We start from the raw sequence: 72,089 nt of genomic DNA, 5'->3' as shown, positions 1-72,089 counted from the left end.
GCAGGTGGAAGGCGGTGGGACCACGTGAGGGAAAGACTAGGCAAAGGGACAACGCTCTCGGTTTTCCACCACAAAGTTGTTTGCCTCGATGCTCTCTTCTGAACTCCCCTAAGATGTCCTGTAAGCGTCCAGTGTTCACCAGGGCATCGAATGGGTGGGCTTCCAGTAAAATGCAAATGCAAGGAAGGTATTAAGTTTAACACACCGCAAGGCAGAAAGAGACTGCAAAAACAGGAGGTATTGGAAGCCTAGAGACCAAGAAGACCACAAACTTAAGCCTGCAGAAATTCCTTTTTTTTTTTTTTTTTAAAGCCTCTGGAAATTCTCAGTCAGTCTTGTAGATGGGGTCTTGAATAATGACCAGCTAATGACATTAGTGGTCCAACTAGTCTGCCCCGATCTCTGGAAGTCAGGGGAGTGGGGACTGTGATGAATGAGTTACTCTGAGAGATTAAACTCTCTTATCCCATACGTGCCAGATCTATAGGAGGTGCCCCTCCTGTAGGTGCAGAAAGAGCCATGACATTTTCCTTTTCGCATCTGACAGTGGGGAGGAGGAGGGTGAAGACGAGTTATCCAGAGCAAAGCTCGGGTGTTAAATCAGCACAGGGCTCCGGGATCCCCTTGAAGATGGTGGACAAATGAAAATCAGGAGGAAAGAAATAGTGAACCCGAGTCCGCACAGCCAGAGGGATCCCGATGCAGAACAGGAGACAGAGAAAAAAGGTCGGAAAAGGAGGTGACTCTGCTCCAGACCTGAGGCTTAGTGCAGTGATAGCCCCACAGTTCTCATTTCTTAGCAAGTTTAAGTTTGGAAGGATGGATTATCTCTGCACGGGCTCACTTGGATACCAGGAGAAGAAATGGCAACGCTTTAAAGCCTGGCTCATAAGACTGGCTCATGAGGGATGGAGACCTTGCAAAGTTGAGCCTGCGATCCTCAGAATACTGCCCCATCTTTGGAATGCCCTGGCTTCTAAGAACCCATTTCCCAGGTTATAACCCCATGAACAGAGAATGTATCACATAATCGTTCACGATGCCAGGGAAATGATATTCCTAGGCATACCATAGCTACAGGATTGTGAAGTATGACACAGAGAACCACTTCTGTGACTTTGGTAAGAGAAATCGAGTTTGTGGACAATGGGGGATGTCTGGTGGGCAAGGACCCAGGGTCCGTTCTGACAGTGACTTGAAAGTCACAGAATTGTTCTTTGTGTAAAGATCAGCCGGAGCAGAGGGAAGGTTTTCTCCTGCAGAAGTCCGATGTCATTGAATGGCTGGGCTCCCAGTGATGCCCTCCAGCCTGATGTCACTGCAGATGGGCAAGCTCTCTGAGCGATGCCACTCGCCCAGGCTCCTTCTATCTCTGCGATTTGGGGACTAGCTTCTTTGTTTTACCTCCCTTCCCTCCCCCCAGCGCATGATCACAAGTTTTTCTAGAGCTTTATTAAGACTTAGAGATGGTTTTCCTCTCTCCATTCTCTCCTTCCACTCTGCCAAATCCTACAAGATGCTGGACTCTTCAAATGGATGGTTCAAGTTGCTTGTGTGCTGCGGGAACTGGTCTCCTATTTAAGCCCTGGCCAGGGAGTTTGCCACGTGTGTTAGTGGCGACATCTCCTGGTGAAGTGTGGTATTAAATTGCGTGCTCTAAAACCTTAGTTCTCATTTTGTGCGCAGGACCCCTTTACACTCTTAAAAAGATCTTTTGTGCAAGTGGGCCATATCTATCAATATTTATAGTACTGTAGATTGAAGCCAAAATTTCATTATGTATGTATGCAGTAAAATAACAACAGTAAAACCATTACATATTAACACAAGTAACATTTTTATGAAAGGTAACATTGTTTTCAAAATGGAAAAAGCAGTGAGTATAATTGCAGTGTTCTAAGTTTTTGCATATTTAATGTGCAGTTTAATGAAAGACATCTGGAGTCTCACATTTGCTTCACCTTCAGTCTATTTCAATATGTTGCTGAAGTCCATGAAGAAAATCCAGCCTGGGGCATCTGCCTTTGGCTCAGGTCATTGACCTCAGGATCCTGGAATCGAGTTCCGCCTTATTCATTTGAGAGTCGGATTCTCCATCTCCCTCTGTCTCTCCTCCCACTGGTGCTTGCTCTTCCTCACTCTCTCTCTCTCTCTCAAATGGATAAATATTTTTTTAATGGGGATACTTTTAAAAAAGAAAGAAAATCCAGCCTCACACAGATGTATAACCTTTTCAAATGATTATGGATATTCTTATTTGATACTATATCAAAACTGGAAAAATGACTGTTTCTCAAAGTATAGTGGCTCGGTGAAATCTGTCAAAATACCAGTGAACTTTTCCTTCTCAGTTACGGTAAAATCTGTGGGTCTCTCTAGCGCTTTGAGCGGAGCTTTATCCAGGCCTGAGTTTGCAGCATTAGCCAGAGGCCATTTAGGAAAGATTGGCTGCTGGGTTATGTAGACCTCCCAAGTTTCAACATATTGTATTACCTGATACGACAGAAAAAAACGCATTTGGAAATTTCATCACCAATTCTGTGAGAGAAGTCTTCACTTGCTGTAATGGATACAAGTTCCCCAACATTTTATTTTTTTGCTTGAAAGCTCAAATTTTATCATTGGTAACAAGTGCCAAGTGGTTATCTTTGAAATGGCAGATTTGTTTTGTTCGTTTTTGAGATGTCTGCCCAAATACCCAAATCTGAATAACCTTACTTAATCTGTCAGTTTTTATTTAAAGTAAAAACGATGATGCTTCATGAAAAAGTGACTAGTTTAGCTCACAACTCAACCTTACAAGCGTTTTCCCTCTAGGCAAACACCATTTGGTGCACACCAAGAGGACTTCATGTCCATTTCATCATGCAGAAAATTGGAAAGATGTATATTTAAGAGCAAATACTTTGAATAATTTGCACTGCTTCTTCGAGGACACTCTTCAGTGAAACCGGCACATTAAACCGGATCAAGACATTTTAGTGATAAACACTTCACATAATTTTTTTTTTTTTTGAGAGAAGGGGGAAGGAGGAAAGGGCTGGAGGGACAGAAAGAATCTTAAGCAGGCTCCACACCCAGTGCGGAGCCTGACGCAGGGCTCGTTGATCTCACAACCCTGAGATCTGACCTGAGCAGAAATCAAGTCAGATGCTTAACCGCCTGAGTCACCCAGGCACCCTTGACCTCTTCACACTCTTGATGGCTGCTGTATCCATTCGTTTGGTGTAAGAACAGAACCCATTCTGTATATTTTAAGCAGGAAGGGGCTTAATACAAGGTCTTAGGTGCTTACAGAGGAGCCTAACAGCAAGTTCTAGGCTGAGCTTCTGGGGTCTACTGGAATGTATAGAACTGACCCACCAGGGGAACTATCTCTCAGAGACACCGCCCCCCCCCCCATGGAGCTCTCCCCAAATCAAGAAGCCACTGGTGTCTATGCTGCTGACCAACTGGAAAGAAGCTGCAGGATTTCCTGGCTTCCCATCAGAATGCGCCAGAGATGGCCTTCACCACACCCCTATGATCAAAATACCACGTGAGGCGATCTAACTGGCAGAACTGAATTCTCATCCTCGATGCGGATGAGAAACAGGACTTTTCTGTGGGCAGCCCTGGAATGTCAGAGTAGAGATACCGCAGAATGTTCTAACACCTCTGCTGAACACTCCTCCTTCTAGCCTACATAAGGAGCCAGTAATACTCAAAATGTGATACTGTATTTAAAGTGTGGGTTAGGGGCGCCTGGGTGGCTCAGTGCGTTAAGCCTCTGCTTTTGGCTCAGGTCATGATCTCAGGGTCCTGGGATCAACCCTGAGCCGGGAATCTCTGCACAGCAGGGAGCCTACTTCTCTCTCTCTCTCCCTCTCTCTGCCTGCCTCTGCCTACTTGTGATCTCTGTCTGTCAAATAAATAAATAATTTTTTTTAAAAAAATAAAGTGTGGGTTAATGGGGCACCTGGGTGGCTCAGTAGTTAGGCATCTGCCTTCGGCTCAGGTCCTGATCCCGGGGTCCTGAGATGGAGCCCCACATCGGGCTCCCTGCTCAGTGGGGAAGCCTGCTTCTCCCTCCCCTACTCCCCCTGTTTGTGTTCCCTCTCTTGCTGTGTCTCTCTCTGTCAAATAAATAAATAAAACCTTTAAAATAAAATAAAATGTGGGTTAGAATAGGTAGAGTCCTGAGATGTACTGTCAAAGACTTAAATTCAGTATGTCTGAGACAGAATCTAGATGTCTTTTTTTTATCTTATTAACGATCTTATTCTAGATCTTATTCCTTCTTTTCTTTCTTTCTTTTCTCGTTTGTTCTTTCTTTTTCTTTCTTTCCTCCCTCCCTCCCTTCTTTTCTTCATTCCTTCCTGCCTTTCTTTTTCTTCCTTTCTTCCTTTTTCTTTCTTTTCAGTCATTCATTCATTCATTCATTCACTCACAGTTTACCACAGGAGATTCTGATACAGCCAGTCTACTGATCCCAGTGTGAGAAACACTGCTTTTGGCCGTTGGGTCCTGACCCTGCCACTTCAGATCTATCTAGGGTACCCTTCCCCAGTGCAAGAAAATCAGGTCTCAGTTTGTGGCCAGGCAGCTCTTCCCTGGGCAGAGGGACACACCAAGGCTGAGTGACTGTCATCTCTTCCCTTGCTTTCAAGCTAAGGAAGCCATTCCCCATCCAAATCCAGCTAATATCCATCTACCTTTCCCCGAGTTTGTCTTAAAAATACCTCTTTACTTTGTTTTGTTTCCATTAATTCTTTTCGGCTGAGTTGGGTTTGGTTTTGGAGGGGTTTTGGGGGGCCTATAATATAAAGCAAGGATCTAACTTTTCCCCCTACTGGTTTACCACTGATTTGTGATATGTCCTTTATCCTATTTTGAGCATTCTTTTTTAAAAATTTTTAAATAATTTTTAAAATTTTCAGGTCTCTTTTGGTACTCGTTGCTTTATTAATCTGTTTATTAGGTTTTTGACCAATGCAACTCGTCCTTAACTCTTGCTGGTGTTCGGTTCATGTTTAGATCAGGATGAACACGTTATTCTCCTTGTTCTTTCTCTTTAAAAATATTCTGGCCATTTTTACCAATCACTTTTTTTTTTCTTCCAGATGAACTTGAGGTATAAATCTATATCGATTTTCCCTCTTTATTTATTCTCTAAAACTTGGCCCGAACAGGCTTCTCAGGCTCTTCATTTATTTCTTCTTACCTTTCAGCACTCTCTGTTTCTTTGCTTTCTACTGAAAATTAACTACTCATGACATATATAATGAATAGATTTTTGTCTTTTGTTTGGAAGTCTTCTCCAATAGTCATATTTCGTCAAAAAAGGCCGACTTTCATTGCACTTGTGCTGTTTTTGTTTAGTTTGTGAACAAAGACTTAGACAAAGTGCAAAAAATAAATCCTCTTTTGCAACCCAGAACTCGTGGCTCAGTATGAGTTTTGATACAGATAAGAAGGAACAAGATCTGGGGCACCTGGGTAGCTCAGTGGGTTAAGCCTCTACCTTCGGCTCAGGTCATGATCTCAGGGTCCCGGGATCAAGCCCCGCATCAGGCTCTCTGCGCAGTGGGGAGTCTGCTTCCCCTTCTCTCTCTGTCTGCCTCTCTGCCTACTTGTGATCTCTCTGTCAAAGAAATAAATAAAATAAAATAAAATAATCTTAAAAAAAAAAAAAGACTGACTTTCTCTCGTGCCTCTCAACCTCTAAATTTTTCTATCTCTTTGACCTTGAAATAAGGGCAATGTAAGTAAACCTTGATCCTTAGAGTTTTTCTTTTTTTTTTAAATGACTTTTGAAAACTCTATTTATCTCCTCCCTTATCTTCCAAGAACAAAGGTTATTTGTTTTGTCTTCCGTACAACAGATGCTAAAATTATCTTCACAAACACCATTTAAATCATGCTTTCCCCTGCCCAATGTTGACATTGCTTAAATATTCAAACACAGCTTTCTTTGCCGTAAACACAAATCACCAGACTTTTCCCAGCACTCCGCAACCCATAAATCACCCATAAGCTAAACAAATTGCAAGAAAACAAATTGGAAGCTGTCCAGATCGAGCTGGGCCATCAACACTGTGTGCACAGACACCGCCGGAATACACAAAGATGCAGTGGGAACCTCTGGAGTGTGTTTCCGGTTCTCGAATGTCCTCTCTGTTCACAGCAGGCAAAGCCACGACTACCAGCCCCCTGGAGATGTTTGGCTTCAGGTTTACCAATGAAACCAAACTGCGCTGATATCTCTTGTAAGAATCTGGGACTGGAATTCAGAGGTGCTGCAAATCCCAACCGATGATTTGATCATAGGCTATATAAATTCTGAAGATGTGACATATTCACCATTAGCCATGAACACGGAGAGTAGGAGAAAAGATGTCTGCAGAGAAGTAGGACAGGCTGAGAATAGAGATACGAGTGAGGGAGAGAGAATTAGAGAAAGTGGGAATTAGTTGTCTTGTTGATGATATACTCCCCCCTCTGGGGCCTGTGACACCAGCCTGCACTTCCTGAAAACAATTTTATTAAGTTGTGCTTCCGTTATCCTTCTTTTACTGTCCATGTTCAAGAAAACTTGAACAATGTAAGATAAAACTCCATAGTAGAATGATTTCCTAAAGCAATTCAGACTCCCCAAATTCAAGTGTGTTTATTTATCATACCTTACTGATAAATACACAGAAAATAGGCTCATCCATTTTTTTTAAATAACAGAGCTTTTGGCATAAAACATAATAATGATCTGAAGTGGAAACATGACAGAATTTGCAACCAACCAATTGTTTCAAGCGTCCTCTCTAACAGCAAACACAATTTGCCCGTATTTGTAATTATACCATGACTGTTCTATCTTTATGTTTACAGTTTTAGTTAATTAATTAATTAGTTAATCTGTCTATTATCTATTATTTATTTGAGAGAGAAAGAGAGAGAACGAGAGGTGGAGAGGGGCAGAGGAAGAGAGAGAGAGAGAAGCAGGGTCTCCGCTGAGCAGGGAGCCCAATGCGGGGCTCCATCCCAGGACCCTGGGATCATGACCTGAGCTGAAGGCAGATGCTTAACTGACTGAGCTCCCCAGGTGCCCCTCTTTGTCCATTTTTAAACAGGATAATTGCTTCTTTTTTGTTGGGTTATAGGAGTTTCTTACACACTTTGTGATTGACTCCTCATCAGACACATGTTTGCATATGTTTCCCCCCGTTCTGCAGGTTACCTTTTCAATATGTTGATGACTTCCTTTGCTGCCTGGAAGGTTTTTACTCTGATGGAGTCCCACTTGTCTATATTTGCTTTTTTTTGTCTACATTTTTGGTGTCATAGCCGAGAAATGATTGCTGAGACCAATATCATCAAGGTTTTGTGCTATGCTTTCTTCTAGGTATTTGATAGTCTCAGGCCTTATGTGTAAGCCTTTCAGCTCTTTTGGGCTAAGATAAGGATCTGATTTCATTCTTCTGCAGGTGGCTATCCAATTTTCCCAGCACCATCTGTTGAAGAAACTATCCTTTCCCCATTGTGCAGTCTTAGAACCCTTGTCCAAGATTATTTGACCACACATATGTGGTTTTTATTTCTGGGCTCTCTGTTATGATCCATTGTTCTATATTTCTGTCCTTACCCCAGTATCATATTGTTTTGATGACTGTAGCTTTGTAATATGTTTTCTTTAAAAGATTTGTTTATTTATTTTGAGAGAGAGAGAGAGAGAGTACATGCATGCGCATGCAAGTTGCGGGGAGGGGGGCAGAGGGACAAGGAGAGAGAAAATTCTCAAGCAGGCTCCCCACTGAGCAGGGAGCCTGATTCAGGGCTCCATTCCAGGACCCCGAGATCATGACTTGAGCCGAAATCAAGAGTCAGACACCTAACCACCTAAGCCACCCAGGCACCCCTGAGTATGTATGTTTTGAAGTCTGAAAGTGTGAGGCTTCCAGCTTTTTCTTTCTTTCTCAAGATTGTTTTGGGTATCTGGGGTGCTCTTGAGGCTCCATATTAATTTTAGGATGGATTTTTCTATTTCTATGAAAAAAATTTCATTGTGGTTTTGAAAGGGAGTGCACTGAATCTCTAGACACCGAATAGGTAGGGGAGAGAGGGGAGTAAATGTGGACTATTTGTGATGCAATCGTTAACTGCTCTTCTTGTTTTCATCCCCACTTCTCACCCTTGCATTCTCTGGTGTCTACCATCTCTGAATATAGAACCTATCTAGGGTTCTTCTGGGCAGTCTCTCTCCACCTACCCGGTCTGTGATTTTGCCCACTCAGTTTTCTCCTCCATCTTCTCTCCAACATATAGAAATTTACATCATTCATCAACTGCTGGCTGGACTCATATTCTCTTTCATATTTATCTAACACTGCAATGGGCATCTCAGATTGAAGAAAGACGCAAGAGAGAACTCAGTCTTCTGTACTCAGATGGAAACTCGTATACACTGAATTGAAGGGGTCCTGATCCCAGGCAGCTGCTTCTCCTCCAGTTTCCACACTGCCCTACACAGGACTGGAGGGAACGCCCACAGGTCTGTGTACTCTTTGTTAAGAGCGTCTGTGTCAGACTGTCTTCATCAGGTGTCCACAAAATGTGGTGGCTTAACAACACAAGAGCTTATTTCTTTTACACATAAACATCCAGATCAGGGATTCAGAGCCGGTAGGACACCCCAATAATGTCAGAAATCTGGGTCATCCTCAAGTTGCAGTTTTTAGATTGTGGTCTAAGGTGATGCTTGCCCTGGGTTATGGTTTCTCATCTGGATTTTAGCCAAAATGAGAGGAGAAAGGGGGAATGGGATGGAGGATGGAGAGTATGGCCCTTACATTTCAAAAGCAAGACTTAAAAGCATACATCTGCACACATCAAATTTATTCACATCCCATGTGATTAATCCCATGCCTAATTGCAAGAGATGCTAGAATGTAAGAGTCACTGGGTGGTCACGTTTCTAACTTATCCAACTTTGTAAGAAAGGTGACTAGACATTAGCCACACCACACCATCATTCCGTCATCCTCTACACTCTGCTACTATCCCTCCACCAGTCTTGGCACTGTCCACAGCAGGGTTCGAGGAGTGCAGTCTCTGGAACACCACTTTCCTCCTCCCCCACACGCAGCAAAAGTAGCTGCCTTACTACCATAACAATGTGTGGATTTCAACCCAAGAAGCAGCTACATTTGATCTGATCATTTCTTCCCTCTTAAGTGACCGAACATAACTGAGACCAAACATACTAATCATATTCCTGAATGAAAATGGGCTTAACTCCCAATTTAAAGAGATTTCAAATGAACTATCAAAAAATAACTATCTCGGGGCACCTGGGTGGCTCAGTGGGTTAAGCCTCTGCCTTCAGCTCAGGTCATGATCTCAGGGTCCTGGATCGAACCCCACGTCGGGCTCTCTGCTCAGCAGGGAGCCTGCTTCCCTGTCTCTCTCTTCCTGCCTCTCTGTCTACTTGTGATCTCTCTCTCTGTCAAATAAATAAATAATCTAAAAAAAAACCCAACTATCTCATAATATGTGCAAGAGACCCCATTGGGGTGCCTGGGTGACACAGTTGGTTGAGCATCCAACTCTTGGTCTCTGCTCAGGTGTGATCTTAGGGTCGTGAGATGGAGCCCCACGTGGGCTCTGCACTCAGCACAGAGTCTGCCTAAGACTCCTTCTCTCTCTCTCTCTCTCCCTCTCTGCCCCTCCCCTCTGCTCTCTCTCTCTCTAAAGTAAATAAATAAATCTTAAAAAAAAAAGAGACACACACTTAAAATGCAAAGACTTCCAAAGATGCAAAGTAAAATGATAGGCAGATATAACAAGCACGGAGAAATAAGAAAGAAGGGGATATAAGAGTGATCTGAAAAAATAAAATTAAGACTCGAAGCTTCTGTAAAAGATATCTCTAGAGGCTACAGATCATGACAGAATACATCAGAGTTATTACTATCTATAGCCCAAAACATCCCCTAAGTATTATAAAGTAGAAGCCATCAGAGACAAAAGTAAAAACACGCAGAAACCTAGGAGAGTAAGAATGTTAAACACACCTAGCTCTCTAATGAAGATTGACTGGGAGAACTAATAAAACTTAACATGGATCTAGAAGTTCTAAACATCATCTGATCAAGAAGGTAAAAGTGGCAAGTATATATTGAACTCTGAATTCCATGATAGAGAATATACCTTTTCAAATGTCATGGAAGACATAAAATTTGACCGTCTCTTGAATCACAATAGAATCTTTAATAAATTCCCCCATACAGAGATTATATAACAGTGATCTTTGACCACAATGCCATAAAACTGGAAATTAATAACAAGCCAAAAAAAAAGCATTCCTCCTGAAAAGCTAAAAAAGCAACGCAATGCTGAAGTAATGAGAGAAACTGCAAAATTTCTCAAATACAAGAAAAATTTCTAATGACATAGCAGAATATATACAATATAGCTAAAGCAGCTATCAGAAAGAAACTTTTATTGGGGCGCCTGGGTGGCTCAGTCGTTAAGCGTCTGCCTTTGGCTCAGGTCATCATCCCAGCATCCTGGGATCAAGCCCCATATCGGGCTCCCTGCTCAGCGGGAAGCCTGCTTCTCCCTCTGCCTGCTGCCTGCTGCTCCCCTTCTTGTGTTCCCTGTCTCGCTATCTCCATCATAAGTAAACAAAATCTTTTAAAAAAAGAAAAAGAAAAAAGTTTTATTAAATACATTCAAGAAAGTGAAAAAAAGTAAAATAAACACCTAACACAAAAACCTAGGAAGGGTAAACTAAAGAAGCAGAAGGAAATAATTAATAGCTCTAAATTATCAAATTAATTAAAACAAACAGTAATGAAGATTCTGAGTGAGGGGGGCTTAATTTGTCAGTTCTTCTCTCTAACACTTTAAAAATTATTTTAAGAAAATATATATAAAGAAGGGAGGCTGGGTGGCTCTGTCAGTTAAGCAGCTGGATTCTTGATTTTGGCTCAGGTCAGGATCTCAGGGTCCTGAGATCAGACCTCTGGTTGGGCTCTGTGCTCAGTGGGGAGTCTGCTTGTTCCTCTCCCTCCTCCACCCCCACCTGCTCATGCTTTCTCTCTCTCTTTCTCAAATAAATAAATAATTGAAATCTTTTTTTTTTTAAATGTGTAAAGAAAAAAAATAAAAATAAATAAAAAATAAAAAATGTGTAAAGATACACAAAAGTAGAGAGAATGATGAACTCTCATTCAGTTATCTGCATTTGACTATTCTTGTTTCATTAATATGTCTGCCAACTTTTTCCTTCCCATCCCGAAGGAATTACTTTGAGGCCAATTTCATCTCATGAAATCCAGAATTCTTACCATGGTCTACAAGACCCTACATGGTCCAGTTCCGGGTTAGGAACGAATATCCTTGCCTCTGGCTCTTTACCTTCCATCCTCCAGCCACAGCCAGCAAGATGCCTCCTCCACGTTTGCCCTTGCTTTGTCTTCTACCTTGGATGCTCGGCACCCAGATTTCTGTGTGACTGGTTCCAATGCTTTTGTTCAAATAGCAGTGACATTTTACAGAGACGATGTCTCTGACTACTCACAAGCATTTTCTACTATTCCCTTGTCCTCCCTTCCCCCACCCCCCGCAAATGCTTACTGCTGCCTGACTTGAAATCAAATATTTAACATTTCTTTTTTTAAATTTTTATCATTTTCTAAAGTGTGTGTGTGTGTGTGTGTGTGTGTGTGTGTGTGTTTGAGGGAGAGAGAGAGCGCGTGAAGGAAAGAGATAGTGGGAGAGAGCATGAGTGGGGAGGAGAGGGAGAAGCAGGTTCCCCACTGAGCAGGGAGCCCGATTTAGGGCTCGATTCCAGGACCCTGGGATCACGACCTGAGCCAAAGGCAGACGCATAATCCACTGAGCCACGCAGGTGCCCCAAATATTTAATATTTCTTTATTATCTGTCTTTCTTCATTAGAATGGAAGTTCCATGAGGACAGAGGCTCTCTCTTCTTCGCTGCTATATCCCTGGAGCCTGGACAGTGTAATAGGTTCTCAGTAAATACATTCTGAATTTGTTAATGAGTATTTATTTTTGAGAGATTTTCAAATAAGACCTCGCTATTTGGTTGAGGGGTGTACCTATTACACGAACATCTCCATTAACTCAGGCTTTAGCAATAACTGTAGCAAAAATTTATAAACTAATGAAAGGAATGAATTATCAGACCCCAGTTTCTCAGCAGAAACATTGCTGGAGAACAAAATAATTTAGGAGGCATAAGGATCCACTTCAAGACAACATAAAGAGGACTGTGGGAATGAAAACATTATTAAGTATTGCTAAAATCATGTCAAAGGTGCTAGAAAACATAAAATAAGATTTTAATATAATCTTTATTAATTAGCTTAAAAAAAAACCTTCTACATGTGGAATAAAACTTGAAACAATGAGTATAGGCTATTTCTTTTTTCCTGAAGACCTGCTGTTACATGTTAGCAAAAGAGCGAGCAAGTGACTGGAGGCACAGTGTGATAGAAGGTCTAGTATGCACCTCTGCAGGCGGAAACAGATGGCGGCTGCCAAAGTATCTTTGTCCCAGCAGATTCTGTTCTTCCCCTTAATTTTCATTTCTTTTTTTATTACCATTTTATTTATTTATTTGAGAGAGTGAGAGGGGAGTGGGGGAAAGTGGACAGGCAGAGGGAGAGGGAAAAGCAACTCAAAGCAACTCAAAGCAACTCAAAGTGGGGCTCCCTCCCAGGATCCTGGGATCATGACCTGAGCTGAACACAGACATCTAACCAACTAAGCCACCCAGGCACCTTAACTTTCTTCTGATGCCCAAAATGATGCCTAAATTAATGTTTTGTTCAAGATGAAGGACAATGAAGATCAAGGCAAAACTTTAAAATGTACCTCTTAAGGAAATGTGTTTACGTATTTCATTGTGTAGTTAAAAAAATAATCAAAGAATTAAAAGCCAAAAGAGAACCAGCAGATACCAATGTGTCTACCAAGTTTTCACTAACCCATGCTTGGGGAGTTGTTTAGAAGAGAGGGTTTCTCCACTCCTGTCTGAGTGTTACCTTCTGTCTTCCCATCACCCACCATCTCTCTCCAGTTCCTTTCCAGTTCCTGCTCCAATCAGCCCAGGAAAAAGCAGCAGATCTGGAGGACATCCAAACATACAATTTGGGGAAAAGAATCAGTGATGCAACAGAGTGGGGGAATGTAGAGCATTCTCCACATAGGCTGAGAGCCCCCTACTCTGGCCATTTTTTTCCTCCACCTCCTGTTCTAGACCAATGCTGCCCAACAGAACTTCATGCAATGCTGGAAATAATTCTATATTTGAGCTGTTCAATGAAATAGCACTAACATTGTGTGGTATTAAGCATTCACAATGTAGTCAGTGCAACTAAAGAGCTGAACTTGCTAAATGGTATTTAATTTTAATTAATTTACATTTAAGTAGCTGCATATTACTAATAGCTACCCTATTGAACAGCATAGCTCCAGGTAGGGGTGAGATGATGGCCACCCCATAACGCTGGCTTAGACACCTCTGTAGTCATTCTTTGGGGTGTGTCTGGTGGCTCTTGTTAAATTACCATCAGATTTAAGGTTGTTTCTGGTTTTGTTTAATTCAGAGGAAAAAAAATCTCCTTGTTAACATCCCAATATCCAACAGATGAACTGCTCATTCTTCAACCTCAGGCAACTTTCAACTTGGATGCTGACCTTCTTTTCACTCACTTGCATGCAAACTTCCCTATTGAGTTACCATCAGCATACGAAATGCTCCACTATCTTTCAGCTTTTAAAACATTTTCTGTTGACCTCCTATTTTCCTCTAAGTCCCATTTCTCTATTCCTTTTCATAGTAAACTACTCCCAAAGAGTGGTCTATTTCTCCTACTTCCTCAGCTTCCATATGTCCTAGAATCCACACTAATTAGGCTTTTACCCAGAATTCCACTAATCCGCCATATTACCAAACCCAGTGATCAAGTCTCAGCTCTCATCATCCTCATAGCAGCCTTTGACACAGTTGATCACATTTTTCTTCTTGAACTACGTTTTCTTTCTTTCTGGTTCACTATAATTCATTAAACAAATATTTATTGACTGTTACTTGAGAAATAATCCCTCTGAATATATACTAGCCCTCCTTTTTTCTCAACTGCATTAATAGACAAAATGGTACAAAATAATAATTATAATAATGTATCATTAAATTTGTAACATTTTATAGATGAATATTTGTAATAGTAATAGCACAAAAGAAAGCAAAGCAATATAGAGCTATTTAGGAGAAACATTTCTATATGTTATACTAACCTAAGTTAGTATAAGTCTGAATTAGATTCTGAGAAGTTAAAATGTATATGGTAAACGATAGAACAATTACTAAGAAAATTACTGAAATATAATGGTGAAAAATTCTTGGAGAAATTAGATGCTACACTAGAAAGTATTTGCTTAATGCAAAAGAAAGCAGTAAAGGAGAAATAGAACAAAAAAAAACATGAGTATAAAAAACGAAAAGTAAAATGGCAGATATAAATCTAATTATATCAATAATAACATTAATTGTGAATGGATTAAACAATCCAATAAAAAAACAGGGACTAGTGAAATGAATAAAAAGACATGATCTAACTATGTGTTGTCTTCAGGAGACATACTGTATTTTTTTTACTGAAGCCAAATTAACATACGGTTATATTAGTTTAGGTGTCAGGAGACCAGCTTTAGATTCAAAGACACAAATGGGTTGAAAGTAAAAGGATGGAAAAAAATATAAGCAAATAACAGCCATCAGAGAGATGGGATGGCTACACTAATATAAGATAAAAGAGACCTTAAAAGATTAATATAGTACTACACATATAATAGGGACATTTTATACTTATGAAATGGTCAATCCATAAAGAAGTTATAATATTTACAAAAACACATGCACCTAACAACAGAGCTTCAAAATATGTGAAACAAAGGCTGACAAAATTGAGGAGAGAAATAGGAAATTCAACAATCATAGTTGGATGCTTCAGGCTCCATTTACAATAATGGACAGAACAAGCAGACAGAAGATAAGCAGGAAAAAGAAGACTTAACCAACACTATTAACAACCTAGACCTAGCTGGCAACCTGAAAGCATAAGAACAACAAATTCTTCTCAAGCAATGAAACATTCTAACATTCTCCAGGAGAGACCACAAGTTAGTCCCTAAAACAAGCTTCAGTAAATTTAAAAGAATCAAAATCATACAATTTATGTTCTTTGATCACAATGGATTGAAACTGGAAATTAGTAACAGAAAGCAACCTGAGAAATTGACAAATACAGAGAAATTTAACAATGCATTCCTAAATAATCAATGAGTCAAAAAAGAAATCACAAGGAAAATGAGAAAATGCTTTAAGATGAATGAAAATGAAGGTATAACACAGCATAAAGAAGGCAGCTAAGCAGCAGTTTTTACAGGGAAATTTATAGCTGTGAAAGAAATACCTCAAATTAACACTCTACCTTAAAAACTAGAAAGGAAAGAAAGAATTAAATTCAAAGAAAGCAGAGGGAAGGAAATAACGAAGATTAGATGAAGGTGAATGACTAGAGAATAGAAAAACACTAGAGTGAATCAATGAAACCAAAAGTTGATTCTTTGAAAAAGATAAGAGAATTGACAAACCTTTGGCTATACTGACTGACAGAGAGAGGTTAAAGAAATTGGGGATGTTATTACCACCCTGAGTGAAATAAAGAGGATTATAAGAGAATACTATAAACAATCCTATGCCAACAAATTAAAGAACCTAAATGAAATGAATAAATTCCAAGAAACCCATGCTACCAAAATTAACTGAAGAAGGCATATAAAATCCAAAAGGATCTACAACTGTTACAGAGATTGAATCATTAAAAAAAAAAAAAAAAAAAAAAAAAACTTCCAACAAAGAAAAGCTCAGAACCAGACGGTTACATTGGTGAATGCTACTAAATATTTAAAAAAGAATGAACATCAGTTTTTCTCACAATCTTCTAAAAAATGTAAGAGAAGGAAACACTTTCTAATTCGGTCGATGAAACCAGTATTATTCTGAAACCAAAGAAAAAGTCACCACAATTAAAGAAAACTACACACCAATATCCTTTATAAATATAGATGCAAAAATCCTTAACAAAATGCTAGCAAGCTGAATTCAGCAGCATATGAAGATAATTATACACCATGCCTAACTGGGTTTACTCCATAAATGCAAGAGTGATTCAACATAACAAAAATCTATCAATGAAATACACCACATTCATAGAATGAAGGAAAACATTGCATGATCATCCCAACTGAGGCAGAAAAAAACATGTGACAGAATACCATACTCTCTCATTATAAAAATAGTCAACAAATTAGGAATAGAAAGGAATTCCTTCAACTGATAAAGAACATCAGTGAAAAGCCTGTAGCTAACATGGTGAGAAAAACTGAATGTTTTCCCTGCAAAATCAGGAAAAAGTAAAAAAATGCCTACTCTCCCCACTTCTATTCAATGTACTGGAAGTTCTAGCCAGGGCCAAGGAGGCAAGGACAAAACAGGGTAAAAGGCATATCCAGATTAGAAAGGAAAAAAATAAAACTTTTTTCACAGAAGACGTGATCTTATATATAGAAACACTTTTTTAAAAATTCATGAACAAACTGTTCAAGTTAGTAAATGAGCTTGGCAAAGCTGCAGGATACAAGAACAATTTTTTTTAAATACTTGCAATGAACAAACCAAAATAAAATTATGAAAATCATTCCATTTATAATAGCATCAAAAAGAATAAAATACTTAGGAATAAATAACCAAGGAATTGCAAAACCTTCACATTGAAATTATAAAATATTGTTTAAGAAAATTAAAGAAGATGTACTTTTAAAGGGGAAAAAAAACTTATCGTTATGGATTGGAAGATTTAATATTCTTAGGACAACAACTCTACCAAAACTGATCTACATATTTGATTCTTATCAAAATTCCAACCACATTAAAAAAAATATTTTATTTATTTATTTGTCAGAGAGAAGGAGATCACAAGCAGGGGAGCACCAGGCATAGGGAGAAGCAGGCTCCCTGCTGAGCAAAGAGCCCAACGCAGAACTGGATCCCAGGACCCTGGGATCAGGACCTGAGCCAAAGGCAGACACTTAACCAACTAAGCCACCCAAACTGCATTTTTGACAGAAATAGACAAGCTGATCCTAAACTTTATATGAAATTATATGGATTCCAAATAGGTAAAATAATCTTGGGAAAGAAACACCAAGTTAGAGGACTCACACTTCCTGATTTCAAAACTTACTTTAAAGATACAGTGATCAAAATTGTATTAGCGGCATAAAGGTAGACATACAGATCAATGGAATAAAACTGAGAGACTGGAAATAAACTCGAATGTCTATAGCAGGTTGATTTAAAACAAGAGTGCCAGGATCATTCAGTGGGGAAAGAATATTATTTTCAACAAATAATCCTGGGACATGTGAATATCTACATGCAAAAGAATGAATTTGGACCCCTACCTCACACCATATAAAAAAAATTAACTAAAGTAGATCAAAGATCCAAATGTAAGAGATAAAACTCAAAACGAAATTGTGTTGGGGGAGGGCCTATATCTGGTATATGAAATGAAAAATATGCAGATTATGATCTGCTGAATGGGGAGGCACAAGATACCAACACAGGGTCGACCAAGAACTTCCTCAGCATCTGAATTTCCACTTTGGGGAGAAGAAAATCCTGGGGATCTTTTTTTTTTTTAAGATTTTATTTATTTATTTGACAGAGAGCGATAACAAGTAGGCAGAGAGGCAGGCAGCCGGGGCGGGGCGGGGGGGACGGGAAGCAGGCTCCCCGCTGAGCAGAGAGCCTGACGTGGGGCTCGATCCCAGGACCCTGGGATCATGACCTGAGCCGAAGGCAGAGGCTTTAACCCACTGAGGCATCCAGGTGCCCCATCCCGGGGATCTTTTTGATCAAAGCTAGTTTCAGTACACTCACACAAAGAAAATAAAGTCACAATGTTAATTACTTACATGTCCCAGAAATAGGGGCAGGAGTGTGCAGTGAGCTGGGGGGAGGGCAGTCTTCCATCCCAGGACAGGAGTGAGCAAGAGATAGAGAACCAAGGTAGCAAGCACCTATTACGTACAAGGTGGTTGGGGCGGAAGTCACTAACTTTTTGCAGGCTCAACTCAAAGTGGTTTTAAACTCAACTCAAAGTGGTTGTTTTAAAAGGTGTCCCAGGAAAGCAAAGTGGGAACTTGGGGACGCAAATTTTAAACTCAGGTCCTGATCTAAATGTCCAGACACTGGGTGTAAGCAAGGTTGTCATACTATAAAATACCTATGCAGCAACCCAAACTAGCTGGTTTTTTTATACCATAGACATAGGTCTAAATCTCCATGATCTTATATTAGGTCATGGTTTCTTAAGCAGGACACCAAAGCGCAAACAACAACAAAGAAAAGAGATAAATTTGACTCATTAAAATGGAAAACTTCGATGCCTCAAAGGACACTACTAATAAGTTTTAAAGATAACACACCTGGGGCACCTGGGTGGCTCAGTCATTAAGTGTCTGCCTTCGGCTCAGGTCATGATCCCGGGGTCCTGGAATCGAGCCCTGCATCAGGCTCCCTGCTCAGCGGGAAGCCTGCTTCTCCCTCTCCCACTCCCCCTACTTGTGTTCCCTAGCTCGCTGTGTCTCTCTCTGTCAAATAAATAAATAAAATCTTAAAAAAGAAAAAAGACAACACACCTAATGGGAGAAAATAATTGCAAATCATGTATCTGCTAAGAGTCCAGAAACCAGAATACTTGGGGGGGGGGAACCTATAAAACTATAAACAACTCAATTGAAAATTGAGCGCAACCCTTGAATATTTCTCTAGAAAAAATAGACAAATGGCGAATAAGCACATGGAAAGATTGTTAGTTATAAGGGAAATACAAACCAAACCAGAATGAAATCTCCCTTCATATACTTTAGAATGGCTAGAATACAAGAATAATAAGAATAAGAACAAGAACAAGAAGTGTTGGAAAGGATGAGGAGAAATTGGAATACTAATACATTGTTGGTCAGAAAGTAAAATGGTACAGCCACTGTGAAAAGCATATACACTGTTGTCAAAAAGCTACACATAGTATGATTATAAGACCTATGATTATACCCAAGAGAAATTAAAGCATATGTCCCCACAAAAACTTGTACTTGAATATTCATATAAGCCCCCGTGGAAACAAATTTAATGTCCATTAACTAATCAACAGATAAATAAAAAGTGGTTTATCTCCATACAATAGAATACTACACAGCACAAAAAATAAATAAATAAAATACCAGTGTATGCTAAAACACGGACAAACCCTGAAAATATTGTGCTAAATTAAGTGAAAATCCAAACAACAAAATACCACATATTATATAATTCCACTGATAGAAAATGTCCAGAATAGGCAAACCCACAGAGACAGAAAGCAGAGTCATGTTTGCAAAAAGCTAGGGGCAGGGCAGAATGGATACCACTGCTTCACTGGTACAGGGATTCCTTTGTGTGTGATACGCTCCAAAATTAGATCATAATTACAATTGTACAACATTGTGAATGTGCTAAACACTCTGAATTATACACTTAAAAACCGTTAAGATGGTGAGTTTTAGGTTATGTGTATTTTTCTTTCCATTAAGAAAGAAGTGGAGAAAAATGAATATGGTGGAGAGGAGAAGACAATGAAGAAGACCGGCACGTGGACCGTGTCCACAGTGGCAGCAAGACTGGCTGGACCACTGAGGCCTGGCGTGGCACATCACATGCACCTGCGGTGGGTCTCTATTCTGCGTGGTCTACGTGCTGCTCAACTTCAGGAACTTGCTGTTAAAGGAAGAAGGAGAAAACAGAGTTGGGGAATCCACGGGTGGTCTCTGTCAATTATCCCTTAACTTTTATCTTGAATTGTTTCTCAACAAAGCCACCAACAGGGAAAGTAAAACCAGGGCCATGTAAAGGTCAGGGCCAGAACCACGGGCAGTATTTCTGCCAGTCGTCCCCACAAAGTCAGGCCTCATGTCAGATTGAGGCTTTGTGAAGACCCAGAGCTGTGCCTTCCTGATTTCCCTGGGGTCAGCTAATGCGTTGGTAGACTCTGCCTTAGGGTATATTCTGTCATGAGTGATATCTGAGCCACTCTTGTTAGCAGTATACTCCGAGGCCTAGCCAACCACTCCTAATCTTAGTGTTTTAAAATAACATTTTTTTTTAAAAGATTTTATTTATTTCTTTGACAGACAGAGATCACAAGTAGGCGGAGAGGCAGGCAGAAAGAGAGGAGGAAGCAGGCTCCCTGCCGAGCAGAGAGTCTGATGCGGGGCTTGATCCCAGGACCCTGGGATCACGACCCGAGCTCAAGGCAGAGGCTTTAACACGCTGAGCCACCCAGGCACCCCAAAAATAACATCTTTTGCCAGGGAGCCTGTGGTTTGGGATGATCTCGATGGGGACGTCTCCTCTCCACACCACGTGGTTCCACTGGAACTGCTCAAAGGCTCACAGCTGGGATCCTCTGAAGCCGTGCTTACTCCCATGTCTGCTGCTGCTGATACTGATAATGGCAGGTCAAGGTGGACGGTTGGCTAGGTTTGGGGCCAGAATATCAACGGTGGCCTTCCCATGTGGCTGGCTGCAGGATCCCCAGGTCAAGGACCCCAGGAGGGCCAGTGAAAATTGCATTGCCCTTTATAACTTCCCCCTCCATCATAGTCACAGGCCCAGCAGGTGCAAAGCTAGGGAGACAGTCCTCTCCGCCTCTTGAGGCAAGAGGGCCTATGTCCACTATAAGAAGAACATGGTGATGGGACCATCTTTGGAAATTACAATCTGCCACAGCAGGCATGAGATTCAGACAGAGTTCATAGCAACTACCCATATCATGTGTGTGTGTGCGTGTGCGTGTGTGTGTGTGTGTGTGTGTGTGTGTTGTGTTTCTTCTTTAACCAACTCCTATCTGTGGGCTCCCTGCTGCCTACAGTCTGACCTTGGCAAAGCCCCTTATCTCTCCATATCGCAGGCCATGGGACACCTTGCAAGGTGCCAGGTTTTATTTAGTACTTTATAATGAAATCCACGGAGCTCTGAGGGCTATAAATCACGTTCCGAGAGCTTTGGCTTTGTGCTTAATGGCAAAGCTAAGACGAAATGCCTTCCTCTTGGGTTTCCAGCAAGTTATTAACTTGGGTTAGAAATATTACCACTCAGCAGTTTCCTAAGTTTTCTCTCTAATAACCATTTGATCCTCTGAGTACATATTATGGATCTCTTCTCTCTCTCTCTCTCTCTTTTTTTTTCCAAAATGAAGAAATTCAAATTATCCTTCTCAGACTACCCTGAAGTACTTACTTGTTCTAAGATTCTGCTCTTTATGGTTTTTCCTCTAATCAAGCCTTCTCAGTCTCCTTCGTTTAGACCACATGCCCTAGCTGTAACTCGGATAACTGAGCGTGGCCACACACGTGACGTGGTCCGGGCAATAGCAAGCTTATCCTTTAGGAATTCATTGAGCTGCAAGTAACTCAACTCTCGGCTGCTTAGATGATGATTTATGATTATGAACTAATTGATTGATATGAAATTATGAATATGAAATAATGAAATAATAGTGATTATGAAATAAGGATGCATGGCCCGGAGCCTGTCCCAAGGACTGGTCGTCTCCTGCATGTGGGGCTTTAGGACAATTGGGGAGCTTCCCAAACCTGGCTGTTCTCCCCAGCAACCTGCCAGCCTCCCTCTGGCAAAAGGACATTACATTAGTTGCACTTGTGCAAGGTCAAGTATCTGGCCCATAACAGGTTTAAGAATAGCTACTCTAGGGGCACTTGAGTGGCTCAGTCTATTGAGCATCAGACTCTTGATTTGGGCTCAGGTCATGATCTCAGGGTCCTGAGTTCGAGCCCCGTGTCAGCATGGAGCCCACTTAAAGTTCTCTCTACCCCTCTCCTGCTGCCCTCTCCCCACCGCTCACATTCTCTCTCTCACTCTCTTTAAAAAAAAAAAAAATAGCTACTCTAGTCCCCAATCCATCTTTCCCTTTGGGAAATGGGACCCTGGGCCTGGCAATTTGGACGGAGCACGTGGGGAGCAGGCACCGTGAAGGAGCAGAGCACTGGGTTGGGTCATGCTGGAAAGTGCTCCAAGTGCTTCATACTTTCCCTCCTGTTTAAATTTGAGGCCGGTCTCACAGCACTCCTTCAATTACATATTTGTCTCAGAGAATAATTGTGTTTCTATAACCATGAACTTTCGAGACTTTGAAAGCAGAAATAAATCCCCACTTAGAACCAGTCTCCCTTAAAAAAAAAAAAAAAAAAAGCCTGTTTCCAACTGTTTTTATCTTTCCCATTATATTTTGGTTTGACCTTTAAGTAAAGACCTTTCTTAACCCAGCAGCCATTTTACTCAGCTTCTAACTTGAGGAAATGTTCCCAGCCTGTTGAGAACTGAGTCGTTCAGCAAATGTTTGCCTAACCTTTGCTTCGAGCATAATCTTACCTTTTAATAAAATACACCCGAAAGCCTGCACTACAAGTTTTTCAGAGCTCCGAGTCGTGTTCATACCAGGAAGTGGAAGAATTGAAGAACTGTTTTGTTTGAATAGTTAAGTCCTAGCAGGATGAATCCAGAAGCGGGGAGGGGTGGCTGGGAATGGCATACCCAGCTTTGAATATGGACTAGAGGAGAATAATATAGTCCGTCCTTCTGCAGGGAGGAGAGCTTACGGGTTGTTCTGAGCACGGGCAGCCTGGAATGTGTGCCACATGGGCATGGGAACAGCCAGGGATAAACCTGAGAGGTGGCAGTGAAGGGAATTTGGTGGGTGGGGGCTTTTCTCTTATTTTCCCAGGGGTGGGGTGGGATAGGAACCGGGAAATCTCAAACTTTAGACCACTCTGCCTCCCACCATCTCCTCCCCAGTGAGGAAGGAATTACAAATCATATGGGTCAGACCCCAGGACACCCCGTGAGCCACGTTCTGTGAGTGGATGGGGACCACTGGGCTTGGGCGTACGGATCGGCTTGGTCTCCTGCTGACCTCTGCATGCCAGGCCTTCTTTCCACCTCCTGCTTTGTGTCTAGCTTCCTGGCACAGGGCCTGCCTGCTCAGGATAGAACCGGACATATGTTTTGTCTTGGTTTAGAAACAGGCGCTGCAACAAGCATATGTGCAGAAGTAATTCCTTGGGGAGATGATTCCAAAGATCAGAGTGGGGGCATGGGAAAGGGAGGTGGGGAAGACAAGACAGCCACAGAGGGGGTTCTGTCAAGAACGTCATCCCTGTGGGCACCTGAAACTAGGTTCACTTGGCACGTCTGGGAGACAGGGTACTGTATGCACCTAAGAGTTAACCCCTCCAAGGATGGGGGTCCTGATATATTATACACCAATCCTTGTCAATCATTGGCTATAGGCAGGAGCCCATAGGCAGGAGCCCATGTTAAACCCCTGGTACTTCCAGATTGCCTTGAAAGGGGAGAGCAGGGAAACCTGGGTCACTCCGTCGGTTAAGTGTCTGTCTTCAACTCAGGTCATGATCCCAGAGTCCTGGGATTGAGTCCTGCATCTGGCTCCTTGCTAGCATGGAGCCTGCTTCTCCCTCTGCCTGCCACTCCTCTTGCTCGTGCTCTTTCTCTCTCTGACAAAAAAATAAGCAAACTCTTAAAAAAAAAAAAAAAGAAAGAAAGAAAGAAAGAAAAGAAAAAGGAAAAAAGAAAGGCAAGAGCAAACTCCAGGGACTATAAAGGCCATCAGGCAGAGATGAAATTATCCTGGACCAGGTGTCAAGAGCTTCTGCTCTTCTTTCTCTCTATTGTGATATCTTCACCTACACTGGAGAGGGATCCGCTGTTTGTCCTGTGTCTAGCTACAGCCTGTGCCACAGACCCCAGGTGACTGAGACTCAGGGCAGCAGGACAGGAAACCTTATGCAGACCTACCATTCTGAGCCACACTCTCCATCCAGCCTGTGCCCCAGAAGCCCTAAGTCAGGAGATGGAGACATCTTCTCGTGCTTGCCTAATGTTAATTCACAACTGGTATTTCACAACTCACTTGGTTCTTTCACCTTGTAGGTGTCCTTTCCTTGTCAGGAGCCTCAGGAATGTGGGATCTGGAGCACCCAAACCCAGATTCCAACCCCTCATGTGTATTTTAGCCAACATATACCTTCCTGTCGCTCAGAGTGTCCATTTTGAAAAATGTAATAATGTAATACAAAAAAAAAAAAAAGCAATACTATGTCACATGAGGGCAGGAGGTTTTGAAGAGATGGGCAGGAATGTTTTCTTTCTTTTAAACTTAAATTCATTAGCAACCCCCCCCCCAAAAAAAAAGATCTCACAAGCTCCATTCAAGGTTGTAAGCCATAACAAGCAGGGGTTAAATTCAGGCTTCCTTTCAAAATCTACATTCTTTTAGGCTTCGGGTATGAGGTAAAGTAACACATTTCCAATTAGGCTTTAGATCTCCAATTACATATCTCTTTTAAACAAATCCACAGTTCTAATAGATGAGAGCTTCATGGTATCTTTCCCCCCTTCTCGGAACTGAAGTGTGCACTGAGAAGTACATCACACATATAGTTATTAACGTTTAAGTAAATTCTTGCTCCGAGGAATGAGAAATGTCAACCTTAGGCTCAATGCACGGCGTTTAAATTTTAATGGTGTGGGGGAGGAAAACATTTCCATTCTTACCTTCTAGGTTCTTTGGCTGGCCTAATAACTGAATTGACGTAAATCAGATTAACAGGAGAAAAACAGATTTAATTTCGTACACATAGGAACTCATTGGGGTGTGGGACTCAGAGAAGTGACCAAAGCTGGCAGCTTTTGCCTTTAAGACAAAGAAAAAATAACTTGTGAAAAATTGACAAAACCAAGGGATTTGGGTTTAGGGGTAGCTATTTAGGGAAGCCGCAGCCAGGTTTGTTTATGCAGATTTCCCTGCCCTGAATTCTCTATCTCTGATGACCAGGATGCCTCCTCCCCTCCTCATGCAGGGAGGGTATTCTTCCCATGGGGAATTTATTTCCTGCTTTCCGGGGGACAGAGGAGAGTCAGAGTGTCCTTCTTGCACGGGCTCTTTCGTAAGTAACTTTAATTCAAAATAATTGGTATGCCAAGTGGCACATTTTGGGGTGATATATTCTGCTCCCCTTCAATTGTATCCACAAATGTACAGATACTCCATAAATATATCTGTGTGCTTAGGAAGCTCTCCCAAGAAAGGTTAAACAGGATGACAATGGCAAAGGAGGGGAATAAAAGGGAAGAGATTCATGTCGGGTAAAGACAGCTGATGCTATTGAAATTGACAGTGCATACATTACTGAGGGGTAAGGAAGCACTATTTTTGCTTGAAAAATAATGGGACATTGTAATCATCTTCTGGAAGAAGCTATAAAGCTAGGAGGACATGATAGCTGTTTGAAAAGCAATTAAGCAATCTCCTAGAGGAGACTGAAAGGGCTGTAGGAAGAAATGCAAAATAGCCTTCAGTTCTCATCACGTTGTCAGCCCTTCACTAGCCCTGAGCCTTCCTGGAGCTGAGGAAGAGCGTTTGGTGAAATGTTACACCAGGAGCGAGGCCACCCACAGCTAGAGCATGAAGCAAAAGGACCGTGTTTCAAATTATGAAGAAAGGGAATTGCTGCTGCTCATTTGTAACAAGCTGATTGCAAAATGGAGGTTCTCTCTATGCTGTCGTTGCTCCAGAAGGTGCGGTGTCTGTGTGTCAGGATAACCCAGCTCTGTCTAACAGTCCATTACAATCCAGAAAACAGGGCACCTGGCTGGCTCAGTCCGTAGAACCTGTGGCTCTTGATCTCAGCGTCATGAGTTTGAGCCTCACGTTGAGGGTAGAGATTACTTTAAAAAAAATTATTAAAAAGAAAAAGAAAAAAGCAAAAACAAAAACGTAGCCAGATAATTGCTTAGGCCTTCCTAGCATTTGTCACTCATACACAATTCCGCCACTGATTAATAACAATCCTTATAGTAGTCTTTCTCCACCCGGACATTAGTGACATTTAGATCAAGATCGTTCCTGGTTGGGGGCACTCTGGAGCATGTTTAGCTAGCTAGGCTGGCCTGTTTAGCAACACCACTGGCCTCTACCCGCTCTTTGCCAGTAGTGCTCTCCCTCTCCTGTCTTAACAGTCAAAAATGTCTTGGGCGCCTGGGTGGCTCAATCCGTTAAGGGTCTGACTCTTGATTTCATCTCAAGTCATGATCTCAGGGTCCTGAGATCGAACCCCACATTGGGCTCTGCTCTGGGTGTGGAACCTACTTAAGATTATTTCTCTCACTCCCTCTCCTTCTGCCCCTCCACCCACCAAGGGTCGGGGGTGGGGAATGTTCCTCAACATCGCCAAATGTCTCCAGTAGGGGGAGGGGTATGAGGTTACTACTAGTAGAGAATTACTCTGTTAGATGAAGTAGAAACCATTTTTTTTTTTTCTAACTTGTATTTCAGCATGGTGTCCTGGACAGCTTCTGAGCTTGAAGTCAGATGGTCCAGGAGCAGTTCCCTGCTCTCACGCTTTTTAAGTGAATGATTTGGAGTATCTTTCAGCCACTCCATGGCGCCCCTAGAGGCGGCTGGGAGTTTTGCTAATCGTTTCCTAGAGGAGCTTCTGCTGTCCCAGCTCAAGGCACTATTGCTGCTTTTCTATTAATGAATTAAATCAACTAAAACAGTCTATAAGCTCTGCAGAGAGACAAACGAAATGGGTCTGAAAGTGAAATGCCAGCTTCCCCTAATGTGTGAATTTTCAGATCAGTTGAATTTATTGTAAGGTCAGCTGTAAAGGTGTATTACTACCCCTATCTATGCCATGTGACAAGCAGATTTTAAGACTCTGCGTGTTGGAAGGAAGAGGTGGGGTTGGAGAGTCGTCGTCTCCCCCCCAACACACACACACCCTGCAAGGAGGTGGCCCTGACACTGAGGATTCTGAATGCTACGTAGTACGCTCACACCAGGCGTTGCTGACTAATTCTGGAAATGTCTCTTTGTGTGCCATATCCAAAGAGTACCACTGGGTGTCACCCTGGTCCCACCAAAGTTCCCACTACAGCTAACTTGCACATCAGAACGTTTCAGGGTCCGTGAAAGATGATCAAGGAGGAAATCTGAGGCTGGATTAGCCCCACCACAGGCCTTAATGGACGATGGGCCAGAAGAAAGTTCAGATTTCTTGACAGGTCCAGACAGCCTCGGAGGTGTACCCTACGGCCCTCCGAGGCCTTGGTGGAATCAGGCAGGAGCTGGACACTGCAGGAACTTGCTGGAGGTTGCATCCTTGTTGAGCTCATTCCCTATTCTGCCTCCCTTCTCCCTTGCCTGTTTCCCTGGAAGCCACGCTTCCATGAATCACTGTACACAAATCATGTCAGACTGTGCTTCTGGGGAGCCTCATGCAAGACACTGGTGTACAGGGCGTTCTTATCTGCCTGCTTCAGGCAACAGTGGGACTGGGGGACACATCTCACCCAGAGTCACCTTCTCCTGCAGGACAGACCAGCATCGCAAGACTACCCAGCCCACCCTCCCTCCCTTATCTGCCTACTGTCCCTCGTGGCCTGATTGACGCTGGCGCCCAAACCTGTGTGTCTACTTATGGCCCCTGGGAGTCAAGGCTCAAGTTTTGTGTGCTAATCCGTGTGTGGCATTAGTAGTAACAGGAGGCTCAAGGAAAATCTAGGAGCAGGGGTGGGGGGAAGAGCCTTAAATCATTTTGCCACAAGGGGATGGGAAGAGAAGTGAACTAATTCCTGAGTGACCGGGGTCCTGCCAGGTGGGTAGGTGGACAGCCAGGGACAACACCTCAGGCTTTCTGCCTTTGGTTTGTAGAAATCTCAAAGCCCACACGGGGTCCCCCCACCCCAGCCCCCACAGTTTGACAGAATTCCCCAAAGGGATTAACATTGCCACCTCCACTGAAGCTTTTGGCCAGGATAAATTCCTCTGCTGAAGGAAAGAGGAAAAAGGGGAGGGAGGGCAAGAAAAGAGGAGAGGCAGGGACTGTGGGTGACGTGTTAGTAACAGGGCCTCATCTCTGCCTCCCAAACACACGCACTTGAGCGCAGCGTCTGCTTGGCGAAGAAATGATTAAAACAATTGCTCACATGTGACAGAAAAGTCATTTCCATTTAGAAAAATATTTAAATCACAGCTTGGGAGCCTTCTCTGTCTTTGTTAATGATGGGTTAGAGGGCGGCTTCTCGAAAGCGTGCGGATCGATATGTCGTTTTTCCCGATTAAATTACTGATCTATGGTGGTATTTGCAGGTGACGCGGTCAGACACTGTAACACGGGAAGGCCTTTACAGTCCGCAAAATTGGATTTCAAGGATAGGACATGGAATAGTATTAGCTTGTGTAATTTCTCTCTGACTTTTTTTCCCCCTCACCATTTCAGACAGATGAGGCTGATGGTTGAAGAAATGAGATTTTCTTCCTGGTGCTCGCTTTTATTTCTTCTCTCCACTCGGAGCTGAAATACCCACTTCCTCCAGAGATTTGTTTAAATACTACACGAAGGCGTTTCATATTTCCCTGTATTAAATCGGATCCAGGAGGGCACAGGCGTCTCCTCAGCCAATAAACACGAGAGGCAATAAAAGCCTCCATTTATCTAGGGTCAGGAGTTGGGGCGGGGGCGCTAAAGGCAGCTCCATTTTGACTTCTCTTTCTGTGAGGCTTATGAAATCCGCTAGCGTTTTCTAAAATTTGACTGCACAGAAAAAAACCGCAGCTGAATTTAGTCACGCCGCAAACAATGAACTAAGTCACCTGTGACTCAAAAATTTTTCACACCAACTCTCTTCACAAAAGCAGTTGGGGCACGGGCCCCAGCAACTTGGATGTTTCTGGTCAAGTTGACTGGAAGCCTGACATCCCAACCATCACCCCCACTTACTCCATGTCCCCATAGCAAGTCTGAAAAACCTTGCTAGGCTTGGTTAGGAAAGGGTCTTCGAAGTTCAGGGTTGGGGATGGAAAGGATGGGTTTCTAATCTTAGTATCTGTTGGGGATTCTGATGATCTCTCTTACAGGTTTGCAGAAAGGAGAAGTAGCATTCCCAACGACTTGCCTCTTGAATAAGAGGTATGGCTTTTAACCAAAAGAATTGCTATTAGCAGGAATACGCTGCCTGACTTGCAGGGAGGAGTTCTCAGCACTTTTCCTGAGATAATCAGAGGCCTGCCTTCAATTGTCCTTTCTTGCCATTTGCTGGTGTTTGCTCCTGGGAAGTGGCCAAGGGAAGGAATTCAAAAGCTTGTACTCTGAAAATGAGGTGTCCTTCAGATCTATAGACTCGATAATTAGAGCAATGTTCCTCGTTCCTGCAGGACTGAAAGGATTTTGCTCAAAAGGATCCCTGGCCACTTATTTATTAGTCATTCCAAGCAGATGTCACCATCACAAACACTCAGAAGACGTATCTGCAGTCAAGTCAAGTCGCTCTTGGCTGGGTATCAGATAGCACAGAGAGCCCCATGGCCCGCTGCCATTTGCAAATTCTCTGAGAATAGAGGAGGATGTGGGAAGGAAGGGCTGGAAGGTGGAGAGGGCTGGGGCTCTGTCCTTCCAGGTGTTTCTTCAAAGTCTCTTTGACAGAGCACCAGAGACATTCCCCTAATAATGATGGCAGGGGACCTGTGCCGTCCCAGACATCACATACAGCATCGGTCAAGTTTTACATGTGTGTACGTGTGCGTGTTTGTTCATATCTTCATGATAAGTATTTGTAGTATGCCCTGCGTACAACTTCCAGAAAGCCATGGGAAAAACACAAAATATTCCAGAAAGAAAAGATGCTAAAGATATACTTTTCATTCACTTAAAAAAGAAAGAAAGAAAGAAAGAAAGAACAGTTGTTCTTCAAAAGTTTCAAAAATGCTTGAAAAACCTCTCATCTTGAAGTTCATTTTACTACCATTTATCACACACCCACTGTATACTGTGTACTGGTATAGTGCTGGGTGATTTTACGTTCTGTATCTCATTTAATTTAATCCTCATAGTTACCCCCCAAAGTTAGTTATTATTATCCTCAAAGGTATTCTTATTCCCATGCTTAGATGAGTCACATGGGAGGCGAGAGCTTCATGAACATGGCCACACAAACAAGAGAAGACTGAGCCATCAGGCCACGTGACCAGTGAGAGGCCCAGGGGGTCTCGGGGCTACAACAACACACATTACAGTTACTCCACTGGCTTCCACGTGACATGGGGAACCCGCCAAATGTAGCCCATTCAAATTATGTGGAACTATAAAAATCACTAGTATTTATTACAGGATTATTTAACATCACAAAGGTCTAGCCAGTAAGAAACCATATACTCTGGGGTATCTGGGTGGCTCAGTCTATTGGGCGACCAACTCTCGATTTTGGCTCAAGGTGGTGATCTCGGGGAGGTGAGATCGAGCCCTGCCTGGGGCTCCACACTCAGTACATAGAGCCCGCTCAGAAGTCTCCCTCTCTCTCTCTCCCTCCGCTCCTCCTCCATGACAAAAAATAATGAATAAATACATTAAAGAAACCACTATTGTAGCCATCCGTTCAGGCTCACTAGCATGCATTCCACACCTGTGTGTACTTTTTTAGAGAAGGAATAGAGTCTCGGGTGGGTGTCTGGTGTGTTCCGTGGAGCCCTTCTCTCTTCCTCACGCCATGTGCTTTGGGTCCTGTACAAGGCTCTCTTCCAAGGGAGGGTCAAAAGGCCTGGCCAGAGATGTGAACTTCCAGCATCAGGAGAGCCAGGAACCATACTCACCCTCGAAGTTGGAGCGAGTGCCATCAAGCTGTGGAAATCCGAGGTGGGATGCGCCCCTTATGAGGCTGCTTTCCTGAGAGGTGTTGTTATTTACACCCTTGCTGGGATGGCTAGACGTAAATGAGATGACCCAACTTTGCCGAGCCCAAATACGATTAATTTTTGTGCTAACATCCATTGGGCTGTACGTCTCAGAGATAAACAAATATATAGAGAACCTAATATAATGATTATTAAAAGGTGTGGTGGCCCTCAGTGGGACATAAATGACCCTCCCATTAAGAATGAAGGGCTGTTAATGAAAGGAGGTGGCCAGAATTGGGACTTCAAAATTACACTCATACACGCCACACCTTGTCACCAGGTTGCCAGTGGAACGACTTGGGATTCTTTCAGGTAATTTCAGGTGTTTTTTTGTTTGTTTGTTTTTGTTTTTGTTTTTGTTTGATAAATGAAACCACACACACACACACACACACACACACACACACACAAAAAAGCATGCAATCTGGAAATATCTTTGGCTTAGAAATCCCAGATGGTCTGAATGGGAAATTACAATTTCTTATCCACAAAGCCTCCCGCAGATAACTGCACAGCTCCTTGAGGGAAGGTCACTCTCCCTTCAACCCTCTCGAGTCAGATAATACTGGCTGCCACTTAAGGGTCCCAATCTCGGGGGCCCCCGTCTTCTCTTTCACACCCCATATGATATTTAAGCCTTGCAACAACCCAGCAAGGAAGATGATGTGAACCCCATCAATAGCCAAGAGAAAGGAGGTGTAGCACGGTCAGAACCTTACTCAAGCGCACACACATAGGGAACAACAGCTCTGAAAGAAATGGACAGCCTGCCTTGTTCCCTGCTGCCCTGGGCTCTGGGCTCACCCTACTTCTCTGAGCCACCAATTACACAGTTCCCTTAAACAAGATTTCATCTCATTTCATTGCCTGCTGGGTCTTCCCTGCCCTGACTGTTTCACCTTGGATGAGTTTCAGAGCTTTTCTCGTCTAGCCTTGGTAACCCCTTGAATAGCTCTGCTCGAGGCCAAGTCTCACCATTTGCCCTAAATTGGCTCCTGAATCCACTGTCCTATATTGTTTCCTGTGTTCTGTGAGGTCAGGGATGAGGAAATTCTTTTATTATTATTATTATTATTATTACTTTCAGGGCCACAGTATAGTGATTTAACAATTCCAGACAAACTCAATGCCCATCACGGTAAGTGTAGTTTTTTCACCTTCACCTATTTCCGCCCAGCCCTCTACCTGCCTCCCCCCGGCAACCGCCAGTTTGTCCCCTATAGTTAAAAGTCTGTTTTTTTGAAGAAAGAGTAAAAAAAATGAAAAAAAAAAAAGAGTCTGTCTCTTTTTTTCTTTCTTTCTGTTTTTTGTTTTGTAAATTCCAAATGCATGAAATCATAGAGTGTTTGTCTTTCTCTGACTGACTTATTTCACTTAGCCTGATACTCCCATCTGTGTAGTTGCAAATGTCAAGATTTCATTCTCCTATATGGCTGAGGAATATTCCATTGTAGATACATAAGGGATGGTAAAAGCCTTGGTTTCCAGAGGAAACAGTACAACTATATGGAAAAATGAAATGCTACACAGATACACACACACCTAGCCTCAGCTTGGGAGTATAGAGGAAACCTACAAGCTGGAGTTCCCTCAGGGATCCCTAGACCTAGTTGTTTGGGGTTTTTTGTTTTCTTTCATGTCTGTTGGGGGAGGTCATGGAGAGGACATGACCACCAGTTGACCCTCGAGCTGGACATGAAGAGTCGGTAGAGGTCCCCCACTCGTCTTGCAGCCGCCCACGACAAGCCTCATGTGTAAGTCCCTTCCTTCAGGAAATGGCCCCCTACCCATCTGGAGTGGTCTACCTCTTTCCCAGTCTCCCCATGCCCTCCCAGGGCCTGGTTCCAGATTTCTCAGGAGCTCCTGAGGTTGCAAAGCACAACGTCCATAACTGAGAACCTCTTAGAGGAAGAAGATACACTTGGTCATAGTGGGAAGGAAGATTCCCCAAGAGACCTCATTGTCCTCCAGACTCTCACTTCTCCACCCTCTGGCCCCCTTTTCTCGAAGGTAGAGGTCTGTAGACACTAAGCCAGTGCCTACAAATGGGGTGGGTGTGGGGGTCCTGGTTTAGGAATGTGGAAATCCTGCCTGTTCAATCTTGGAAGAGCTGCTTCAACTCCCAGGTGCTCTCATTTTTTCCATTTATTTCTTTATGTGTCAGAGGAGAGGAGAGGACTAAAATGAGTGTTGCTTATAACCTTTAATGTCCAAGGGATTCAGAACATACTACCCCAGAAGATATCCTCTGGTGTATTGATTATTTTGAGCTGAAGGTGGGAGAGAAAGTGCAGACACAGGAGGGGCTCTGATCTACCCCCTTTCCACCTAAAAACAGGCTATAAAATTTCCCATAAGGAAGGTGCCCCCGGTGTGCGGGGAAGGGGACGTTCTTATCCCCAGGCCCTGGGAGTCAGCACTGGAAGGCACCCATGCAAACTAACCCTCTGCCATCACCCTTATCTTCCGCTTCTCTCCTTGTATGTTTCCTAGTCAATGCCCCATGATTTATTGCCCTGTGCCCAAGCCACTTTGTCTTGTCACGTCCCACAATTTGTTGGTCATTGTCGAAAAAGGTATATAAGTACGTGACTCTAACGGCTTCTTTGGGTCTTCATTTTCCCTTTGAAGTTTCCAATCTCCATGTAAAAACATGAAATTAAACACACCTGCTTTCCTCCTGGTAATCTGTCTATGTCAGTTTAATTCCTAGGCCCAGCCAGAGACGCAACGAGGGTAGAAGGTGGTTTCTCTTTCCCTCCCATGCAACCATGAATCTCCAATCTGGGGGTCTTGTGAAAAAATGCAGATTGTGATTCAGAAAGTCTTCAGTGGGTTCTGCCTTCTTAACCAGCACCCAAGTGAGGCCCATGCAGCTGCTGGACCAGGGATGGCCCTTTGCCATCTGACGGGCTAGCTGGTGTTTTAAAGTCCCTACAGGTATTTCCATTCTGGTGATGCAGCTCAGCCCCCAGAAGATGGAAACAAATCAGGGACCCCAAAAGTCCTGGGTGAGATTGGTTCTGGTGAAGGGGAGGCCGGTGTGGCCAGGAGGGAAGGTAGCCCAAAGCCCTGTTCTTAGGGAGGAAAGCTGGAAGCATGAGGCCAGACAGATGGGGACTTTGGCAGACAAAGGGTGTCATAGGGATGCTGGGTGTCTTGAGGGATAATGGGGTACCTGAAATGGGGGAGCCAGAAAGTGAGAGGCAGATAGAAACAGAGGATAAATGCTTCTTATCTTAAATTGTGTTGACCATCCTAGTTGCTGCCTGAAACATTTTATGGCGTGCAGTAAGACAGAGACAGTGGACTGATGGGTTTGGGTTTGGGGGGCTTTTGGGGGGTACCATTCCACATAATGTAACCTCATCAGAATTTGGCAAAAATATATTCATCCCAAATCATAGTGGACACAGCTAGAAAAATGACCCTGGAGTCCCAGTCTCCATCTTGTCCAAAATGCTCTCCTCCTCATCCTGGTGGGATGAACAGATCACAGAAAACTGAGGAACCAACCTCATTTCCAAGCTCCTTCTAGACTTTTGACGCCCCCAGGTGAAAAATGCTTTAAAACAATTTTTAAGTCAGAAATTGTCAGGTTTTTTGAGTACAGGCATTTTAATTACATGTAAACAGACTCATGACTACATCAAAAGAATTATACTAGGAATGAACAATCAAAGTAAATTTCCAATTAAATGTAGAGAAACTTGTACGTCCATTGGGACCACCAATCCTCCTCACCAGATTTCTTCCCACATCATCCTTGACTCGGGGACTTTGCACAGGAAGAGGAAATTCGAAGTTGAAAGAGAAGTAGAAAAATAACCCACAGACTTTTTCCCCCTGTCTCTTGATTGGAAGCTCAAATGTTTACAGTAACAGCACTTACAAAGGGGAAACTATCCCATTACAAATATTTCATAAGCTGCTCCTCCCTTATTACAGACACACATACTTACTTAAAAGTAAAGAGAAAGAGGCAGAGTCCAATATCTATGAGTCCAAACAGCTCGTCCATTCGCACCAGTTTCACATCTCAAAGGCATCAAATATTAAAAGTAACAACAATCCTGGCATATTCCTTGAGGATATGGCCCCTTTGGGTACATTATAACACTCCCAATGGCCAGTAATACAAATAATTAGAAAACAGCATGTCCAAAGTAAGACCTGTCACCTATCAAGTTTGTATAAGGAGCCAAAGAACTGGCAAGAATTACAGTAAAGAAGTAATACAAATGAACCGTCTTCTGTATGCATTCCTGTGTAAGAGAGGATTCTCTAGGCTGAAAAAGAATTTCTGCTTTCAATTCTCCCCCTTGAGCCAAACATCGCCCTGCCCTCCAGGTGGTGGGAAGACCAGGCCAGCAGAGAACTGAACAGAATTTACCCCTTCATCTACCACCACTGGCCCCCAAGACCCGGCCCTCCTGTAAGGATAAAAAAGCCTTGAAACAAAAGTCAGGAATTAGGGACACATTTTGTTGTTGTTGTTGTTATTTCACTGTTTATGTTTTTTGGTGTTTCCTTTTTATTTGCAGGTCTAATTTCTTACTCACAGTAGAAGTCAATATCCTGGGGAAAAAAGGCAAAAAAAAAAAGAAAAGAAAAGAAAAGGAAAAGGTTGAACTGAGCAGACAAGGACCAGAAAACAAATGCATTTTCTTTGTTAAAAAATCATAGGTCATCAAAGGGAAATCTGGATTTAAAATAAGGTTGAACCCCCAAAAGTATGACATAATTATCACTTCAAGTCAAAAACTACTTAAAATGAAAGTTCTCAAATACACTTTTAATTGGTGGTTATTTGACACATTCAAGCTCCATGCTCAGAAGGGATGACAAGTGAGTCCCATTTGTGTGGGTTGGGCAATGTTTTGAAGTTATTTCATGCAGCAATTAGCTCCAGGAGAATGTCTTCAAAACAATCACCTTGCCACGTAGCTCAAAGGGGATCTTTTATGTCTCTTCTGGGGTTTGCAAGACCCCAGGGCATTGGAAAGAGTATAATTCCTTTTTTCAAACGTAAGTAGAATCTATCTACCACAGAAACAAGGCATCCAAAGATTTTTTTTTCCAGAATGTTTTGATTCGATTAAATACACGTGCTAATTTTTTCCCAGCCCAGGTGCTTTAGTAAATAAATATAACCATCAGTTGAGAGTCGGTGAATACTATATTCCTTTCTTTCTTTGTGACATGGACTCCTTTCTAGGATAACTTGTATCTAAAAACAAAAGGGGGTGGGTTCAGTAACCTTTCAACAGAGGGAATAGGTGTCAATGCTCGCCTCAACCAAACCGCCCTGTCCTCGGCAAGCCTCCACGGCAAGTAAGGGGGTTGTTCAGTGAGTCCTGTAAGTGACATGATGCATTTTTTAAAGCTTTTTTTTTTTTAATTTTATTTACTTATTTGACAGAGAGAGAGAGATCACAAATAGGCAGAAAGGCAGGCAGACAGAGAGAGGGAAACAGGCTCCCTGCCTAGCAGAGAGCCCGACGAGGGGCTCGATCCCAGGACCCTGAGATCATGATCTGAGCTGAAGGCAGAGGCTTTACCCACTAAGCCATGCAGGTGCCCCGACATGATGCATTTTTAAAAATATTTTATTTATTTATTTATTTGACAGAGAGAGATCACAAGTAGGCAGAGAGGCAGGCAGAGAGAGAGGAAGGGAAGCAGGCTCCCTGCCGAGCAGAGAGCCCGATGCAGGGCTCGATCCCAGGACCCTGAGATCATGACCTGAGCCGAAGGCAGAGGCTTAACCCACTGAGCCACGCAGGCACCCGATATGATGCATTTTTAACACTTGCCTGCATTAGTCCAGGATCTGAGTCCATCTCTGGCCTACTCTGAGACACTTACCGTGGTGGGGACTTCCTTGGTGGCTTCTTGGTACACGTGTTGCTCCTCGACCAAGCTGCTGGGGAAATAGCCCAGGGTGCCCATCTCGTCCTCATGGTCATCTCCATAAACCTGAGTGCCCAGAAGAGTAACAGTCAGGGTATTGGGGATGGGGGTCCACTTCTAGCAACCCTCTGGGCTCGCATTTGCTGTGAATCAGAATTACAGAATTGCAATGTCTCGCTTTTTCATTCTGGGTTCCAGGGGCCTCAGATCCAACTTTGAAGCTCATTCACAGCCACTGAGTCAACCCACAGAAAGTGTATCTCTATTCCCCCGTGGCCCCGTCTTCCCGGTCTCACTGGGCATTCCTTTATTTCATGCAATCTTGTGAGCCACCTGAAATCTTTTTGGAACCCATAAACAAAGTCAGTACTTTTCTTTTTTTCTTTTTCCCTTTTTAAAATTTTATTTAATTTCTTTTCAGTGTTCCAAAATTCATTGTTTATGCACCACACCCAGTACTCCATGCAATACTGCCCTCCATAACACCCACCACTAGGCTCACCCAACCCCCCACCCCTCTCCCCTCCAAAACCCTCAGTTTGTTTCTCAGTCAGTACCTTTCTTAAGAACAAAATAGATACTTTTATTTTAAAGAACTGGTCTTTCTCAGTTAAAAATTTGAATGCACAGATAGTGGAGTGAATTTAAGATTTAATCGTTCATTCCTTGAGAGTCTGTCTATGGGGCTGCAGATGAGAACAGGAAACCAGCTCGGCTTCATCCCTCCCTAGGGTCCACCCCCTGCTGGTTTTCACTGAAGAAAGCAGATTCTCTGGAACCAAAGATAGTGTTAGTTTCCTTTAAAATATTGAAGTGGAGCCTGACTGCCAACACACATGCCTTTTCCTTGGCAAATCCGTGCAAACATTTTTGAGTAAGTTTCAAGCTCTTTGGGATGTTCAAGCCCCCACATGGTTGACTAGGTCTTGACAACACATCACATAAACCTACATTTGGTTTTGTTATGAAATTTTCTTTTTTTCTTCAAAATGTAACAAAATGTGAATTTCGACACTTGCATCTAAACCTCTCCATTGTTCTTAAGAGCTTGTTCCAAACACTGAAATATATTGGAGGTAGATCAGAGAGAAAACATTAAGAGCAACCTATGTTAAGATGTGTGTATATTTTAAAGGATCTCATCTTACACTGCCAGCCCAGAATTCTCCAGCTCCATTTTCTTGCACCAGCTTTGAGTAAATGTAAATCTGCTGTCCTTTTTTAACATTAATGAACCTGCAGTCTGGGGCATTGTAATCTTCTCGAGCACGGGCCAGAGAAATAGTGTCTGGAAGAAAAGAAACATTGAAATGACTACATTTTTGTCTCCTGGATTTAGTTCGTTTGTTCGTTCGTTCCTTCCTTCCTTCCAGATTTATTTGTGTATTTGAAAAAGAGAGAGAGAACTCATGGGGAGGGGGAATTGTGGAAAAGGGAGAGAGAAGCCAATTCCCCGCCGAGCATAGAGCCTGACTCGGGGCTCAATCCCATGACCCTGAGATCATGACTTGAGGCAAAATCAAGAGTCGGATGCTTAACCAACTGCGCCACCCAGGCGCCCCCAGTCTCCTCGATTTTCTTTCTTTCTTTTTTTTTTTTTTTTTAAATATTTTATTCATTTATTTGACAGAGATCACAAGTAGGCAGAGAGAGAGAGGAGGAAGCAGGCTCCCTGCTGAGCAGAGAGCCCGATGCGGGGCTCGATCCCAGAACCCTGGGATCATGACCCGAGCCAAAGGCAGAGGCTTTAACCCACTGAGCCACCCAGGCGCCCCTCCTCGATTTTCTAACAATAAAAAGGCCAAGCATATCAGAAAACTAGGAAATCAGAAAGGAACAGTAATTCCCAGTTTATAGTTCCCATTCAGTTCAAGAAGAGTAATATAGCCAAGGTCTGAAAGCTGAGAATCTTAACTAAGTGAATTCTCCATAGTAAGACACCAAAGGTACAGAAACATGAGAAACAGAGCTAGCGACCTACACATTAGAGAAGATTCACTTAAAGCCCAATTAGATGTGCAGCTGTTAGTGGATTTTTTTTTTCAATTCTATAATAGAAAGATAATAAAAGGCATAAAAAAATGTCCTTACACACGCACTCGTCATCGGCACAGAGCTTCTTGGAAGCAAGTCTGTCCATAAATATTCCATGCACGGCACATAGGGCCACAAGACCTGGGAGGGAAAATAATAATAGTCTGGCCATCTTCCTTTTTTGGCTGTTTTTGCTGTCGTCCTTTAACTGGAAGTGGAAACTGACTGCAGTGGTTCCTGTCTTTTATGTGGAAGCCAGACATCTGGGTGAGTCCCCCCCCTGGCCAATGGGAAGGTGCCCACCATTCCTTCCTCTGCTTTCCTAACAGCTCCCGGGATCCAGGGGCTAATTTGCATCTGGTTTTCCAAAGAGACCCAAACTCAATGTCTTTTTCTTTTTTTTATTAATACACAAATGATATCCCAAACAGTCCACCATCAGTAAAGCCATTTTAGCTGTGGTATATTGCCCTAGCAGGGAATTGTGGAAAGAACTATGAGAACTTTAAATCATTTAAAACCATGTTTTTGGGCTCCATTTTCATATTCTTTCCACTTAGGAGCAAAGAGGTTCTAACTAGAGGAATCTGCTGAAGATGAGAGATCCATATCCTTAGGACACAGAACGTTCCTTGAAACAAATCCGATTAGTAAACATGTGGATTTATAGACCAGATAAATCAAGGACGCTTAAGTTTACAAATCACGCATGATAGAATTTCCAGAAGTCGCGTCTGAGGCAGATACGGTTTGGAACACATGAGCCATGACCATATCTAGACCCTAGCAAATGTGGAAAGGAGGACATAGGTGAGTTGGAAAGAATGGAACCATGTTTTTGTTGTTGTTGTTGTTGTTTTTACCCTCTAGGACATTTGAAATTCAGTCTCAAAATTCTCCTGGGTAGAGACAGGAGAAAGCTAGAGGCTCTTGTTACTGCCCTTCTCCCTGCTTCTGGGAATCTTTCCCATGGAAAGAAGAGCACTGCTAGAAATCACCAAAGTTGAAGTGCCAATACCCAGCTCCCATCTAGTCAACAAATATTTCCTGAGCACTGTTCCAGGCATAAGAGATATAGCCGTGAATACAAAAAACTCCCTGGCCGCAAGGATTTACTTGCTGTGAGGAGAGACAGACAATAGGTTGCTGCTTTTTCTAGTGTTTGGGGCTGGTGTCTCTTTCATAAGATTCAACCCCCCCCCCCACCACCACCATCATTGTTTCTAGAATAATGGTCTCTGTCAGGATGCCTTGTCAGACTTGGCTGATGACAAGATTTCAGAGCAGAGCCTCCTCCTCCTCCCTCCCCACAGCGTGCCCTCACCTCACAAGATGAGGGACAAGCATTCAACTTAGAAAATAATTTTGTACAAAACTAGGGATAAAACGGTAAAGCAAAAATATACTTACAGTATTATTTTTTTTCATAAAAGGTTTTATTTGGGGGTAGGATGTGAGTATGTGTGTGTTATTTTCAGAGGACAATCTTTTATACAGCTGGCCCAGATTTAGAAGCTCGTTTAATTCAATATCTTCATTATAGCTAAAGATACTACAGCCTCTACAGTCCAGAACTACTTTTTTAAAAAAAGATATTGTTTTATTTATCCATCTGAGAGAGAGAGAGACAGAGAGAGCCCAAGCAGAGGGAGAAGCAGGCTCCCCGCTGAGCAAGGAGCCCCATGCAGAACTCGAATACAGGACCCTGTGATCATGACCTGAGCTGAAGGCAGACGCTTAGCCAAATGAACACTGAGGTGCGCCAGAATTGAGATTTTAAATTCCTCATTTCCTGTTTCCCTTCAAGAAAAAGATGAACGAGAAGTCATTTCCGAAAGCATGTTGCCCGTGCTTTTTCCCTTCCTTATAAGCTAGGCGCCTAAGAGGGTCTCTGGGAAAACTAAAGCATTGATTAAATCTTCTTAATCCTGATCAGGCAGCCGTTTTACAGACTGTGCCAGTCTCAAGCCAGCCCTCAGCACAGGAGAGCTAGAAGACAATTGCCACTTAAGAGGCATTTAAGAGAAACAGGGATTGCCACCCCGTGTCCAAGAGCCCCCACACTTGCCCCTGGAGCAGAGTGAAACATGGAAGAGATCCTCAACCAAGCCATCACAACAACTTAGCAAGCTAAGGCTGGTATTCACACCAAGCCATTATTGGCTACTGGAAGGTGGAGAAGCAAAGAAAAGAGATGTCAAGCCATCTGAGCACTTCCCAGGCAGGCCTGGGATGTCCTAGTTTTCTGTAGCAGGCAGAGATAGGATGCAAATGAATATTTTGCTTGCAGATTTGAATTTAAACTTACAATAACTTGCGAGCATTTGTCCCTGGAGGCACACTCCAGACCTTGCAGATACTGGGGGTCTGGAGAAGGACCTGCTCTGTCCTGAGCAGGCTCACCTCCTTCATCTGGATTTTCAGGTGTATTCTCTGAGAATTTAATGCCCAAATGACATTTTCTTTTCTTTTTTTTTTTAAAGATTTTATTTATTGACAGAAAGATCACAAGTAGGCAGAGAGAGAGAGAGAGAGAAGCAGGCTCCCTGCTGAGCAGACAGCCCAATGAGGGGCTCAATCCCAAAACCCTGAGACCACGACCGGAGCCAAAGGCAGAGGCCTAACCCACTGAGCCACCCAGGCGCCCACCAAATGGCATTTTCTGCTCTCGTTCCCAAAGTAGTTCTCGATTTGCAGTTCTTAAAATGGAGCCCGTGGCTCCTTTAAGGTCTAAAAACCAGCTTGGGCAGTGGATGGGGTGGAAGCAGCCCCCTTGCTGTGACCTACAAGGCCTTGCATGATCTGGCCCCGAGGCCCCTCCAGTCACTCTCTCCCCGCTTGCTCTGAGCCTGCCATATAAGCTGTTCTGTCTTTTGAAAATGCAAAGCTAACTTCTACGTTAGGCCCTCCAGAGCTGATTGCCGGGGAAGGTTTCACTCCACAGACCGGCCCTCCCCCAGACAGATGCGTTTCACACAGCCTTTCTTGTCCTCCTCCAACTCGGTCCATCCATCGTGTGACCGTGGCACACCGCCTCGTCACTTATCACTACCTGACAGGCCTTCTTTATTTACGTGGAGGTGATTTGTCCCCGTACACCACAGTGAAAGCTCCGGGACGTGGGGAACTTGTCGACCTTGCCCTTCGCTCTATCACCAGCACCCAGAAAAACGGGTATTCATTGAACGAATGACCTCCCTGAAGTTGCGTGCTTAGGTGTATACATTCGCGTTTTTGGTTTTATTTTTGTTTTTCCTGGGGAGAGCCCTTAGGATTTATCAGATTTCAAAGGAGGTTCCTAACACCCCAAAATCAAGACTCACTATGTTATCAGGGCAAAGACTCGGGTTTTGTCACCAAAGCATAGCCCCAGAGCAGCACCTTCAGCACCACATTATAAATTAGCCTCTCAGACCCCACCCTTCGGGGTGCCTGGGTGGCTCAGATGGTTAGGTGACTGCCCTGGGTAATGATCCTGGAGTCCCAGGTTTGAGTCCTGCATCAGGCTCCCTGCTCAGCAGGGAGTCTGCTTCTCCCTCTGACCCTCCCATCTCATGCTCTTTCTCTCTCAAATGGACAAATAAAATCTTAACAAAAAAAGAAAAAACCCACCCCTCTCCTCCAATCCTGCTAGATCAGTCTACAGTTTAGTAAGCTATGAAAATGATTTGGAAGACCATGAAAGTTCGAGAAATATTGCTCAAGGGCAAATCAATTATAGCACCAATTTTTAAAAAAGATTTTATTTATTCACTTGTCACAGAGAGATATCACAAGTGGGCACAGAGGCAGGCGGGGGCGGGGGGAAGCAGGCTCCCCGCTGAGCAGAGAGCCCAATGCAGGGCTCCATCCCAGGACCCTGAGATCATGATCTGAGCCAAAGGCAGAGGCCTAACCCACTGAGCCACCCAGGTGTCCCAATTGCAGCACAAATTTTAAGCCAGGGCTTCACACTCTTCATTAGATCTTTACTGGATACAATATTTCCAAGGACAAAATGCTTGCTAAATACCCAAACAGAAAATACTTTGAACCTTAAAGTTCAAAATGGAGATGGGAACCTCTTGCAATGCTTTCCTTAAAAAACAAAAAAAAAGATTATTTTAGAGAGAGAGAGAGAAAGAGTGTGAGCAGGAGGGAGAGGAAGAGGGAGAGAAAATCTAAAACAGACTCTGTGCGGAGCACAGAGCCCAATGTGGGGCTCGATCCCACAACTGCATTACCATGATTTGAGCCCAAACCAAGAGTCAGACACTTAACCAACTGAACCACCCAGGTGTGCCACAACATGACCCATTTTCACACCAGTTTCTTCTTCTTCTTCTTCTTTTTTTTTTTTTTAAAGATTTTATTTATTTATTTGACAGAGAGATCACAAGTAGGCAGAGAGGCAGGCAGAGGGAGAGGGAGAAGCAGGCTCCCCACTGAGTGGAGAGCCCAATGCGGGACTCGATCCCAGGACCTTGGGATCATGACCTGAGCTGAAGGCAGACGCTTAACCGACTGAGCCACCCAGGTGTCCCACACCAGTTTCTTCTTATCAATATGCTGCCTTTGAAAAATACAATTTGAACAAATGGTCTTACCATTATAACCTGCTTCGAAAGGTAGAAATCTGGTTTGTTAGTTCTTAACTCACGTTGGAATCACTCAAGGGGCTTAAAAATATTGATGACTGGGTTTCATGGCTAGAGATTGGGATATAATTGATATAGGGTATAGGTTAGGCATGGGCTTTTGGAAATGTTTCCTAGATGATTCAGATCCGCAGTGGAAATTAAACTCGAAGTTGAGAACCACAATAGATGGGCACAACATCTTACTTTCTCCAAAACTCCTGGCAACTCCAACAGATGGGCACAAGATCCCAGCATGATCAAATCATCTTCAAAGGGTAGTTAGCTCCTTTTTTCTTTTCCCTCTTCCCTCTTGAAGACTTGCTTCCCAGATTATTTTCCAGGAGATTTAAGCAAATAAGTAAATGCATTGATCACTGGGAGCAGAGGACTTACAAAGAAGGAAAGGGATGTTGGGGCACCTGGGTGGCTCAGTGGGTTAAGAGTCTGCCTTTGGCTCAGGGTCCTAATCCCAGGGTTCTGGGATTGAGCTCCTGCTCAGCGGAGAGCCTGCTTCTCCCTCTTCCCCCACTTGTGCTCTCTCTCTCTCTTTTTCTCTCAAATAAATAAAATCTTTTTTAAAAAGGAAAGGGGGAAGCCCAGAAGAAACCCAGCATTGTCAGACTGCAGTTAGAGGTACTGCTGGAAATTCCTTTTTCATATAGTTGTATAGAAACAGCCACAAATACAGACATAGAGATCTCTCTCTATACCATTAAGAAAGGTAAGGACAGGTTGAGGAATGCATAGGACACTGAAGACACAACTACATGGGACATGATCCTGGATTGGAATCCCGGATCATTTTCAGGACATCAGCAAAATGTGAATCAGATTGGATACTGCATTAGTGTTATTTCCTGATTCTGCTGGTCACATGGCAGTTCTGTAGCAGAGCAGTCTAGTGCTTAGGAAATACACACTGAAGTATTAAGGAGTGATACAGGGTCAAGGTGGCACGACTCCTGAATGGTTCAGCAACCGTTTATGGGAGCTGTGTACTATTTCCGCATTTTTAGATAAATTGGAAATTATAGCAAAATAAAAAGCTTTCAAAAGTAATCAGATGTTCATAAGCTCTTTATTTCTAACAGCCCCAAATTAAAAAGAACCCAAATGCCCATCTACTGTAAAAACTGCTAATGCAGAGGTGAACTTCAAAAACATTCTAATGATTTTTTAAAGTAATCTCTACACCCAACGTGGGGCTCAAACCCACAACCCTGAGATCAAGAGTTGCATGCTCCACTGACCAAGCCAGCCAGGGGCCCCCAAAAGTATTCTAGACGGGGAACAATTATAGTGATAGAAAGCAGATCACTGGATGCCCAGGGTTGGGGTGGGGAATAGATTAACTGCAAAGGGGAAAAGGGAGCCTTTGTTTTTGAGAAGTGATGGAATGCTCTCTTGATTCTGGTTATTACACAACGGTATACAATCGTCAAAATCCATCAAATTGGGTCACTAACCAAAACTCACTAAAAATGGGTGAATTTTATTGCTTGTAAACAACCCAATTTAAAAAAAATCTGAATTGCCCATTTCAAAGAGTTTAAAATGCAAGTCCTTAAAAAGGCCTATATAGTCCCATCTTACTCTCCCCTCCCTCGCTCTCACCCCACTCCAGCTACACAGACCTTTCTACTTCCGCTCATACAGACACTCAAAGCAGGGGCATCTGTGAAACCTTTTCTCAGACAAAGTAAGGACAGTCACTGAGAGTAAGAAGTTAGAAAATTTAACAGCAACTAGCACTGCTCTAACATCTCAAGAGCATGGTCCTTTTTCTAATAATTCATTCTTAAATACATTTTACAAGAGAACATAAACTTGGCAAATAAGTTATTCAATAAGTCAGGCTCTAGGGGCACCTGAGTGACTCAGTCAGTTAAGCCTTTGGCTCAGGTCATGATCTCAGGGTCCTAGGATCCAATCCTGTGTCAGGCTACCTGCTCAGCGAGGAGTCTGCTTCTCCCTCTCCCTTTGTCCCTCCCTCTACTTGTGCTCTCTCAAATAAATAAAATCTTAAGAGAGAGAGAGAGAGAGAGAGGGAAAGATTCTAAATGTGGCAGCTTTAGGAATAAAAACTATTTTGCTTTTTCTTCCTTATGTATACGGAAGAGTGACCTGACAAAAATCTACGTAAGTCTAAAAGCAGTCATCCCATTTACAGTAAAAATTCAAAATTTTATTCAAGGAAATATTCAAAGAAAAACATGAAAAAATTATCAAGTGTCACTTCAATGTGTGCTGTAGGTGCAAAATTGTCCACTTCTAAAGATGCGCATGGTTTTACTAGCAGGGGACTGAATCACAGCCTTAGGTATAAATCAAAAGCTAAAGAAAATGAGCTTTGGTGTTTAAAAATTAGACACTGATGTTTGAGATTACAAAGAGGCATTAAGATTAGAATTGACCATTTTTTACAAGTCAGCCTGTTTATCTTAAAAAATTTTCTAGACTGTAAATTCTTTCCCTTGGAGGGAAATCTTCCTAAAGAAGAGGGTAGATTAGACAAGCAGGTATTCCTTAGGAAAAATTCTGCATCAAGAGGATAGGAGCATGAAAGGGGAAGTTCAAAGACAGCATTCCCTTTCCTTGTTTTCCCAGAAAACATGTTACTCTTAGATGGCCTTTATCCAATTAAATGCTGAATGGAAAGCTTTGTGAAATGCCTACTACCAGCAAGAAATGATGCTCATTTATTTGAAGAACACCAAGTTCAAATTTGGTTCCTGTCCAAGTCTCATTTTCTTCTAACACTTAGGGCAATTATTTTTACCATTACCACACACACACATACACACACACACGCTTACCATTAACACCACACACACCTCCCCACCCCCCCAGCAATCCATATAAAAAAAAAACTACAAAAAAATCTAATGAAGGGCTTGATCTAATTCTCCTTTTGTTAAAATGATTCAATGGGGGCATCTGGGTAGCTCAGTCAGTTAGGTGTCTGACTTAGGCTCAGGTCATGACCTCAAGGTCCTGGGATCGAGTTCTGCATCCCTGCCTCTAGCTCTGTACTCAGTAGGGAGTCGGCTTGAGGATTCTCTCTCCCTCTGTCTCTGCCCCCTCCCCCTGTTCTGTTCTTATTCTCTCTCAAATAAATAAAATCTGAAAAAAAAAAAATTCAATGGTTCTTTGTCATTAGCTGCTCCAAAATAATACTAGGAATGTATCCTATTATAGTTTTATTTATTTATTTATTTATTTTTTAAGATTTTATTTAACAGCGAGAGACAGCGAGAGGGACACAAGCAGGGAGAGTGGAAGAGGGAGAAGCAGGCTTCCCGCTGAGCAGGGAGCCTGAGGCTGGGCTTGATCCCAGGACCCCAGGATCATGACCTGAGCTGAAGGCTGACGCTTAATGATTGAGCCACCCAGGCACCCCACAGTTTTATATACCTTAAGAGGTGCTCCAGACTAGCGTAAACATTTGGTGATAGGACAATGGAATAAATTAAATATTAAGTAAAGAATACAAATAGAAGTTTATTATACAAAATTGAGGTCTTCATATTTCATAGTTCACTAAGGTTAAACAGAGACTAGGTATTTTTTAAAATCATTCACAAAAATTTCACTTTCATTCCCCCCTCACTCCAACTATTAAAAAATGGCCTGACCAAATGTTATCAAAACAAACACTATAAATAACACCAAGTCCTTTAAAGACAACTATCCCATATGTTATTTCTTGGCATAGGTGATCTTCATGGCGTGGGACGGTGTGATTTTAAATCCCTGTAAAGCATCCCTGGCAGCTCCAGCCTGTCCATCATTTTCAAATTCAACAAAAGCAATGTCATGCCTCCCAGGTACCAAACGTACTTCCTTGAAACCAGGAAACCTGCAAGAGGAGAAACAATTTATACACGTAAATATATAAAGGATATCAAATGCATAAATGCTCATTCTGTGTTTAAATCAGCAACTTCCCAATGCTGGTCTAGGAAAAGTATCATATCCTACCAAGAATCCTGAATAGGCTCGAAGAGTCTAAAATATAATTAAAAATGCCATGAAGAAGTGTAGGTGTAATGTAAGCTAGTTCAATTTTGTCATTGTACCAAAGCTTTGTTTTCTGTTTTACTCATCAATTAGAGTAATTCAAACATTAGAGGTAATTCAGCTTTTTATTTGCTAAATCTACAGACTGAATTCAACTTACATCATTAACCCCAGACTAAATCAAGGAAGCTACAGGAATTACTGTTGTGATACACAAAAGAATTCAACCCACAGAAGAGCTATTTGTCCTGTTGGGAGGCTTTCAGAACAGACTGGTTTATGAAAAAACTTACTGATTAAACAGCATGGATAACATCATCTCATTAGTCTCTTCTGGTAAATTATTGAGGAATAAAATATAGTTTGGAGGGTAATCAGGGACCTAATACAAAGAAAAAAGGCAAAGTTAACTTTAAGTATAAAAAGTATGACAAGCCACTTCAGAGAGCTATGTTCCAGTTTATTAAAGATTATGAATGTAGCACTATATCAAACACTAAAGCTAAAAAACAATGGCACCAGAGAAATAAACATACACCTAACAGCAACTAAGCAGACATTCAAGTCACTTCATACAAATCTGGATAATTACAAATCTTATTAAGTTTAAAGTATTTAATAGTATTTAAAACAATGTTTAAGTTTTAAGCATCCAGAGTCAGTTGTACAGGAAGGACTGTCAATTAGATTATGTAACTGAAAGAGCCAAACAAAACTAGAAATGGCAGCAATGTCACCTAGCTTCAGCTGGTTACCCCAATAACACTCAGATTTCAATCCTGAGTTATTATTTACAATCTCCCAGCATTTAAGAAAATTTAGAACTACCACTTCGAACCACTACTTGGTGACTTTTAATACTGTCTGCAAGTAAATGAGATATACAGAGCATCTAGTTACAACCAAATGGAACAAGTATTATTAGATGTTAAACTAGTTATCTGATACCCTAAGCTTTGGTTATAGGGAACTCGGGGGTCAGGGTCATCCTGTACCTAAGAGCCTCTCTGTATTCAGGCTACTTTCATGAAGAGAAAAGAAGACGTTTAAGGCTTAGAGAACTAAGTGCTGGCATTTGTAAACTGAACTATAACTGCTGAAAGACTCCAAAAGAGGGAGGTAGATAATAAAGGAAAATGCACAAAACTTCAAATCAGAGAAGGAAAGCTCTGAGGTATAAGGAATTCTCTGAACTTAAGGATCTTGTCAGACTCTAAGCATCCAAGGAACCAAGGGGAAACCATTAGTATCTAATTAAGGCTTTCTCTTTGAGGCCTCCAGCAGGGGAGATTTGCTAAGACGTTTCTAAAACTATATATAAAGAGACGTATACTTGTTCTCAGAAGCCAGAGCACGGGTAACTGTAAAACTACCTTGCTCTATTAGAAAAGACAGTTCAGTGCTTCGAGCAACTGGTATGGAAAGAGAAGCCTATTCATCTGGCCAATTTCCCCAATCTGTGTGTCTGCAAAGCCCTGGGCTTTGTACATACTGTGGGGAAAATAAAAATGTTCGCTCCCAGCCTTTGTAGAGTTTAAAATCTGTCATTTCTATTCCATCACTGAAACATTATGGAAAGCAAAGAATAAAGTCAGGTGTCATTTTTTACCCCCTTAAAAAATTAAAATTTTTGAGATGTGAGTTTCTATATTGAAGTGTTAAATAATTTAATGTCTTATACAAGGAATTTTTTTCAGTTTTTGGAGACAGGCAAGTTGTGTGTTACTGGTTTATAATTTTACTTTAAAAAGGAAGCACCACATGGAAACAAAGATTACCTGAGGATTTGGTGTTGAATTTCCTTGGGTATTTGCTGCATTTGGTGCTCCCTAAACGAAAGAAATAAAAAATAGTTAAAATTTCTGATCGCTCTAAAAAAGCAACAGGTGACTATAATTTTAATTACTGCATAAAAGTAACATTAATTTTTAAAAGACCACCTACTAAATGGGAGAAGATATTTGCAAATGACATATCCAATAAAGGGTTAAGTATCCAAAGTATATTACCAACTGATGAAACACCCAAAAAACAAATAATCCAACTAAAAAATGGGCAGAAGACATAAACAGACATTTCTCCAAAGACATACAGATGGCAAACAGACACATGAAAAGAAGCTCAACATCACTCATCATCAGGGAAATGTAAATGAAAACTACAAGGAGATGTCACCCCACACCTGTCAAAAGGCTAAAAATCACAAATACAAGAAACCACAAATGTTGGTGAGGATGTGAAGAAAAAGGAATCCTCGTACACTGCTGGTAGGAATACGGAGTGGTGCAGCCATTCTGGAAAACCGTATGGAGGTTCCTCAAAAAATTAAAAATAGAACCACCCCACGATCCAGTGATCACGCTATTGGTTATTTACCCAAATAATACAAAAACACTAATTCAAAGGGATACACACATCCCGATGTTTACAGCAGCTTTATTTACAACAGCCACCCAAATGTACATCATTAGACGAATGAATCAAGAAGATGTGGTATATATATACAAGGTAATATTATTCAGCCATAAAAAAGAATGAAATCCTGTCTTTTGCAACAACACGGATGGAACCACAGGGCATAATGCTAAGTGAAATAAGTCAGTCAGAGACAGACAGACACCATACATTTCACTCATATGTGGAATTTAAGAAACAAAACCAACAAATTAAGGGAAAACAAAAAGGGAAAGAGACACAACAAGAAACAGACCCTTAACTACAGAGAACAAACTGATGGTTATCGGAGAGGAGATGCAGAGAGGGATGAGAGAAATAAGGGACAAAGATTAAGGAGGGCACTTATCGTGATGAGCATGGAGTCATACACAGAAGTTATACTATACACCTGGAACTAACGACACTTATGCTAACTCTACTGGAATTAAAACCTTTAAAAAACACATTAATTTAAAAATATTCCTTATTCCATTTAATTTTACATTAAGAATTTACACTGTAACTGAGTCAAACTTTAACTTGTCAGTTAATTTTGAAAGATCTAGTCCAAAATTTTAAAGATTTTATTTTATTTGACACAGAGAGAGAGAGAGAGAGAGAGAGAGAGAGATCACAAGTAGGCAGAGAGGCAGGCAGAGAGAGAGAGGAGGAAGCAGGCTCCCCGCGGAGCGGAGAGCCCGATGCGGGGCTCGATCCCAGGACCCTGGGATCATGACCTGAGCCGAAGGCAGAGGCTTTAACCCACTGAGCCACCCAGGCGCCTCTAGTCCAAAATTTTAAAGACTGTATCATAAAATTTAACCTCTAACCTTTAAAATTATGGAGAAATACATACGAAAAACCAAGAACCAGTCTTTACCTTTTTTTTTAAACAATTAGACAAAAGTCAAGAATTATACTTCATGAAACTGATTTCTAATCACTTTCAGTCCAAAAGTAACTACATTTTGGATGATAATCTTACTTTTATTTCAAAACAGATTTTTGAATCCTTCAACTGTTCAAAGAAAGCAGCTTTGTGTGGAGCACTCAAGATTAAAGATAGTATCTACAGCATTACTGACAGGCAGTAGAACTTGAGAAGCCAGCAATATTAATATATTTTGAAGAATGATGGAACTAAATGTCATACAAATTCAAATAAAACTGTTTAATATAAATCTGCATATGTAAAGGTTTATATTTAATTTGGGGCTTAAAGATAAATATTGGAATTGCAGAACTCAACCAATTCCAGCTTCTTGAAAGTGCACCTTTTAAACACACATAGGCACATACAGATACACCACCCCAACCCCTTGCCAAAAATCATCCCTTAAGTGGAAAACGGACACCTCTGTCAAGTTTCTTAACACCAACAAACCTAGGAACTTTGTTCATCTCACCTGACCAGGCTTTTTGTTTGCAGTGGTTGCAGTCTGTTCCACAGTTTTTGCTTTTTTCTTTTCCTTCTTCTTTTCTTTGTCAGCAAAAGTGCCACGCATTTTAGATATTATATCAGAATCTGTTTTTGCATACTGGATTCGCTGTTTTAATTATTTGGAAATGGTTACTATTCATTATGCTGAAGGCTGTTTATACTCTTCATTAATATTTCAAATTTCATTACATAAATACACTACGAGCCGGTTTTAAACACACCCCTAAGGAAATCTGTCAAATACACTAAGCACCAAATGAAAATAAATTGTGATCTCTGATTCACAACTTAGACAAAGTTAGACAACTATGCTTATTAGAAGCAAACCCATAGATTTTCATAAGGGAAACACAGAACTTTGAAACATCTGCACCACAGGTTCTCTCAATTTTATGAAACAGAGAAAAACACATCGGAAAGCTGTCTACTCCTTGGTAAGGACTCTCAATTAAGGGGTCAAGATGTGTCACTTAGCTGTGGAATGTATCATATGGAATTTGTTATTTCCACAGGTAAAGTACTAAAGATGGAGAATGATTTCCCTTTGAATCCAATCTACGATTTTTAAATAAAATGACTAATAGTGGCAACAACTTAAACTTTAAAATGCTTTGAATAGAAACAAAGAATGGCATCTCAGCTAGTGCAACCAGGCCAGCAAGAACAGTATGCCAGCGAGACAAGAGGTTTGGGTTTAAAAACCCTAGTCTAGGAGAGCATTTCGTGAATTTTATCGCACATTGTAACTACATGGAAGGCTGCAGATGCTGATGCAGTAGGTCTGAGGCCCAAGATTCGCACTTCTAGTAGGCACAAAGTGGATGATGGGGCCCACACTTCGAGTAGCAGGGCCCTGACCTAAAGCATTATCACACAGCTAGATTCAACACCAATCATCCAAATTTTTGCTAGGAGTTAAACTATTTTCTAGGGCGTATCTATCTGCAAACTGCAATTTCTATTTCCAGGAAACATTTCTTCTCTGGAGCTGAATGAGCTGAAACCACCTCTCTGCCCATACCAAAACACAAGAGTCCTACAAATGACTATCTAAAATTGCCTTATAGAGTAAGAGTTTCATCTCAGTCTGAAAGGAACGAGTGACCTTCTAAAGTAGCATGGGTCTGAAAGCAAAAATTTTGTTTAAACCAAACAAAGTCTCTTTTTTTCCTCCCCTAGAGATGTGTGTGCTGGGGAAACAAGAGAGGAGCATCCTAGCCTCATCTCAGCACCCAAAGCTTTCTCCGGCTACTCTGCGCTGCTGTACCATAGGGTTTCTAAGTGGACTTATCCCTGTAAGCAACTGCTGGTTTTGCATGTCATCATCTAACCAGAAGGAATAGGCTTAGACTAACTCTGACTTAGTCCCAAGGACTCCCTGTCATCTCCCCTGTGTCTTCAACCTTCTCCCTGACCTGAACACATCTTGGGTGACCTTGACCCGTCCTTATGACAGAGTCACCTGTGAAAATCTCTGATCTCAGTCATCATTCTTAGCTGGCTGGTCTACACTAGTGATTCTCAACCACAGGTGGTTCTGTCCATAGGGGACAACTAGTGCTCTGAATGGAGACAGTCTGGGTTGTCATGCTACTGGCATGTGTGGTACAGGGATGCTGTTAAACCCTCTGCAATGAAGGCGATAGGCCACCACAAGAAGAATTATTCAGGTCAAGATGTCAAAGTACCAATGTTGAAAAACCCTGGTCGAGACTAAATACCCATAAGGGATAAAAAAAAAGTACACCCACTGCTTAGAGAAGGAGCAAGGTTTACATTTATGCCAAACGTTTCATAACAGAAGCCATTTAGGAAGATGGTTCTACTTTACTGAGGTATTTTTTGGCATCAAATAACCAATACCCTTGAATCTGGGTAATTTTGTTATGAGTTCCAAGTTACAGCAAATTTTGCTTACTTCTGATCTGGTATGTTGGGAGTTAAAACAAAAGAGCAACTAAAACCACCTGAGTAAACACAAAGCAAGACAGCTCAAAGAACATTCTTCTTCCTCTTCCAGCATGCTGGAATTTGGCAGCCTTCCTGCCTTGGAGGCCTTCCTGAAGGCAGAGAATGGAACTCACAAAATACTTTCAGTGCACTAATAGTCCACTGGACTTTTTCCATTGACTTAAAATAATTAGTTGGCAAAGTGAAGCCAGTGCCAACAATTTCTAGCTTTCTTGTATCTGAGTAACCGGCGCATGCAAACTTGTCATCTCAACTCAACAAAACAAAATCCTCTACAGGAAGAAACTGTTCCTCCATATTAACGTAATTTTAGATTTAAACTAAAACCCAGTCTTATGCTCCTGCCAACTGTAATCTCCATTATACTATTTCTTCATACTTACTAAGACAGATAAACTTGTTTCAGCAAATTCCAACTTATTAAAAAGAGTGTATGTAGGCACAATCCCAGTTTTCTGAGGTGGGCCTTTCCACACAGCTGGTGCCCATCAGATGGGAAGTGATGGGAAAGGGGGAACTGGATAGAAAAGGAGAAGAAAACTTGCTCTAGTAACAGAGAAAAAATGCCCACTCCTGAATTAAACAATGTGTTATATAGAGGCCACTGACCATGGCACGAACCACTGACCACAGCCAACATTGCCTGTTTTTGTGAATCAGGTCTTGTTGGAACACAGCCACATCACCTATGGCTGGTTTTGCTGCCATAAAGACAGAGTTAAACAGCTGCAGGAGAAATCATCTGGCTCACAAAGCCTAAGATACTTATTATTTGGCCCTTTAGGACAGTGTGCAAACTCCTAGTTTTGGGGGGGAAAAACTGTAATACTGGTTGTCGGGTTAGCTTTCGAGGCCTTGTACTGCCATCAGTGGTACTAATATAACCCAGACTGACAACTAATCTTTCTGTGCCCGATTCTTCATTTCTAAAATAAAGGGATTAGACCAGAATCTGCACTACAGACCATGGGCCAAATCCATCCAGGCCATGGCCTGTTTTTGTATGGCCCACAGATTACGGACTTTGTTTTTTCCTACAGTTTTAAAGTGTTGTTAAAAAACACGCACAGACACAGGAATATATGACAGAAACGGTTTGTGGCCCATAAAGCCTCAAATATTTACTACCCAGTCCTTTATAAAGTTTTTGATAACCTCTGAATTGGCCTAAAGGATAGCCAATCTGCCTGCATTTTGTAGGTATGGAAAATGAACACAGGCACACACCCAGTCAATGGCAGCATCAGATCCAGGGCCTGGAAACTCTGGACCTTGGCTCTTTCCTCAAGGTCTCTTCTCATTCCATTCCAGTCTCAGGAAAAAGCACTAGGAATCTGTACCCAAGGTACTCTGTAGGTACACATGGTTCCATTGATTAAAAATAATTAGTTGGCAAAGTGAAGCCGTGCCAACAATTTCTAGACAGAGGCCTCCTAACTGAGTTCCCTAGTCGCTCTCAGCCCTCTCACAATCCAATCTTCACCCAGCAGCTAAATGTGAATCTCACATCATTCCTGAGGTTAGTACTTTCTATGCATAACTATTTCACTGTTTCTCACCATTTATTCATCAGTAAAACCTAGGACTTTAAAACCTATTGAACTTTTCTTAGATCACTGCTTTTTCGAGACTGCATGGCTTCTGATATGTATTTTGCTATGCTATTTTCTGAAACTTCATATTGATTTCCTCTTTGACCCATGATTTTTGTGTTGTGTTGTTTTACAAGTTTACAAAGGTTTCTTTTTAATCTTCTGAGTTAACTTCTAGTTCTTCTGAGATGAGAATATTGCCAATACTGCCACTATTTTTTAAACATTGTACACTTCAATATATTTTGTTTTTGCCCATCTGAACTATAATAAACTAGTGAATTATAAACTCTACTATTACTGTTTCTAGAAACACAAATGTGTAAATAAAATAAACCCAAACCTGCTTTAATAAAAGCAGAAAGGAACAGCCATAATTTCAAATGTGTATCCACAAACCTAACATACCATTAACAGTGATTAAAATAATAAGACTGCCTTACCATTGGTTTACCATAAAATGGAAATCCTTGTAACTGTCTCAAGGCATTTGTGGATGAGCCCAGTTCCTTAAAAATAACAAAGGCTTGCCCCCTCATCTTCATCGTCTTTAAAGCTACAATATCTACAACGTGGCCAAACTGAGAAAACAGGGCATACAGGGATCTCTTCAACTCTGAGCAAAAGCAGAGGGGAAAACAATTTATTTGTGAAACAATGACAAAACTTTTCATAAAATGAGACTGCATTGAGTGCCCCCCATCATGCATTTACTTATTTACACAAAGTTACATATTTTAATAAAATCACATTATACTACTGGCTATCTAGTTTTTAAAAGTTGTTTCAAACCACTTTATCTATGAGTGAAAACACATTCACCAAATTTTCAGTCCTTAACTATTTGTTTTTAAAAAGCCTTAAAATTCTCACACAAAAGGAATAAGCCATTATTTCAGGTACCGACAAAGATTACTACATGAGAAGCTTTGAAGCAGTACAGTTTTTAAGATGCTAGTAATTAAATGCACTTTGGTTGTGAACAAATGTTTTTTAAAAGCACTTACCTTCTTTTTTAATTTTGTCGTTCATATTGTTGATGTAAATTGTATGATTTGGTCTGATATCCATGTCTGGAGTTAAACTGTTCAAACTGCCTAAGGAGACAGTAAATATTCTGTTATAAACAGGGAGCATTAACTCACACTGTTGTGTGGTATCATAACACAGGGACTATTAATGTCTCAATTTTCTTTCAATCCCAAATGTCAGAAAATACCAGTTTGTTAGTAGTCTTTAAAACTTCTCCAGCACTTGCTAGCACCACCCCTCTCCCCTGGCCTTTTTTTAGTGTTTTATTTAATATGAGAGAGAGAGAGAGAGCGTGCGCGCACAAGTAGGGGTGAGATGCAGAGACAGAGGGAGAAGCAGAATCCCTACTGAGCAGGTAGCCGATGAGCAAGGGGGCGCATGAGGGACTAGATCCCAAGATACTGGGATCATGACCTCAGCTGAAGGCAGATGCTTAATGATTGAGCCACCCATACGCCTGGGTTAGCCCTCCTTTTCAAACAAAAACAACAGATCTCAAGCTCAAAACTTAGTGGAGCACCAGTACCTAGGCAGATTTTAATAACATCTCACCCAATATATTTATTTTTATACTTACCTTTCACTTGCAACGAACAATAGTTTTTTCACTTGCCTAACAAAATAACTTTTTTTTTTGGACACAGACACAGTGAGAGAGGGAACACAAGCAGGGGGAGTAGGAGAGGGAGAAGAGGCTTCCTGCTAAGCAGGGAGCCTGATGCAGTTCAATCCCAGGACCCTGGGATCATGACCTGAGCCGAAGGCAGACCCTTAATGACTGAGCCACCCAGGCGTCCCTAACTTTTGTTTTTTAATAAAATTATATTATTTATTTACGTAGGATCCACACCCATCATGGAGCCCAATATGGGGCTTGAACTCAAAACCCTGAGATCAAGATATGAACTGAGCTCAAGAGTTGGATTGTTAATTGAATGTGCCACCAGGCACCCCACTTAATGAAATTATTTTTAAAATAATGTTTCAGGCTTTAAGGGAAATGAGAAAGAATCTAACAAACGTGTGCCCAGTAAAAATCACTGAGACCATATTAATGAAGTTTGCCGAGCAATACTTCTTGGTACACTTAAAAAGTGCTTTCCTATCAGTTACTTAATTTATATACACCACCACCAGCTGTCCTGACTCGAAGGTTAACTCTAACGGACTTGAAATTATGGAACTCAGAAAGAGCAGTATGGCATGATGGTTAAGAGCTCAGATTCTAGTACGAACCTCCTCTGAATTCAAATCCTATCTATGCTTATTACTAGCTGCTTGACTGAAGACAAGTTCCTTAATCTCAGGTCCACAGATGCAAGATGGGGCTGGTGTAACAGCATTTACCTGTTAGAACTCAGAAGACTAGATGAGATAAAGTTCTGGCACAGCTCTCCAATGGGCATGGAGCACTTCGAGTAGCTGTTATTAATGGCTAGTACATGTAAAGTACTTGCTTGCCTACCGTCAGACTAACCGTTAGCTAATAAACAGCAGGCTTGGAGTTCCACCCTTGTTCTCCTCGTTTTTTGCACTTCTCTTTCACACTCACTTCGCTATTTCATTTTTTATACCGTTTTTAGTTGCCAACTGTGACCCTGTTTTATTTCCGTGGGTGCCCCTCATATTCCTTCATTTCACCAATTTTAAATCCACTGTGTGTGAACAGTATAGGAAGCCTGAAAAGGAAAGAGCCTACAGAGGGACTGCACTACTGCGGAACAGGTGAAGGGTGACGCTTCTCAGATTTGCGATCCCCTAACCTGGAAGCGCTGGGGTCGAGAAAACGACAAGAAGAAAGTGAGAGATCAAACTGAAGGCGGAGCTCTCAAAAGAGAGGCTCTTGCAAGATCTCCCGCGAGGTCTGAGGGTGGTGTGGACCAGCGCAAGGCACCTGGAGTCCAAAGGGAGCTTCCCGCCTCTCCAGCCACAGGCACGTTCGACCAAAGCCCCAGGAAGCGACCAAGCGATCGCCGACCCCAACTCTTCCCACTAGAGACAATTCTCCTAAATTTGGAGGCCTAGCAGGACCAGCGCGTCAGTTTCCAACCCCCACCCCCCACCCTCTCGCCAACACCTCCGCGAACTCGGGAGCAAACACACTCCATCCCCAGCACCGAGCCGCGTCCAGTCCCTGTTCCCACAAACTGACGTCCGGCCGAGCGGCGACCCACAACCCGGAGAATGGAAACAGCGAACGAGAACGCGTTGCAACTCACCAGAGGCCTACGCTAGTTCCCAACGAACCGAAAGCCGGAAACGGAGCCGCTACCGGAAGTTACGCTACCACGCACTTCAATCAATCGCCGACAAGTCCAGCAGTCGAGTTCAGAGTCGATCGATGCCTTCCGGCTCCAGCGGCGGCTGCTGGGACTCTTTCTGCACATGCGCTTATCTGGAGGGCGGGAAGGGTGGCTGGGGAACAAGAAGCTTGTAGGAGCCTAACGGATTAAATTGGAATCCTGGGCTCGTGCAGCGAGGCGATAGGGAAAGTCAGTGATTCCTTACCCAGCCACTACTTTGTGTAGTTTTACCCCACGCGACGGTGCCTTTCATCTTTCCAGATCTGTGTAGTTTTATAGGCAGCCCCTCATGCCAACTACCTGGGAAGGTTCCCTGGTTTCGCCCTTCTCAGGGCTCTGGAGGCCTCTGGTTTAACATCACTTTGAGGGCACCTGGTACGTCCCCCAAGGGTCCTCTGATTCCTGATGCTCTTGAGGGAACGCGTCTTAACCATTCTGCTGATGAGCTTGAATCCCGGAAGAACTCAGGTTGAGGCTTCAAAGCAGAGGGAACTATGTCTTGCTTCCTCTCTCTCACCTGGTAAGGCAACCACCTCGAATAATTGCCAAGCAAGCACCCCTAAGATCATCTGCCTAAATTCACGGCGGGGGCGGGGGGAGCCCCTACCACTCTTCCCATCTTCTCTCACAAAATGCCTAGATTGTTCTTGGATAATATAAATTGTTGATGTTGATGTCTAGCTGAATGGGAATCCAAAAAAGTACATGCGGTCATTCTATTCATCGAATATATGTAAAGTATCATCTGAAATACGAAGCGGTTGTTAAGAGCCAAGGGAAATCTCATCTTGTATCTTCCGATAACCTTCAAAATAAAACTTACTTTACCAGCAGTGGATTTACTTGGGAATGGCAGGGAATTGTAAAGTTCAAGACGGGCGAGTACAGCCAAACCATTGGCAAACCCCACAAACACAGTAGGGGAATGTTTTTATGGAGAAGGAGGAAATTGGAAGGGGTTGTTTTGAAAGAAAGTCCATTGTTAAAAAGCAAGATATCGGGGCGCCTGGGTGGTTCAATGGTTAAAGCCTCTGCCTCTGCCTTTGTCTCAGGTCATGATCTCAGGGTCCAGGGATCAAGCCCCACATCGGGCTTTCTGCTCAGCAGGGAGCCTGCTTCCCCCTCTCTTCTCTGCCTGCCTCTCTGCCTACTTGTGATCTCTGTCTGTCAAATAAATAAATAAATAAATAATAAAAATAAATAATAAATATATATAATATATATTTTATAAATATATATATTATATACATAAAATATATAATATATAAAATATATAATAAATATAATAATAATAAAATAAATAATATAATAAATAAAATAAATAAAATAAATAAAATTAAATAATAATAATAATAAATAATAAATATATTATATATGTATAAAATATATATTATATTATATATAAAATATATATTTTATATATTATATATAAAATATATAATAAATATAATAATAATAATAAAATAAATAAAATAAAATTAAAAAATAATAATAATAAATAATAAATTTTTAAAAAGCAAGATATCTGGGTAATGAGGGTTTCTCATTGGCTGAGTTGCAGAAGTAATGAATTTCTTAGAGGAGAGGCATTGTGCATCTTTTTTCTTTCCGGACCTGTAATTGATGATTCTTTCCCACTGAGGATTCTTTCCTTTGGTCTGTGATTGATGCTAATTTTGGAGTCTGTAATTGACAGTTCTTCTTGTAATTGACATTGAGTGGTATTCCCCTTTTTAGCCTCCCCAGTCCACTTTAGTGAGGTTTCCCTTTATTAATTTTCACACTTCCCCTTAATTATCTCTCTGAGCCTCCTTTCATCTGTAAACTAAGGATCATAGTAATACCTCCTTTTGGAGCTATTGTGAGGATTAAGTAAGCTAAATGTGAAGTGGTTAGCACACTGTCAGACACAAAATAAATGTTTTATAAGTGTTATTTCTAAATGCTGGCTATGATTTGTACATATGAGGAGGCCAAATAGGTTGGTTTAATAACATGGGGATTTTTGTTTTTTAAAAGATCACCTGAAGGTGATCTGGGTGGCTCAGTGGGTTGAGCCTCTACCTTCCATTCAGGTCATGATCTCCGGGTCCTGGGATGGAGCCCCGAGTTGGGCTCTCTGCTCAGCAGGGAGCCTGCTTCCTCCTCTCTCTCTGCCTGCTTCTCTGCCTACTTGTGATCTCTCTTTGTCAAATAAATAAATAAAAACTTCAAAAAAAAAAAAACTTCAAATAAATAAATAAAAACTTCAAAAAAAAACTTCAAAAAAATAAATAAAATAAATAAATAAAATAAATAAATAAAAACTTCAAAAAAAAAAGATCACCTGAAATAAATAAATAAAAACTTCAAAAAAAAAATCACCTGAAGTTGGAACAACCTGAAAATAATGTAAACTCCTTAAGGTTGGGGGGTTTTTGTCTACTTTGTTCACTCAAGTACCCTCAGTAACTAGAAAAGTAACTGATACTTAATAAATATATTGAATGAATGAATGAAACTTCATCGAAAACTAAACAGCACTAAACAAATGTGATATTTTATGAAGATGCACTTAAGTATAGGACATAAACAATCACAGAAAAGCCTTATTTTCATATATATATACAAATATATATATGTAATAGAAGAACTATAACTAGTTCTGTCTCAGTTAAGGAATTATGAGGGAATATAAAGAGCATATTCTTAACATGTTAAAACAGAATATAAACGAAATAAAGTAATTTCTGAGTACCAAAGGTCGAGCTGCCCTGCACATTAATATGGCCATCTGTGCCATTAATTATTTATTTGATGCTACTGAGGATAGCTAAACTATTTCTCTGAAAATAAGCTATAACCTGACAGTATTATGCAAGTGCTTCTGGCCAAGAACTTATCATAACTATTAAAAGGGAATGATGTCAGACTTTGCCAAGATGGGAAGAAAATACCACGGGAAATATAGAGACCCAAAGACAGACTACACATCGCGTTGCATTAACAACTAAATAATGGCTACTATACATTACGCTGTGATAAAGAAATCATCTAATGCCAACTGCATGCTGTTTCCCAGGTTCTTCTCAAAAGAGCTAGTGCATTTTCCTGTCCTTGGGCAGTTGCTCCACTCTTTCTAATAGCCTGTTAATGGTCCTCCATAGTTTCCTCAATGATTTTGAGAAATTGGTAATTGAAGGCAGGAATAAGAAAGGAATGAAGAGGAGAGAGGAGCTTTTCTGGTCTTGTGAGAAGCCTTGCATGGCCTGGTTATAGAACTATATTAACAGTGTTATAACAGCTAAACCTTGGTCAGATGTATTATAAAGCAACTGGGGCTGGACACCCAGTTCCTGGACCTACTTTGAAAGCATTAACAGAACTATAGTTCTGTTAATTGCGTTAACTTAGATCCACGTTCTGTTTTTTTCCCTACTTAATTATGTTTTATGGACCTCTTATCAACCATAAACTTTGCCTTTCCCACTCCTACTCCCTGTTTACCCACTGATTGTAGTAACCTGATGGGGATCCGATGATGCTAACATTTTTATTGAACTTATCTGCTTACCTGGTCACCAGGTCCCAAAGGGTGCCTCATTGTCTGAAAGAATGCATACCTCTGGTTGTGTCAAGGAACCCCCTCCCCACTCAAGTTTTCAAGGAACCTTTTGCCCTCCTCTGTGTATTCACCTCCTTCCCCAAACATATATAAACTGTACCTAGGCTCAACTGGGCAAAGACACTTTGTAAATGATCCCCTGCCTTCTCCTTGGGCTGCCCTTCTGATAACAAAGGTCTCTTTGCTTCAGAGTTGGTGTCTCAGACATTGACTGGCTGCGCATTGGGCTCATGGACAAGTTTGAGTTCTATAACACAACTGTCATTCCTTTATAGTGAAATTCACCTCTTGAGGGTCATATCAGGAATCAGTGTCAAAAACTTACGTGTTGGGCGCCTGGGTGGCTCAGTTGGTTAAGCAACTGCCTTCGGCTCAGGTCATGGTCCCGGAGTCTTGGGATCGAGTCCTGTATCGGGCTCCCAGCTCCATGGGGAGTCTGCTTCTCCCTCTCACCTTCTTGCCTCTCATGCTCTCTCTCACTGTTTCTCTCTCAAATAAATAAATAAAATCTCTAAAAAAAAAAAAAAACTTACGTGTTTTTAAAATTAATAACAAGAGTAAATGGGTTTCCTTGGAGTTTGGCTCAGTCCAGTCTTTCACATTTCAGTTAAGCAACATGATTTACTTTCCTGTGGAACAGGTTTTTTATCAAACGAAACCCAGAGGCAGCGCCATGACACCTTGTCCAGGCTTTACGTGTCTACTGATGATGAAACTCGTTTATTTTAGGGGTATCAGAAAAGTGCCTACAAACAAGGGGGAATAAAACGGTGTGAAGACGTCTAAATTACAAGGATGATAACTGAAGTGTCTCTTAGTGACTCGGAATACGCAAGTATTTACTTACCTTATCTGCACGTGGTTTATATTTCTCATTAAATGTTTTCAGTATCTTGCTGGAGTAGTTCTGAGATGGAGCCATGTTTAGAGGAAAATGTGTCATAAAACTGGTGGATAAATTTTGGCTTATTTATGTTAGATAGAGCCACAAAATGTACGACCATTTGTTTGTAGCTTCTTTCTCTCCCCAGGTGGCAATTACATTAAGAAATTTATGTAGAGTGAAATTATTTTCACAACAAGCGTTAAACAAACCCAGGCATTATTGTTAAGCACTAAATTAGGTTTACCTTTTCCTAGCTGGTTGAGATTATGTTTGCTGAAACTTCCTAAAAAGCACCCCTACCCTTGCAAATTAGGGAGGAAATCTTCACTTCCGCCCTTCAATTTTATTCTTTTTGGAAATATTCTTGTTTTCAGGGAAGAAAAAAAAAGTCCCAGAAGTGACTATCACTTCTGATATGTACTACTGTGTTAATGGTAATGACGGAGTGCCATTCACATCCCCAGGTATAATACCCTCTCCCCCAGATGGGTGGGTTCTGAGCTAGGCTGTCATAATATATGCCTTCCTTAAAGTTTCAAAGCAGTAGTTTGCCTTTGGAGACCTGATAACTAATCCAAAGAGATTTGTGTGTTGGGAGGGGGGACCTGAACTTCTTATTGTTTAGTATTATGATACATGCAAGTTGTTCTTGGCATGCTGTCATCTGACCTCCCCTGAGGTCCTTGAAAGTAATGTCACAAAGCTGCCATTCTCTTCAAGACTGGAAAAAATAAGGTGCCAGTCTCATTAGGCCCACCTAGCAAGCAAAATATTATGAAGATAACAATTTTTAAGTAGAGCAGGTTTTGCTTCTGTGATTTAAAATGTAATTTTTTTGAGTCTTGAGCCCTGTGACAATTGGAAAATCCAATTTTGAAAAAGGAAAGGTCTTTTTTTTTTTTAAGATCTTATTTATTTGAGAGAGAGAGAGAGAGAGAGAGCATGAGAGGGGAGAAGGTCAGAGGGAGAAGCAGACTCCCCACAGAGCTAGGAGCCTGTTGCAGGATTTGATCCCAGGACTCCGGGATCATGACCTGAGCCGAAGGCTGTGGCTTAACAAACTGAGCCACCCAGGTGCCCCAGAAAGTTCTTTTTTAAATGTTGGAGCTCAGTTATGGAATTTCACATATGATACAGAATTAATTTTATGGACTTACCTCAGATATCCTAATCCAGCGCTTCTCAAGCATTCATAACCACACTAAACTAGAGATTTTGTTAAAATCAAATTTCAATTGAGTTGATCTGGGATACAGCCTAAGAGTCTGAAATTATAGCAGGCTTCCAGGTGGTGCTGATGCTGCAGTTCCCCCATGATACTTTAGGTAGCAAGATCTAAAGCATTTCCTCTTTAAGAGAATTAATTAATCCATAGATTATCCAGTATCTCACAATAGTTAGCTCTGAAGTCACAGAGCTACAATCAGATACAGAATACTATCTTCCTAAGCAAACACAAATCAACTATTTCTTTCAAAGGAGGTACTATTTATCTGGAGCTTTATTTTAACCGCCTTTTACTGGGCATTTGGAAATAAATTTTAGGTAAGTGCTTGCTTCGGCAGCACATATACTAAAATTCGAAGGAAATAAATTTTAGGTGAAAGTGACGAAGTCTGGAACTTATATTCCTTATTGACAAGAGATTGCTTCATTGTTCATTAAGCCCAGGGTCACCTTCTAATTCATGGTACTCATTATACCTGTGCACAAACGTCCTGGTTCTTACCTCCTTCCAGGCTCATAGAGGGCTTGAATTTGTCCACAGCCTTTGAAAATCATCATAGTAGCATAACTTGTTTTAGCTAATGAAACATATCCCAAGATGGAACCTCTGTCAAGCTTAGGTCCCTGGGTGATTTCAGTGATTAGGCACCTCCCCTACACACACACACATGCACACAGCATATGCTGCTTCAAATTGGTCATGTAACATAAGCAAGAAATAATTAACTGAGATTTTGGGGGCTATTTGTTAAGGTGGCATAGCCTAACCAATCCTGACTTACATACTAACTGAAATTTCTTAGAAAGTTCAAGAGTTTGGGGATCCTGGCTGGCTCAGTCAGTAGAATATGCAACTCTTGATCTCAGGGTTCTGGGTTTAAGCCCCATGTTGGGTTAGAGATTACTTAGGTAAAATCTTTAAAATAAAAGAAATGTCAAGAGTTTTACAGAAGTAGTTTCACAATTCAAGACTGTTTTTGAGTGCATAAGAGGTTATGTAGCTGAGGTGGCTCATTTCTGTTGAAAGAAAATCAAAGTAATGAATTTATAACTGCAATTGGCCCTTGAACAATGCAAGTTTATACTGTGTAGGTCCACTTCTTTGCAGATTATTTTAATAAATTCAGTATAGTACTGTAAATGTATTTTTCTCTTCCTTACGATTTTTTAGAGATTCATTTATTTATTTTAGAGAGATAGATCATGGCAGGTGGAGGAAGTAAGGGGTCGAGGGAGAGAGAAAATCTCAAGCAGGCTCCACACTGAGCAGAGAGCCCAATATGGAGTTCAATCCCAGGACCCTGAGATCAAGACCAGAGCTGAAACCAAGAGTTGGACACTCAACCAACTGAGCCACCCAGGTGCCCCTTCATTATGATTTTCTTAGCATTCTCTTTTCTCCAGCTTACTTTATTAAGAATATAGTATATCTCATATATAATATACAAAATATGTGTTAGTCAATACTTACATTATCAGTAAGCCTTCTGATCAACAGTAGTAGTTAAATTTGGGGGGAATTGAAAGTTGTATGTGCATTTTCAACTGCTTGGGGGTTCAGTACCCCTAACCCCCACATTAGGGTCAAATTTATATGATCCATGTTTTCAGTGGCCTTTATGTGGTAATTTAATTCTAGATTTATTGGGCACATATGTTAGATGACTATGTAAGAAAATATCTTGAAGCCTAGCTGAGAGAAGAATCTGTGGTTGGTAGCTTTTTCACATACCTTCAGAGAAGGGTTCTAAAGAAATAAAGAGATGTCACGCTCACAGTCTAATTTTAGAGTGGTCAGAATCATCTTGCAACAAGAGACCAAGATATGTATAAAACATTTCAGGCAAGATTTAACATCATGAGACAGTTTGGATGCTTATCACAAAGAAGTTGAAAGAAAAAAAAAGGAAGCCTCTAGTTTGAATTGCAGATTATTTTTGGACAATACAACCCTGGAAATTATTTCTGTCTAAGGAATCCAAAACAATTATGTAAATGAGGCTAGTACTTGCCATTTGATTTTGTTTAAGGTGAATGGGGATCAGTTCAACTATTGTAAATTTCCCTAATATCCACTGGCAGAAACATCATCACATACAGGTTAATGAGTTTATTAAAATGGATGGTGAAAAAATAAATAATATTTATCTATTATTGATATGGGATAGTCTCTCCTTAATCAGTCTTTTATTTTTTCAGTTTTAATATGAAGCTACTTTCTGACATTTAATGTTACCAAATTACTTCAGTTCCTGAGAGATATTAATATAACATAATATATTTTGTCATTTCAGTAGAAGATTCTGAGTAAGACCGGTCAGTTGAGAAGTCCAAAAGAAATTAGTTCTAAGTTATTTCCTCGTGACTGAAATTGCAAATGTCAGATTCCATTACAGGCGGCCAAGAGTAGAAGAGCTTCTCCCTCGCTTCATCCCAGGGTATTCCAGAAGACTTTGTGCAGTGTTAAGCTTTAAATAGCTTAAAACAGGACTAAGACTTTGGGACACTCTTATCTTTATTGAACGGACCCTGTGCTTACTACCGAAGACGTGATTATAAGCAGCACAGACATACTAGCTGGTTTCATGGAGCTTCTCATCTCTTGAAGGTGTCAGACCAATAAGTAAATGCTTGCAAACAGCTACTGTGGAGATGTTCCCATTACTCTTGCTGCATAACAAACTACATGAGACTATGCCTCATGGACTCTGTGGGTCAAGAATTCAGTCAGAGTGTGGCTGGGTGATTCTTCTACTCCTGGATCGACTGCAGTCACTCCATGGGACTCAGCTGGTGGGTGGACTGGTCTAGAGGATCCAAACAGCCTCGCTCACATGTTTGGTGGTGGGAGAGCCTAAAGGACTAGCTTACATGGGACAGGCAACTGGAGAACCCATGCATGGTGTTTCCAGCCTGGTGGTCTCCGGGTAGCTGAATTTCTTACATAGGGACCAGGTACCCCCAGACCATGTCTCAAGAAAATTAGGTGGAAACTTCTTGACATTTTTGGACCTAGCCTGGAAAGTCACACAACAAAACTCACAGCAATTTCTTGTTGGTTAGCAAGGGAGTCATAAGGTCAGCCTAGATTCAAGGAGAAAGAAATTGGATTCTATTTCTTGGTGTGGGAATAGCAAATTCACACTGTAGAAACCTTGTGGGAAGGGAGATACTATTATAGCCATCTCTCTCTCTCTCTTTTTTTTTAATTATTAAAGAATTTGTACTTAGAATTAGCCAGATGAACTAAGTTTAGATGATTCCATTTTTGTTGGCAACATCCAAAGTACCATAGTCAGGAGCTAGTTGAATAGATGCTTTATTCTCTTCATCAGGTTTTTTCGGAGTATTGACCTTGACCCCATCCAGGATCAGTGTCATAGAGCTTCTTCATAGAAGAAGCTCTTGGCTTCTTCATAGAAGAAGAAGCTCTTGGCTTCTTCATAGAAGAAGAAGCTCTTGGCTTCTTCATAGAAGAAGAAGCTCTTGGCTTCTTCATAGAAGAAGAAGCTCTTGGCTTCTTCATAGAAGAAGCACTTGTTGGTTTTGACATCCACAAGGAAGAGAAGTGTGTTGTTGTCTTCTGTCTTCATGGCCGACTCGGTTGTCAGGGGGCTTGATATTGGCATAGGGGTCAAACTTGTTTCTCCTGGGGGCACTCTTCTAAGGCTATTTGGGTTGCCTTTAGAGCCATAGTGTCTTAGGCTATCAAAAGTTGGGTGATATGAAGCTCTTCTTTATGACTATCTTAAAAAATACAACCTTCCAGAAAAAGAAAGAAAGAAAAAACAGAGTTGGAGGGAAAGACTTTATAGAACTAAAAGTAAGAAAGACGGGTAAGAAAGACAATAGGAGGAAGACAATGGAGACCTCCATAGGCAGAGTAAATACTTCTTGCAAAGGCCCTATGGTGAAAAGGAGTTTGCCAAATTTGAGAAACAAAACAAAACAAAAACCAGCTGGAGCTAGAGTTTGGAGAGTGAGGGAGAGGGTAAGTTTCAAAAATCAGGTAGTATCTTGCAAGCCATGTTAAGATGTGCTCTAGTAAGTGCAACTTACTAGATGTGCTCTAGTGCATCTTATGCTCTAGTAAGAGCAGTGGGAACAACATGTTTAAGCAGAGAGTAGCATGATCTGAGGACTTGCACGGATCTTTCAGAATAAATTTTGGAGGGGTCAGTTCTGATCCAGTTAGGAAATGGTTGCAGTGTCCATGCTGATGATGAGGGTGGCCTGAATTAATATGGAAGACAGATTTGAGTTTCATTTAGAGACATAATTAAGCGATCTTTCTGTGGATTGAACGTAGAGAGGATAGGGATTGTGAGATGTATTAGTTTCTGACAGCTGCTGTAACAAATGTCAAAAGTGAAATAAAATGGAGTCAATTATGTCAAGGGGTCTTAAAATGGAGCCAGGAGGCCATTAAGAAAATGGGCCCTTTGCATACTCTCGCTGGGTAGAACCATGAACTTTTGAACTGGGCCAAATCCCAGATATTCCTAGGACTCTACAACTTGCTACAGTAACAGACTTTTGCTTGTGACAGCCTTAGCAACCATTTATGTCTACCAAGATGTTTTCTGCCACCAACACCAATCAAAATCTTTATAAAGGGGGCACCTGGGTGGCTTAGTGGATTAAGCCTCTGCCTTCAGCTCAGGTCATGATCCCAGGGTCCTGGGATCGAGCCCCGCGTCGGGCTCTCTGCTCAGTGGGGAGCCTGCTTCCCCCTCTCTCTCTGCCTGCCTCTCTGCCTACTCACAACCTCTGTCTGTCAAATAAATAAACAAAATCTTTAAAAAAATATATACAGAACCTATACAAGCATTCCATTCTGTCTTTAAAAACTCCTGGCTTCTATTCTCTAATGGGACACAATGTGGGTTACTACCTGAATCTCTGCTCCCCAAATTATAATTCTGAGACCCCAAATAAATGCCTCTGTTTTTTTTTTAATAAATGCCTCTGTTTTATTTCAGCTCAGCTTCTTTTCTTGGTTGACACAAACTACCACAAATTAAGTGGCTTAAAACAACAGAAACTTATTCTCTCACAGTTCTGGAGGCTAGACATCTGAAATCAAGATGTCAGAGGGTCATGCTTTCTCCGAATGTTCTAGAGAGGAATCTACTCCACGTCTTTCTCTTGGCTTCTGGTGTTACCAACAATCCTTGGTGTCCCTTAGCTTGTAGAAGACACATCACTTTGCCTCAGTTGTCATATGGGGGACTTCTGTGTGTCTGTCCCTGTGTCTCTTCTCTTCTTCTTATAGGACACTAGTCATATTGGATTAAGTGCCCACCCTGCTCCAGTGTGACCCCATCTTAACTAACTACATCTGCAAAGGATCTATTTCCAAACAAGGTCACGCTCACAAATACCAGGGGAGGGACTTCAACTTACCTTCTTGGGGGATATAATTGAATCCACAATATGAAGAGAAGAAAGTAATAATCAGAGATGCCTCTCAGATTCCAACATGCATCCTCAGGGCAGTAGTAGTAAATAGTGTTGAGGCATAAGCAGACTGGAGGAAGCAGGGGGAAATCCAGTGTTCATTTTAAATAGGTTAAATTTCACATGACAATGAGATGCCCAAGTGGAGAGTTCAAACAGGTAGCTGGATAGACAAGTCTAGAGATTTCTGAAGGAAAATCTGTTTAGGAAGCCCTATGTAGAGGGAACTATACCCTGCTGATGGACAAGCAAGGGAGTGCAGGAGAACTGGCTGGTGAAAACAGAGAGAAAAGCCTAGAACCCAGGGGACCTCCATCCAATGTCTCAAGACATCCAGTGTCTCAAGACCTTGAGAAAATCAAGGTCAGTGTTATGCTAGTAAATGTTTAACAACTAGCTCTCCAGGGGGAGGAGAGAAGAGGAAAGCCCTGATTTATAGAATCGGCCAATTTCTGTGATATAAATATGGTATAAATACTCCTACTATGATCACAGACTTGAAAAATTCCTGAAAATTTAAAAACTGGTTGCTTACAAGCTGGAACGAGCTGGCTCTGGCATATCCCTGAGGTCAAGGCCCTGGTTCATGCTACTAGTTGTGTAACCTGAAAAATCAGCTTATCCTTTCTGGGCCTTAGTGTCTTTATCTATGAAATGAATGGCTGCACCTAATGGTTTCTTCAGGGTGCCTTCCTGCTCTCCCATAACATAAACCCCAACAGTAAAACTTGGCTCAGTTTTGATGGTCATGGGCCCTTTGAGGCCCAGGTGTATGGGCAGAGCATGTGGTATTTTCCAGTAAAAGAGCTGAATGGGTAAGGCCTAAGTTGTGACACTCCTATTCTGTGCCTGTCAACTCCTGGCTTTCAGATGTACATGCACACACATAAAGGAGGAAGACTGGAAACTGTGCTCTGAAGTCCTGTTGGCAGATTTAAATTCTATTCATCTCTCCTTAATTTGCTCCTGCCCTCACCCCAAAAGATCACCTTGGACAAGGTCTGCCCTTAGGTGTGAAAAGGTACATGGAAGTCCTAAAAGAGGACCCAGGCCATTTAGATAGAAGATTCTCAGGTCCCTGGATCCAGAGCATAATTTAGTAAGGAAAAGGATATAGGTTCTGGTTTTTACAACCAACTTGACCCCATGAATTGGGAGAGGCTCCTCTCACCCTCTCCCCTAAGGGGATGCTGTCGGAACACATGGAGTATATGAGTTAAAGTAATAGGAAATAACCTACACGTGTATACACACACACACACACACACACACACACACACGGGCGTGCTTTATCCTGTGGCAGACACCAGACATGCATAATACACCATCTCTTCTCATAGGCAGGACAAACTTGTTGAGGAAAGGAGACACTTCAAGAGTGTAACTGATCCAAAAGACACTTTATGAAATGTACAAAATGGGACATGCCTTGGCTCCATGGAGTGCGGAGAAGTGGAGGGAATTCGAGCTCAGAAGCTCAAAGGAAACCAAACAGAAGTAGCTCTGGGAATAGACAGACAATAAAGCATTCATAGGTCATATTCAGGAACAATGAGCAGACTATAGCAGCATGTTAGAGTTGGAAAGCAGTGCTAAATAAACTGGAATAAACAGTGCTGACCAGCTTCTTTCTGTCTTTGATGGTAGAAAGTGAAGAGCCATCGAGGATTTGCTTTCTTTTGATGCTAAAATAAGTCAAAGAATTTACTCAGAGATGTTTTAGGTTTTTTTGCATGCAAATTGACCCTTTGCCAGGGAGATGATCCAAAGGCTGTTAATCAGCCAAGGCAAAAAGGAGGATTTATGAAAGAAAGGAGAAAGGAAAGAGAAAAACTATGGATGGTCTAGAACTATGAACTTTGGGTTACTTGTTTTGGGTGAACTGATTTGCTGGCAGCTGACAAAGAGGTCAGCTGGACCATCTGAACTTGAGCAGACCAACTGGACATTGAATACAATAATTTTATTTCTTTGTGGATGTGGGGAAAGCCCTTGAAAGCTTCAGTGTGGCACACACACGTCTCTCCATAGTTGCTTCATTAGCATGTCCACCTTCTTTAGGCCACAACATACCGTGTCCCTCTTCAGAGGTGATTTAGTGACAATATAGGAGACTTTGAAAATCAGGCAGAAAATCACCCTTTTAATACAATTTTTCTATCAGGTGGGTATTACTTCATGATCTATTTCATGTGCTTATTTGCATAAGTGTAATTCTGGTGAATACCTAATATTCATATAAAATCTTGGTTTTGGGGGCGCCTGGGTGGCTCAGTGGGTTAAGCCTCTGCCTTCAGCTCAGGTCATGATCCCAGGGTCCTGGGATGGAGCCCCACATCAGGCTCGCTGCTCAGCAGGGAACCTGCTCCCCCCCCACCCCCGCCTGCCTCTCTGCCTGCTTGTGATCTCTGTCAAATAAATAAATAAAATCTTAAAAAAAAATCTTGGTTTTTATCTTTTTTACATCGCTGCCCTCTGAAGAGTTCTCTATAGCTTCATATCACTTCTCACTCCTAGCCCCTTGGTGGGGGGAGGTGGTTGGCAAATGGTTAAACGCACACCAAAAAGAGGGGAAAAACAGTATTTAGAGAAACAAAAATTCATAA

At 41.7% G+C, this 72,089-nt stretch overlaps 2 protein-coding genes across 3 annotated transcripts; both read right to left on the bottom strand.

Annotated features, from left to right (window-relative positions):
• Positions 1-35,499: 35,499 nt before the first annotated feature.
• Positions 35,500-39,064, bottom strand: OTOR (otoraplin; the record flags this gene model as incomplete). Its single annotated transcript, XM_080814378.1, has 4 exons — positions 35,500-35,523; positions 36,814-36,924; positions 38,007-38,146; positions 38,950-39,064. 4 exons carry the CDS (start codon positions 39,062-39,064, stop codon positions 35,500-35,502), a joined length of 390 nt encoding a protein of 129 aa, XP_080670504.1.
• A 7,672-nt stretch (positions 39,065-46,736) lies between these two features.
• On the bottom strand, positions 46,737-58,320 carry SNRPB2 (small nuclear ribonucleoprotein polypeptide B2). Of its 2 annotated transcripts, none has more exons than XM_080814200.1 (7): positions 58,223-58,320; positions 55,979-56,068; positions 55,415-55,587; positions 51,374-51,514; positions 49,310-49,360; positions 47,825-47,913; positions 46,737-47,370 (listed from the first exon to the last, which is right to left on the bottom strand). In XM_080814200.1, exons 2-7 carry the CDS (start codon positions 56,040-56,042, stop codon positions 47,211-47,213), a joined length of 678 nt encoding a protein of 225 aa, XP_080670326.1. In that variant the 5' UTR covers positions 56,043-56,068; positions 58,223-58,320; the 3' UTR covers positions 46,737-47,210. The 2 variants fall into 2 exon arrangements, with proteins under 2 accessions (XP_080670326.1, XP_080670327.1); XM_080814201.1 differs by having other exon boundaries at positions 55,979-56,064; positions 58,223-58,239.
• Positions 58,321-72,089: the final 13,769 nt, after the last annotated feature.

Source organism: Martes martes, assembly GCF_963455335.1.
Source record: "Martes martes genome assembly, chromosome: 9".
NCBI lineage: Eukaryota > Metazoa > Chordata > Mammalia > Carnivora > Mustelidae > Martes > Martes martes.
Note: the sequence above shows the minus strand (reverse complement) of the source record. Positions and strands in the feature narration are given on the sequence as shown.

Coding starts and splice junctions, on each gene's coding strand:
- SNRPB2 (XM_080814200.1), bottom strand. CDS start 56,042: ATGGATATCAGACCAAATCATACAATTTACATCAACAATATGAACGAC. Junction 51,515..55,414: donor CATTTTATGGTAAACCAATG/GTAAGGCAGTCT, acceptor TAATTAAAACAG/CGAATCCAGTATGCAAAAAC. Junction 49,361..51,373: donor CAAACAAAAAGCCTGGTCAG/GTGAGATGAACA, acceptor TCTTTCGTTTAG/GGAGCACCAAATGCAGCAAA.